General features: G+C 33.7%; 6 protein-coding genes across 16 annotated transcripts in view; 1 reads left to right on the top strand and 5 right to left on the bottom strand.

Moving 5' to 3' along the window:
* Window positions 1–1265: 1265 nt before the first annotated feature.
* On the bottom strand, window positions 1266–4080 carry LOC100784907 (SWI/SNF complex component SNF12 homolog). 2 transcript variants are annotated; one of them, XM_006578641.4, is made up of 3 exons: window positions 3942–4080; window positions 2065–3643; window positions 1266–1563 (listed from the first exon to the last, which is right to left on the bottom strand). In XM_006578641.4, the coding sequence occupies exons 2-3, from the start codon at window positions 3582–3584 to the stop codon at window positions 1494–1496; spliced, it is 1590 nt and encodes a 529-aa protein (XP_006578704.1). In that variant the 5' UTR covers window positions 3585–3643; window positions 3942–4080; the 3' UTR covers window positions 1266–1493. The 2 variants fall into 2 exon arrangements, with proteins under 2 accessions (XP_006578704.1, XP_003522432.1); XM_003522384.5 differs by having other exon boundaries at window positions 2065–3605; window positions 3942–4071.
* A 2968-nt stretch (window positions 4081–7048) lies between these two features.
* LOC100499878 (elongation factor 1-delta 2-like) lies at window positions 7049–9463 on the bottom strand. 2 transcript variants are annotated; one of them, NM_001250376.2, is made up of 8 exons: window positions 9376–9463; window positions 9018–9128; window positions 8682–8798; window positions 8399–8486; window positions 8166–8289; window positions 7948–8061; window positions 7423–7584; window positions 7049–7289 (listed from the first exon to the last, which is right to left on the bottom strand). In NM_001250376.2, coding segments are annotated over exons 2-8 (693 nt in total). In that variant the 5' UTR covers window positions 9104–9128; window positions 9376–9463; the 3' UTR covers window positions 7049–7287. The 2 variants fall into 2 exon arrangements, with proteins under 2 accessions (NP_001237305.2, XP_040870432.1); XM_041014498.1 differs by having other exon boundaries at window positions 7096–7289; window positions 8682–9128; window positions 9376–9428.
* A 15750-nt stretch (window positions 9464–25213) lies between these two features.
* LOC100780098 (uncharacterized) lies at window positions 25214–47852 on the top strand. Of its 6 annotated transcripts, none has more exons than XM_014774819.3 (28): window positions 25214–25435; window positions 25523–25697; window positions 25783–25910; window positions 26019–26135; window positions 26395–26541; window positions 26709–27077; window positions 27177–27331; window positions 29000–29121; window positions 29239–29330; window positions 29466–29712; window positions 29791–29854; window positions 30664–30827; window positions 30934–31004; window positions 31102–31272; window positions 31664–31735; window positions 31877–31978; window positions 32324–32413; window positions 44671–44746; window positions 44819–44912; window positions 45034–45103; window positions 45266–45445; window positions 45941–46063; window positions 46153–46236; window positions 46325–46509; window positions 46650–46788; window positions 46873–46932; window positions 47087–47191; window positions 47266–47852. In XM_014774819.3, the coding sequence occupies exons 1-28, from the start codon at window positions 25331–25333 to the stop codon at window positions 47377–47379; spliced, it is 3621 nt and encodes a 1206-aa protein (XP_014630305.1). In that variant the 5' UTR covers window positions 25214–25330; the 3' UTR covers window positions 47380–47852. The 6 variants fall into 6 exon arrangements, with proteins under 6 accessions (XP_014630305.1, XP_014630304.1, XP_014630303.1 ...); XM_041014940.1 differs by having other exon boundaries at window positions 25215–25435; window positions 30679–30827; XM_014774818.3 differs by having other exon boundaries at window positions 26709–27331; window positions 47093–47191.
* Window positions 47853–50445: 2593 nt separating this feature from the next.
* LOC100779557 (calcium-binding protein CML38) lies at window positions 50446–51658 on the bottom strand. Its single transcript, XM_041015004.1, has 2 exons — window positions 51192–51658; window positions 50446–50996 (listed from the first exon to the last, which is right to left on the bottom strand). Exon 2 carries the CDS (start codon window positions 50983–50985, stop codon window positions 50563–50565), a length of 423 nt encoding a protein of 140 aa, XP_040870938.1. The 5' UTR covers window positions 50986–50996; window positions 51192–51658; the 3' UTR covers window positions 50446–50562.
* A 4088-nt stretch (window positions 51659–55746) lies between these two features.
* On the bottom strand, window positions 55747–59024 carry LOC100778498 (proteasome subunit beta type-5). Of its 3 annotated transcripts, none has more exons than XM_003523091.5 (8): window positions 58908–59024; window positions 58647–58815; window positions 58324–58453; window positions 58056–58162; window positions 56795–56929; window positions 56615–56718; window positions 56432–56532; window positions 55747–56016 (listed from the first exon to the last, which is right to left on the bottom strand). In XM_003523091.5, the coding sequence occupies exons 2-8, from the start codon at window positions 58758–58760 to the stop codon at window positions 55889–55891; spliced, it is 819 nt and encodes a 272-aa protein (XP_003523139.1). In that variant the 5' UTR covers window positions 58761–58815; window positions 58908–59024; the 3' UTR covers window positions 55747–55888. The 3 variants fall into 3 exon arrangements, with proteins under 3 accessions (XP_003523139.1, XP_006578700.1, XP_006578699.1); XM_006578637.4 differs by having other exon boundaries at window positions 58647–58777; window positions 58908–58996; XM_006578636.4 differs by having other exon boundaries at window positions 58647–58809; window positions 58908–58995.
* Window positions 59025–64053: 5029 nt separating this feature from the next.
* LOC100783850 (ribonuclease J) overlaps window positions 64054–71117 on the bottom strand; it is a 20486-nt gene continuing 13422 nt past the window's right edge. For both annotated transcript variants that reach the window (XM_003522382.4, XM_006578635.3), the window contains 11 exons: window positions 70885–71067; window positions 70711–70791; window positions 69839–69904; window positions 69649–69741; window positions 69011–69136; window positions 67631–67744; window positions 67397–67492; window positions 67221–67318; window positions 66735–67135; window positions 65441–65958; window positions 64054–64532 (listed from right to left, as the gene is read on the bottom strand). In XM_003522382.4, coding sequence (XP_003522430.1) covers window positions 64437–64532; window positions 65441–65958; window positions 66735–67135; window positions 67221–67318; window positions 67397–67492; window positions 67631–67744; window positions 69011–69136; window positions 69649–69741; window positions 69839–69904; window positions 70711–70791; window positions 70885–71067 — 1872 coding nt within the window. In that variant the 3' untranslated portion in view covers window positions 64054–64436. The remainder of the gene's footprint in view (window positions 64533–65440; window positions 65959–66734; window positions 67136–67220; window positions 67319–67396; window positions 67493–67630; window positions 67745–69010; window positions 69137–69648; window positions 69742–69838; window positions 69905–70710; window positions 70792–70884; window positions 71068–71117) is intronic.

The following is a 71117-nucleotide window of genomic DNA, read 5'->3' as shown; positions in this document are numbered from 1 at the left end:
ACTAGCAGAAAACAAATTAAGACAACTGTTGATGCACACGTTCAATAGTGGTTTTCATAAACATGTCAATATGATGTAATCATATTTGAATAAACTACTATTCATTATTATTGTTGTTCTTTACGAGGGGAAACATGATCCTAAAAACTTAATATTGGTAGAACGACACAATACAATGGAAAGCTCCAAAGTTCATAGGCTTTCTAGGATGAAGAACGACACAAGATAGAGTCACACAAAAGAGGAAGAGGAGAGAGAAGAAACAGAAAAAAAAAAAAAAAAAAAAAAGGTTGTAGAGGGAATCAAGGAAGGAATTTGGTGTAGAGGAGGCATGGTACTATTGTGTACCTACTAAAGATAAAATTGACAATTTGATCCACACTACCTAGTCCAACGCCAGGATATCACTTCAATCACTTGGATTTGTCATGTTTTCACGTATCACGTTGCCAAAAATGTTAACGGAAATGAATATCACTTAACGGTACATTTACATAATTTTAGACTAAATTGATCATCTCCATAATATAAAAATTAAATTGACAACAGATATAATTTACATAATTTTAGACTAAATTGATCATCTCCATAATATAAAAATTAAATTGACAACAGATATAAAATACAAGATGAAATTGATCATTTATCCTTCTTTGACAGTAGCACAGAGATTAACTTTTGTCACATGATAGTGACTCATCTCCACCTCTATCCTATATAAGAGGACACTTAGCATGGCTCCTATTATGCATAATTAGCATCTGTTAATTTGCTAAAATTAATACTTGTTTTAAATCTACTCATTCCTTCACATATCAGCCACAAGCTCCACTATACAGAGATAGCTTCCTCAGCATCAGAAGAGTTTGACTATAGTGGAATACGCTTTTTAAAATAAAAATAAATAAATAAAAATTACAATGACAATAGCAACCAAGCTTTATTTCACCTAATTGGATTAATTATATTGATCAAATTCACTACTGAACTCGATCAAAATTAAAAACAATTAATAAATCCAATAAATTAAATTAATTTAATAATATTTAAATATTTCCTTCAGTCTTCCTCTATCATCATTTTAATTAAATTATCTTTCATTTGATAAACATTTCTTATTAGTCTTTCCTTCCACGACCAAAACATCTTAGGTTAGTTTTTTGTATCTTCTTTTATAAATGTTAATTCCAACCTTCTCAAATATAGTCGGCATAGAAGTTAGAACATGACTTGAGGGACTCGAAATGAGCCAGGGGCAACCAAAATAAATGGATCAGTATATATTTTTCTGAAATTCTGTACAGAATTTCTGATCACACTAGCCTTGATTTTCACTATCTAAAACACATTTTCTTTGTCCTACATTCTTTCCTTTCTTCTACTCCTCATCTTGGGTACTCAAACTCTCTTCCCTAAAAAGGATTACAAAAACAAAAGTATATCGAGTTGTTAGAAAAAGCAAGAAATAGAAACTCCACCTCTACAACGTTTTCTTAATTGCGTCCATGAGCATCACTTCCTGCAGTTTTGCGGTTCAGGTAACGAATGACAGCATCCTCAACCCTGAAGATATTACAAAAAAGAACACAAACAAATTAGAAAATATTTTGACAAAAAATATTATATAATATTGTTTGCCCTACATGACACATATATCAATTAAGGATTGGGATGAAGGGGGGGCATACAGCCTACAGGGTATCCATGTCATAACTTATAATTTCTCTGTATGATAAATAATCTATCCAACAATTTCATAGTGAAGCCCTATGGTATTGTATTACAATTCCTACCAGTTGCCACTTAAGAATGGACACGCCTGACACATCAAAATCTGAAATGAAATGTCTTGGTTTTTTTCTGAGTCACGTTGTGTCTAACACAAGTGTCTGGTATAGATGCAGCTTCTTTTTTATGTGTATGATTGTCAACATATTAAACTCCCAACTTTAGCAAGTAAATACTCACATTCAGGTCACAACCGTACTAAACAAACAAGTGTATTATGGATATATATACCTAACAACAAAAAGAGAAAAGGTCAAGTGTCATCATAATGCTTACCATGGTTGATTGAAGAATTCAGAACGAAGCTCCTTTTCAACATTATGGCTGGCATCTCCAGCAACAAGTTTTAAATCCTTGCTCTCAGAAGAAATCAAAGTATCAATAAACTCTGCTGGATACTGACTAAAGCTAAGAAAGAAAGCTCGTCTTCTACGATGCTCCTGGATTTTCTTTAAGGAGCCGCAAATTGCCTCATCATAAGCTTCAATCTCTTTCTGACTCTCAAAACCTGCCAAGAATGTAGACATATCCTTTTCCAGTGGAAAAGGCACATCAACCTGTATATCATAACATGCAGATACAGCTGGAGAATGTCCAGAAAGCTTGATGTTATGCTCTAGATGTATAGGTCGTGGTTGTGACAAATGCTGTGATAACTTCTGAGAAACCATGGTGAAATCCATCTTCTCTTCCCCGAACACCATTTGTAGAGAAGGATCACATATGAAGAATGAAGGGTCATTTGGGCTCTGTAGCTTCCTGGACTTGACGTAGTTAAAAAGAGTAGCTATTATTCTTGAGCGAGTCTCTACCTCAATCCCTAAAAGTTTAGACAGTGGTGATGAAACCATAAACTTGTCAGGTGTATAATTCATTTCTATTGCAATCAGTGCAGTAAATTCTTTGTTTCCTTTCCTCTTCACCTCAAAACCATCCTGTTCGGTAGGGGAACGAGCACTATCCCATACAATGACATGATTATTGGGATAAAGGCTTTGATCTAAGAGTATGGTAATTTTCTTGAAAAATGCAGAGAACTTCGGGTATGAAGGACTCGATCCCTGTGAAGTTCCAGACACAGAATCCATACCATCTTCCAATATCCTTCCAGTTATCTTGAGAGACCACCAAGATTCATCAGCCTTTCTATTCTCAGCATCCATTTTTGCATGATTTGAGAAGGTATTAAACACATAAACACGAAGAGTTTTCTGAACATGGGGAGGCAGCTTAGCCTCCTGTACATCAATCTTTCTCCTGGCCAAAGCAGCATCCACCTGAGCCTCAAAATCAAGCAACTGAGTGTAAAGAGCGGACTCGGGCAAAAGCGCAGCCACCTTTTCTGGTGTTTGCTTCTTTTGCCGAGCAGCTGGGGTCAATTCCGTGGCCTTAAACGGCATGGATTGGTTCGTATTCAACGAATTGTGGGACCTCAACGGGGGCTTTGGGGTTGCTCGCTTGGCACTTCCGGTGGCCGGAGATGATGTACCATTAGCAGTATTAGTATTTACACTATGCAAGTGGGCAAAAGGATGAGTCTGAGGTTGCGGATGAGCAAGGGCAGCCGGAGAATGCAAATGTGCTTGTGAATACTGAGCTTTTGCAAAGACCTGGTTTTGGGGATCTGAAAACTGAAACGGACCAGGGAATTGGGTTTGAGGGTGTGACTGTGACTGAGAGAGTAAAGGGTTTGGATGGTTCCACTGCTGAATGGGGTTAGGGTGGTGTTTTTGTGGGGCCATTCCAGAATGACCAAACAAAGATGATGCAGCAATATTCTTGGCTTGATTATTCATTCCTATTGCTGCTTCTAAGATCTAGACCAGAATCATAATCACCCGCAAAATCAGTGAAACTGAAATTAAATATTATAAAAATAATCAGAACAACATTTGTCGCAAGATATAAATGAGACTCTCTGGGGACCCTGGGTTCTGAAAAAGGAACGATTGTTTATGTGAAAAACATCAAGAAAATTTAAAGAACGAAAACCCTAACAACGAAAACACAATGCATGTAAAGAAGATGCAAGAATTGGAACCGTAACCGAGCAAAATTGAATTTGGGCTCATCAAACTTAATGTTTTATAGTTTTTTTTTTTGCAGAAGAAAAAGAAAAATAAAAACAGAGAAGAGGAAGAAGAGATTCTTACTGATGGTGTCGGTTCGGAGTATGGGAAATTGAACGAATGAAGGAATCACTGGTCGGATCGATTGCATGCTCAGTTTTCGTTCTCGTTTTTCATCTTTTTATACCCAAAAAACTCTCTCTGGTTTTAAAATACAACGCTGTGTGGTTTGAATTAAATTTATTGTATTTTACTGTTATAACGCACATGTTACGCGCGACAAGGTTTCTTGTAAGGAAAATTGATATTGAGATATCGTATTATTCCGTTGGGAGAAAAGAAAAGAAAATGCCACTAACCAAAAAGAATAAAAGAGAGATGAAGTTGAGGTTGTAGATGAGATAAAAGATTTGAATTAAAGTGACATAATAATTAAATTAATAAAATAAAAAATTAAAATTAAGCTTTTATATGATTCCAATTTTATTATGTGTTTGTATTTTTTTTAATACTTTTTAACTTGTCCTTGTACATGCATTATAGAATGTAAGTTGTAAAATGAATTACATCAAAGGTATATTCAATTTTGTTTAATCATAACTGAATATGTCTAGCATATTCGAATATTTGTTTTCCATAATGCATGCGAATATAAAATGCAACATAATTGAATATAAAAAAAATCATTCTTTGTTACATGCATGTATAAAAATTGTCCAAGTTCGCATTTTTATTATATTTTTTCTTTGTCTTTCATCTCAATTTTGTAAAGAAAATTGCACACATGGATCCCACCTTTTTTTTTACACATTTTACAGTGACTTTTACTTAAATTAAACTAAATGAAAGTGTGTATTCTTTCCTTTTCATCATTATTGTAATTTTTTCTACGTCTCTTTCCTACCAAACGAACACAACCTAAATTTCATCATCATTATTAAAATACATAAATTATGTAATTTTTTAATTAAAAAAATGGCATAAATCTTTATAGTAGTTATTCTTTCTGTCTCAAAATAAGTTTTATATTTAAAAAAATGTCTTAAGTATCATGTTAGTTTTTTAGTGTAATAGTAATTAAATTTTTTTACTAATATTCCTTATATGTGTCACTTTAGTTTTTTTAATGTAACATTAATATTAATGTTAGTTTGATAAAATTACTATTTTATTTTATTTATTTTATTATTTTTTCTTGATATATAAAATAACTTAAGATGATATTTATTTTTAGATAAGAAAGTAAAAAAAATTATATACATAATATTTTTTATAATCATAATAATATTTGAATTGAGTTTCACTCGTACTCACAACTTGTTGATTAATATTTAATAATATTAAATATTAACTATAAATATATAATTATATAATTTAAATTTATTTCTATTAGACCATATGAAAATAGTCCTATCCTAAATACTATTTGGTCAAAGTATCCTATAAGTCAGTCAAAAATTTATAAGCTCCCAAAAGGTTTACTAAACACATTCTAAGCCTCTAATCCCATTCCACAGATTTAGTTAACGCTTTATAATTAATTTGTTTTAAAGAAATATTTGTATCAATTTCATTTCTTAAGAAAAATTGAAATATTTCATTATTTAAAAAATATATAAAACCTTATTCTTAATTTTTAAGAATTACATGTCTTCATTATTTTAATCTTTAAATATTAAATACATTAGTTTCTTAAAAGTTCATATACCAATATTTGTGTTAATTTTTCATAATTTTTTTTTAAAAATGTATGCTTCAACTTCAACATATATTAACATAAATAGAGGGGGAAATATTAACTAAATACCCTTTTCAAAATTAGATATAATATTGATTTGTCGCACGAGTTTAATTGAATATTAATATATATATATATATATATATATATATATATATATATATATATATATATATATATATATAAAATTTAAATATTAAAATATATATTGAAAAAATATGTTTTTGTTTATTTATAATTTATTTTAATATTTCATTTTAAATATATTTTTTGGGATAATATGATATATTTTGTTAAGATTAACAATATCAATTGTTAATATATTTTTTTAATGAGATTATGATTAAAAAATAAAATATATCAAATATTATAGTTCCTTCCAGTAATTTATTAAATACTTTATTATAGACTATAATTTTAATATATTTTACATATTTCTCATTTTGCATAACAATAAAAATGACAACTTTTTTCAGTAACAAGTCTTTACAGGTTAACATATAGCTAATTATGCGTAACAACAAAAATAATACTATTATTAAGTTATTGTTGTCAATAAATATCGTCATTTATAAAGGAGTGATTCTTAAATGTTTTTTCTCTTATATTTTTCATTTTCTATGTGTCGTTTAAAATTTGAATATGTATGTTGAGTAGATCACTCATTGACTTTAATGAATATTAGTTTGATATTTTTCTATATTAAAATATGTTTTCCTTAATGTTATACTTTTTAATCTCCAACTTGTATGAGTCATTTTTAAAATTTATTAGTCAAATAATTTACTTTATTTAGTGTAGTGTCAACAATTCTTAATATGTTAATATTTACTTATTAATCTTGAAAACTTCTAAAGCTAATAATGTTTTCGAATGATCTTTCAAGGACTTCAAGTCAGACTTTAATAATTGAGTAAGTTGGACTAAGTTTCAACTTCAATTCATAAAATAATATTTTTTTAACAAAATTTCCTTTTAAAAAAAGGTGATACAAAAGTTGCTATTTGTCCAAACAAATTAAGTTCAAATACATGCATGTGTTATCTTTAAAATTATTTAATATTGCGTAGAATCTATTACTACCATTTTACCAATTGGAATTAACAATAATGCAAATTCATAGTGTAAATAAAGAAAAGACAATAGACAGTAAAAACACACACGTTATCTTAATAAAATAGCAAAAATTATTCTATAAGAATACTTTTTAAAGAGTAATTTAGTGTTTTTTTATCAAATAGAAAAATAATTTTAACATTACATTTAAATTATATATTTATATATATATATAAAGTATCCATCAGAAAACCTAGTTTTTTTCTCTCCACCTCCCTCCCTACTTGACCAAATCACTGTTAGGACACCCACGTCCGAAACCACCTATGGAGAAATTGTTAACTCTCCATATACACAGATAATAAACTTCAACCTCAAATGGGGATTCCATTCAAATGGTTGAAAGTCTTTTTAGCAGATGAGTGATTCCATCCAAATAATCCGTTGACACATTAAAGGTGAAATTATTACTATCCAAATAATCCGATGACAACACAAAGATATATAGAAACAAATAATATAAGCGGGTTTCTAAAGACAAAAATTCTCAATTCAGGGTAGTTCCCCCTAGAACATAGTTTCTAAAACTTGCAATTCTCCCAGTTGCCATGATCTCCAAATCCCACCGATTGTAGTTTCTGTAATAAGATATGAAATAGCGTGTTATAACAAGATGCAAAACCATATAACAAGGATATGAATCTTGTCAACAAATACAACACCAACCTTAGGAATTACTAGGGATAAGAAAAGGTCATCTAAAAAACTTACATATTTTATTGAAGGCCACAATGTCACAACTCTGGACATATTCATTGATGGGCTCAACTGTGAGATGTTCCTCAATAAGAGTATCAACAGAAACTAGGTCATCCACAATAGTAAGCATAATTTGCAGTTTCTTAATACCGTATCCAACAGGAACAAGTTTGGCTGGGGCACAGATAAAGTAATATCAGAATCGGAAATATGGAACAGCCATGATAAGCAGAAAATAAAAGTATGCAATACAAGCATAATGGTAAAGGATAGTAGTACAACTTCTATCTAAATCAAAGACCAATGAATAACATTCTTAACATTTACAAATACAATAAATTGATAGTTGAATTATAATCAAAGGCTACTATCCTTAACTATATATTATAATTTAATTTAATATACTTAACTGTTTTCATTCAATATATTATAATCAAAGGCTTTGGTTATTAAAACAGTTAACAAAGTCAAGAAATGTACAAATATCAATAACCATAGCAAAAAAAAAAAAAGAACTTCTACATAAAAATAACATACATGCACCCCAAAGCAACCCTTCCATCTGAACAGATCTCACTGATTCTTCAAGCTTCTTCATGTCAGTTTCATCATCCCATGGTTTTACATCCAACAGAACAGATGATTTCCCAGCTGAAAAGGGAATCAGCAGAAAATCAATGCCATCACAAAGTGGTATAATGGAGGAGGGGGTAGGATAAAGTTCAAAGATAACTAGTGACAAGAAAGAAACTCACACTCTTTCTTTTTTGCAGATGCCTTCACTGCAGCTGCCCGTTCCTCAGCTGCCTTCTTCTCTTCCTCAGTCTCTTCACCAAACAAATCAACATCATCATCATCGTCATCCTCAGCAACAGCAGCCTGAAAAACAGATTGCATTCAGTCAAAGGTCAAGCAATAATTAGAGTTAAGACACAATGTGAAAAGAAAACATGAAACCAATCACAGTTATCATTAGAAAAACACTTGCCTTAGTGTCAGCAGCTGGGGGAGTTGCAACAGGCTCCGCAACCAGGGATCCCTCAACAATAACACCAGATCCCTCGCCAGAAACACCACTGTAGAGTGTAGACAAAAAATTAGTATTAAAAATAGGATTTAGAAAAAAAGTATGAAGGATAACAATATAACCAAGTCACTCAAATTACCAAATCATCATCCTATCTCTCAGCACAACAGAAAATAACACCATAACCAAGCAAATAAAATCATTGCAGTATAATTGGCATGTAAGTCATGGGAAGTGAACTTACGAGATTCTCAACAAAGCATCAATGTGCTTGTACCACCTGGAAACATTTCCATATTCATCTGATGGAGCAGTTGGCAAAGCTGCATAAACAGTAAGATCATCCTTTGTAGCTTGGTACCTAAAAGCACATTCAAAAGGGACGATACGTAAGAAATAAAGGATTTGAAAAGAAAGAAAAAAAAATAGTAGTTGACAGAACCTACTAGCATAAACCACCATAAATATCAACTGCTGCACGATTTCTCTTTTCAAACAATATGTAAAAAGCAAGCAATGATTTTACACGCCTGTCTAATATTTTAAAATATTCACATAAGCAATAAAAGCAGTGACATACCCGGTGATGTAGCTGCGTGGGAGAAGGTACTCATCAAGCTTCTTCAACCCAGAGGCAGAGCTAAGGTCGTAGAGTGTGACTGCCATGCTTGCTATATACGTGTTAATTCTTCTGCAAAATATGCATAACAATACCATGGATTACAATAGCAGCAATAATAAAAAACGGATCTTCAATCAAGACCCATTAATAGAATGCTTCAAACTGCGAAGTAAACTAAAAATATCATGAAAACCCCAAAATTTACAAATTTGTGAATAGAATTCACCAATTCAGAGAGAGAAGTGCTACAATTGGCATAGGTTTTGGGAATTCAAAATTCAGAGGAAGAGATCGTGGATCGAAGGAGCTTGCTTACCTGTGCAAAAAACGCAAACAAAGGCGTTACAAACGACTAACGAGAGACGGAAAGAGTGAGAGTGAGAGAGTGATTATCACTTTTTATTGGCTTGGAACTGAAACCCTAATCCGAATTTGAATTTGGGATACGGGCCATCAAATTGGATCATCAACTAAAGGGAATTGCTAGGGGCACCCAGCAAGATTGCTGGTGCACCCAACAATTTTTTATAATTCCCAAAATACCCCTCAATGTTTCTACAGCAGAACCTTCTTCTGCAGTTAATGTTACAGAAAAAAGTTCTTCCACTGTTGTAAGAATTCTTGCGGAAGAACTTCTTCCGCGAGATTGCACGGAAGAAGGTTCTTCCACATTTGTAACATTAACTACGGAAGAACCTTCTTCTGTGCCATCTCGTAGAATAATTTCTTCCACAGGAAGCCACGAAAGAACCTTCTTACGTGGATTCCTATGGAAGAAGTTCTTCCGCGAGATATCACATGAAAGAAGGTTCATTCGCTGTTGTTATTTTCAACTGCGGAAGAACCTTTTCCCGTGAGTTAATTTATTTTTTTGGTTTTTAAATTTTTGGATTATTTTGTATTTGCCTATGTTATTTTGTATTTTGTATTTTACTATTACAAAATTTAATTCATATTTAATTCAGGTTATTATTACAAAATAAAAAATATTTATTTAATATATATTAAATTTTGTAATAGTAAAAAAGTTTGTGATAGTAAATATTTTTTATTTTTAAAAAAATATACAGATTAAATATTTTTTATTTAATCTGGGTTACTATTACAAAATTTAATGTATACTTAATTTGGATTACTATTACAAAATTTAATGCATTAAATATTTTTGTAATAGTAATCCAAATTAATGCATTAAATATTTTTTATTTAATTCGGGTTACTATTACAAAATTTAGTGCATATTTAATTCAGGTTATTATTATAAAATAAAAAATATTTATTAAATTTTGTAATAGTAAAAAAATTTGTGATAGTAAATATTTTTTATTTTAAAAAAATATACAGATTAAAAAATATATAGGTTATTAGCACAACGCTCTAACCAACTAGGATAATGAGTCAATTAGGTTATAAAATAAATAATGTTACTATACCTATCACTACAATATTTAATGCGCATGTAAATTTAAATAATAAATTTTATGATAATTAATTTTGATATAAATCATACGAATTATTTAATCCGTATATTTTTTTAAAAATAAAAAATATTTACTATCACAATTTTTTTACTATTACAAAATTTAATATATATTAAATAAATATTTTTTATTTTATAATAGTAACCCGAATTAAATAAAAAATATTTAATGCATATTTAATTCGGGTCACTATTACAAAAAAATTTAATGCATTAAATTTTGTAATAGTAATCCAAATTAAATAAAAAAATATTTAATTCGTATATTTTTTTTAAAATAAAAAATATTTACTATCACAATTTTTTTTACTATTACAAAATTTAATATATATTAAATAAATATTTTTTATTTTGTAATAATAATCTGAATTAAATATATATTAAATTTTGTAATAGTAAAATACAAAATACAAAATAGTCCAAAAATTTTAAAACCAAAAAAATAAATTAACTCACGGAAGAGGGTTCTTCCGCAGTTGAAAATAACAACAGCGGAAAAACCTTCTTCCGTGCCATCTCGCGGAGAACTTCTTTCGCAGGAAGCCACGGAAGAAGGTTCTTCCGCAGTTGAAAATAACAACAACGGAAGAACCTTCTTCCATATAAAGGTATTCGTGTTTTTTAGATAAGGACAATTTTGCCCATTCACATAATTGCTGGATGCACCAGCAATGTTGCTGGGTGCACCTAACAACTCCCTCAACTAAACCTGCCAACCAAAGCCCATTAAACAAGCACATAGCATAGATCAGTTGCCCATGTCTTTTTTTGGCAATTGCTGGATAAACACCCTTTTTACTTATTTTTTTCCAAAGATACCATTTCCCCAAAACAAAATGCACCCCTCCATGCCAGAGAAGAAGAAACACAGCAATGGGGCTACATTTGAGAACCGACATGTTAAAGATACCAAACCCCTTTGGCTCAACGAGCAAAAAAAAGCTATCAATCACACAAATTTATTATATAAGAAGAAATAAAATTCCTCTTTATAGAGGGAAATATTCAATACAAAGTTTGGTTCCATACATAAAAGACTCCTGTAGAGGCGTTCCCCTTCAAGCATATATTAACACAAAGAAAAAGAACGCAAACTAGCAATGGAATAAAGAAATCTCAGAAAAATCAAATTGTTCATATCGTACATAAAATGACAAACCCTTCGATGTTGCACATCAGCCCGAGCATGATGCAAATTAGGTACTGCTACTGCTTAGTTTTTTTTTTCAAATAGCTAATTATCGTTAATTAAAGAGAGTAGTACAAAAAGAGGATATAAGGTACCAGAAGTACCTATCCCAGGTAAGTAACACATAAATCTGCTATCTATAACAAAAAAAAAAAGATGATATATCCTTTTGCAATACTACCCTGAGTATACCTTTCCTATATGCATCCCAACAAATTAAGCTTACAATGAAAATACTAGAAACCAACATTATAATACCAATTTTGTCTTTAAGATATGCCACTGTAGTTTTATGAAATTTTGTATGTCCTTTCCACGATTAAAAGCAAGATGTTAGGCACAACTTTGGATTAAGTGACCACTGCACAAATGAGTAGGAGAAACCATTGCTTGAGCAACCATGACCATGTCTAAAACATAATATCATTCAACAACTTTGCAAAATCAACTATCTCCCCTTTAAAAATGAAATTGTTCCTACAGCTCTAGATATTTCAAACAATAGAGCTCCAAACTGTTTTCCATGCTTCATTGAACCTTTTAGAACCACTTGGCATCACATGTTGAAGAGAAGCTTGTGGCTCATGAGAAAGAATTGTTGTGATATTTAACCAGCTGTAACAAGTGTTCCAAATCTCTCTAATTGCCGAGCATGAGAAAAATAAAAAATCCTCCACATTTTCTCCATCAAATGACAAAAACAACACAAAGCATTTTGATCATGCATGTGTATATTCCTTTTACGTAAGTTACTCTTAATGGGAATTCCATCTAAGCATTGCCTCCAAATGAAATGTTGCACCTTTGGTGGTACCTTGAGTTTCCAAATCTCCACAAAAATGTCACTTTGTTGGCTATCAATGATGATGTTGTGAAGATGTGTGTATGTTGAATGGAGAGAATAAATCCCAAAGGAGTCCACCATCCACTGCTTAGTGCATGTTTGATTTGTAGTTGGAAATGTTGCAACACACATTCTAATATAAATTCAACCGCTAAAAGCAAAATGAATGCAAAAGTAAGGGTTATGATCCGTTAGCAAAGTTACTTTTACCTCAAACGTAATTTTGCAATGGATTCCTAAACATATTTTCACTTTGTTCACTAACTCCTTTCTCTATCTTCATACTTTCTTTCATTTTCCTTTTTAAATAATAAAAGGATCCGCTTCTAAATATTGCTCAAAATAAACCTGATTGGGACATATAGAAGAAAGGCATTTTTTGTGTATTTTTTTAGCCAGACAATGGTGTGTGAAGAGCATGAGGGAAGGTTTATGTGTTTTGTGGTACCACCATGTGTATGTGTAGGAAGGAATCTAAGGGTGAGTTTGGTTGTATAGAGTGGAATGGAAGAAAAGATAATTGAGAATAAATATTTGAATTAAAGTAACATATGTAGGACCCACTTAATTTTTGAAATTTTCCTCTATTTTCTTACCTATTTGATCTCAACTAAACTGAGGATAAGAAGGAAAATGTGAGAGGGTTAGGTGATAGGTGAAGTGTTGCCTTGGGTGCTTTTTGGTTCAAAGGTTTATTGATTTAGGTCTCAATGGAATGAAGGTGCAAAGAAAATGGTGGTGATTTGGCTACTACGAAGGCTGAAAGGTTTTCTGAAAGTATCTTCCAAAATTTACTTTCCAAGTATTTTTGAGAAAAAGATAACAAAAATAAAAGTATAAAAAGGTACAATTAGTAAAATAAAAATATATAAAATTAACTAATTTAATGGAATATAATTTTGGTAATTTGAGATAGTATATATGAACACATTTATTATGTGATTGTAAAGTTGAATGACTACTCAAACCCTATGCATCTGATGATCTGCTTAGACCAACCATATGACTAGGTCCTGGGCTAACTAAGTTGATATTGTGCTCGATGGATCGTTCGTTCATTCTCAATTTCATGTCACAATCCCTAATTTCATCTCGTTCGTTTGCTCCCAATTTCATGTCTTAATCGCTTGAAATTGAATCCTTTTCTTCTTAGTTCCTACCCTAGAGTGAATATAGGCTAAACGGTCGTTAGTGAGCTTTATTCAAATCCCATGAACCATAACCCATGTTTTCTCACTTTTGTTGTATCGACACTACACATTTTCTATCAAACATGAAAATTAGCACAACAATTTAGGAAAAAAAACAACCACCTAATTTTTCACCCACACCCAACAAAGTGTTAGCTTTAAGTCGTCACTTGGCCTTGTGCTTGTGACCATGGCCATGGTTGTGTGAGTGTGACTTTGGTGTTGGGGTGGTTGTATTAAGTTTAGCTTCACTTAGTTGTTATGGTTTGGCTACATTTGGGTTTGACATATACCATAGGTTCTTGAATCCAACTAAGAGGATTATGGGCATTGATGATGTTTCTCAAAAGAGAACTCCTTAGAACTATGTTGCTACGGTCCACATAGATCACATATTTTCGGACCAACGACTAGTTGTCGATCACCACACTCCTACGACTTTTGTTGTTGAATGAAACTCTCTATATTTTTGTAAGTGGATTTTTGTATTATGCCAATATTTCGGTTGGGGACACCATCTTTATGATTTTTGGTAAAGTTGGATACATGAAGTGACTATTTTGGTTGCCTTATAATTTTACTAGCTATGTGTAGAGACAAATTCATATTCTTATAACTTTTTTTCATCCTTTAAATTTTTAGTCCCCTAAAAAGATTAAAAGTAAGAACAGAAAAAAAAAGTTAAAAACTAAAAGTAAGGACGAAAAAAAGAGTTAATGGACTAAAAATAGATATACCAAGTTTAGAGACTAAAAACATAAATTAAAAAAAAAGGACTAAAAAGATACATGATAAATTATTAATTTTGTAATAATTACATTAAAAGTCAAATTTGTGATACTTTCTAATTGGTTTACAATGTAAAGAAAAAATACATTAATAGTATATGGAAATCATTTTCATATAAGAAAATCATTAAGAAGGATAATTACCAAATAGTTAAGGAGGATTAGTAGTAATAAATTGAATTTTATTTTATTTTTAAGTAAACCCTTAGCCCATGAGCTAATCTAACTCATCAAAAGTCTACACCAAGTGAAGCAGGTCATTTTAAAATTATAACTGAAGTGGGTTTATTTTTACTAACCCAACTTAGCTTGAACCCGTGATTGGGCAAGCCCCACCCGCAAAATTAAATGGACTAATTTTTTTGTCTATATTCTTTTTGCAAAGTCTGCTATTAAATGGGTTGCCCCATGAACTAAAAAAACTTTAAAATTTCATTTAAAAAATATAAATTTATCAAATTATTGAGATTTTTTTCTTTTCATTTCCTTCCATGTTTTTAAGCTAAGGCAACGAATAAGAATATATAAAAATATATAAATATAATTACAAGCATTCAACTAAACATTAAACATTCAACTCTAAAATATCAAACACTTGCAAGACTAATACCTAATAAAGAAATTTAAATATAAACATTCAATTAAATATTAAACATTTAACTCTAAATAAAACATCAAACATTATGAAGACTAGTATATACCTAATAACAAAACATCAAAGTGTTAACACAACAATGTCAAGTGTAAAGTGACTAATGTCAAAAATGTTTTTTGTTATGCGGGTAATCCACAAACTTCGTGATTTAAGCTGTAAAGTCCATGGGTTACGCGGTTCGAGCCTAAAATCCTTTATAATTAGACATATTCAATTTTATAGGCCCTTAATACATGCGGATCGCAAGCTTAATGAATCGGACCGTGGGCTCGAGTCCATATAACCACCTTTATCTAGGATTCTCATAAACTTCATCCTCTGTTACTAGGTTGAGGAGGCTTATAAGAACCTTGATCTAATATGGTGAAGCTTCAATGTAATTGCTTGATGATAAAAATAAACAATAAGCACTATGAAACCTACATCTTTGAATTTTAGTGCCAAAATACCAATTGAATACTCCTAAGCTTGAATGATCTCTATTAGTTAGAGTCTTACTATTTTCAAAAAAGTAGTATAAGTCTCCAAAATGAAGAGGAGAGCTAGCCAAAATCGATTGCATGCCTATCTAATGTGTCTCTTACACACTTTATTGCCTACACCTTTAACATTCCAAGATAAACTGAAGTATTTTCTAAATCTATCATTGAAAAAAAGGTTATAATATAAAAAGAGAATTTGAAGCAATTTTTTAAAATACCAAATTAATAAGTTGTTTGGTAACCCACTACATCTCTAGTTAGTATCGGTACATTATTTGGTTGGAGCATATCATGGCCTTCCACATGATTCACATATTCTTAATTCCTATATCAGATGAAGTAGGCTAGCTTTTCATTTCTAATGTGTGGAGGTTGAAGTTTATTTCATATCATCAACATTGTATTCATGCTAACCGAAGTATAATCCTTGGTTTTCCTAATGCACACAACAACCTTTGAATTTGTATCTAATTTTGAATCCTTTATACTTGTTAGTTTCTCACTTGGCTTATTTGGGTGGTCAAACAATATGGATATTAAGGTGATTTGAACCTACTAATGAAAACCATTTGTAATTTTTTTACCCAACTTTTAGGAGCATGAGTTGTGTTTTCCTTTTTGTTACAATGATAGCCATTTTATTGAGTAACCATAATTTTCGAACCACCAGAAACTTAAATATTATATTTTTTATGCATAGTTACTAAAGTTGTTGACTCATTCTTTTGGATCCATTCCATTATTAGGCCTCATTTTATGTGACACAACCATCCAATCAACGTCTAATAGTTTTGAAAAATTAGGTGTATTATCTTGTGTCAAATATGGATTGGTTGCATAAGGATTTTGTTCACTTTCTTCAATTATGGTTATTGTTGCCTTGTTCATATGGGGAGGGTGCCACCAATGGTTTGTTTGGATTAAGGGGAGGAAACTGGGGGCATTTCAAGTGACATATTCATAAAATTCACAATCGAAGCAAATAATGTGAAGCTCTTTATACAAAATCTTATGATGATGAACATTTTCCTTAATTTTATCCATAACAAATATATTAAGATATATTTTAATGCACACTCCAACAAAACTTTCTTTTGTTGTATTCAAAGTATTGGCATCCACTTTAATAAACTCTTCATTCAGATAACTTAACCAAATTCCAAAAATACCATATTTCTAATATAATTTGTATATTCATGTTCTCGTGTAAAAATGTAAAGTTAGCCGTAATATGTTTTGGTCAACCTTACTTCAACACAATCCCAAATAATGATCAATCGATTTATGCTAACAAGGGAAATTTACTCCTTGGTTATGGGTTCCTAAACTTTTTCAAAGAGGGTTTAATGTAGGTGAACAAAAAAGAATAAATAAGATGAAGAAAAAGAATATTTGCGTGAAAATAAAGGTTAAAAGCTATAAGTGAAGAGTTGTAAATGAAAGCTTATAAATGAAAACAATAAAGGAAAACTATAATGTAAAGAGATAAAAGGCAGAAAGATAAAATGTTGAGTAAAATAGGCTTCTATTGAATTGATTGTGTCTTCCTAAAATTTGAAGTATAAGGTTTATCTATAGGCTACAAATTCAAATCCCCTCTTGGACCATGTTTTTCTACTTGGTAACTTCCTACGTGATTTGGGAGTTATACAACCAGGTTTGGGGGTCATTCGACTAGTTTTACATTGATTTAACTAAGTTTGGTAGTTGAATTCAACAAGCAACAATTGATTTTGGCTAACTAATTCTGAGACAAACTTATTTTCTGGTGACTACTAATTGCTCCTATAATCTAGACATATTCTCCTCTTTCCACAAGTCAACTAATAAGTTATTCCAAATGTTAAAGAAGATGACAACCACTTCCTTTAGGGAACACTATCATTGATTAGTTTTAACCATTACAACACATTTAAATATCAGAAAATCCTAGAACATATCATGTTTTCTTTATTGAATTAAATTTGACTTAATTCAACTAATTTTTTTATGCTTAAAGTTAGCCGAAATGTGTCATTCGACTAACATTGTAAGTAGCCAAAATAACCTTATCAATGTTCAACTAACACTAAAGTTAGTTAAATCTTACACTGAGCTAATATTGAACATGACCGAATTGATCTTCTACTCATTCAGCTAACCTTAAAATTAGTCAAATTTTGTCATTTCGGCTAACATTGTAGGTAATCGTATTAACCATGTCCATGCTTTGCTAACCTTCTTGTTTGATTAATATTGACTAGTTATCAATTCCATATTCAACTAGATTAGCTTTCATCTCATTCAACTAACATAAAAGTTAGCTGGATTCCACCTTAACTGGTAGACATTCTATTGAATCCTCAACATCTAAATTTTGGAGCAAAATTTGGGTGTTAACAATTTAAAAATAAACTAAACAAACAATATGTGACTCTGATGAGATTTTATGTGAAATTTATTAAATAAATAGAACAATATCATATTTTTCTATAATCCTTTTATAACTTTTCTTAATATTTAATGAAAATTATTAAATGAAAAATTAATACATTTAATGTTTTTGAAACTAAGAAAAACATGTAACACTTTTTTATCTAAAAAATATAAAAAAAATAGTAATGGGAAGATTTTGAATAATTTTTTAGAAATTAAAACTTTATTTATCTAATAAGTAAGGTAATCAATATGAATATTTAGTAAAAAAGATTTAGAATTATTGAAATAAAAATTAAGCTTAAATGTCTTTTTTCGTTCTTGTAATTATGTATTTTTTTGCTTTTCGTCCCTATAAATATTTTTTTTCACTTCAGTCCTTGCAATTACGCATTTTTTTGTTTTACACCCTTCCCATCGGTCTTCGCTAAAAAATTTGATGTGACTAACGGAGACCTACATGGACTATATCATTACTTAAATATCTTTTTCGTTCTTGCAATTAAGCATTTGTTTGCTTTTCATCCTTGTAATTTTTTTTCACTTTTGTCCCTGTGTTTGCCTTTTATCCTTGTAATTTTTTTCTTCACTTTAGTCTTTATGTTCTTGGGTGGAGGTCAGCCATGAATATTTTTGTCTAATTACACAACAAATTGGTTTGAGAGTGTAGTGCATATTCCATTATTATTGGCTTAAAAATTGGTGAGTTTCCATTTTAATTCATGTAGTCATTGATGCCATAGAGTAAAAACTGGTGAATATCCATTTTAATTCAATCAAAAGTAGCATTGCCCATGGATTAAACCATGTTGTATATTAGACCAAAATAAGGCCTTAAACAAACTATCATGACCATTACACATAAACAAAATAAGGGCTTAAACCAAATTGTCATTGGTCATGACACATACTAGACCAAACTCTAGACATAAACAAAAGCAAGAAATTATTTGAAGTGTCATTGGCCACTACACCTACTAAACCATTCTGAAATTGCAAACTTTATTAAACATAAACCAAAGTCATTGCCTAAAACATTATGAATAACAATAAATACTAATTAAGTAGCATGTCACTTCTACATGCTTTCCCCTTGTCACCTTTGTTAATGTCATTTTTGTCGTTGTTTCCATTCTTGTTGTGATTGTGCTTGTTTCTCAATGCTCCAATTTTGTTGTCATCCTTTGATGTCAACTTCTTTGCATTATCCTTTTTGTTAATAGCCGACTTGATTATTGCCAATCTTGGTGGTGACATTGATTATTGAGTTAAATCTACAAGGGTGAAGTCAAATTGATTGTTATAAGCAACAATTTCAGTTGCTGCATCAATTTCTGTAGTGATGTTCACTTTTGAACCTCTATTCCCACCTCTAGCAACTTCATCATTTGCATGGCCAACATCTTCATTGCCATTTTGAGGAACTTGGTTGTCATTTTCATTTTCTATTTCAACAGGAACATCTTGAGTTTGTGTGTTCACTATTCCCCTTTTAGGCTTTCTTTGAAAACCAACATAATTGACACAATTCAATAATATATAATCTAGAAAAAACCATAACAAAAGATACGCAACAATAGTTATAAGGTGATACATTTCTTAATTGTGCTTTTGGATTGATAGTAAGACTAATGCAACTCCTACTATTGTGACTATATGCATCACATTTATAGTGTGTATTTTTCCTTCTCAGTTTGGTTCTCCATGGACCTCTTTTGTAATCTAGTGGTAGCATCTCCTTATCAAAATGAGGCTACATATCTTGTCCATTAAGAATAGACACATTATGTCTGTAGCATATATCAAACATATCCTTTGAATAACGATAGCCCACATAATCCATTGGTGTTTGGTTTATCAAAGAAATGGCAGCCACCACATGCCTATGTGGTATTCCAACTAATTCCCATAAGTTACATATACATCTTTTTCTTCCTTAAATCTACCACAAATTTGTACTTTAATTATATGTATGTTACTTCAAAAATGTACTATGATGCATGATTGGTTCGTTACAATAACAACCTCTAATAAAATATACCAAAAAGAATATGAAATCCCAAAATTATAATAGTCAGAAAATACCTCATGTATAATAAAATAAGTCAAATAAATGAGTCCTTACAAAAAAGAAAATATTATTCCCAAAACATGAGCATCTAAACTAAATTGACATTAAAAATATAATGAAAGTAGTCGTATCCAGCGTCTTATTCTGAAGTACTAATCTAGTTAAAATAAATTTAACTAAGAAAATTATGTCTTCAAGTCTCCTCAAACTCAACAACTTCTTCCTCATATTCTAAAAATAACACTTATAATGAAATGATAATCTCAGTAAATAAAACAATTAAAATGAGTTTGTAAATAATATTGTTTTCAGATAGTGCATTAATCTCGAAAGTCAATCATGGTATGCCCAATGAATCTAAAATAAGATTATATATGTGTTTGTATATATATATATACACACACACCAATAAAAATATATTAAAACACTCACAATTCATGATATTCTGAATAAATAAAATATTTAAATAAATGGCAATACCTCATCGCATCCAAATAAATATAACAAGACACAACTTAGTGATTCCTTGAATCACAAGACTCAATTTTTTGGTTCCCGAAACCAGTGTATATCTCATATTCTTCAAAGAGTCTATGAGCTCATATTTTATGCAATTGTATCCCATTGCCTTCCCCATCATAGATGAAGGTATCCATAATCTCTTCTCCATCCCAGATGATATCTATAAATAAATAAATATCATTCTTTTCTCAAATAGAGGTATCTAACATTATAATCTCATAATAAAATACACGTCATCATCCCTTCCAAGGAGGTGATGATTAACTCATAAAATTACAAGAATATCATTATAAAAAAATTACCAACAAATTCCCTAATTATGTGCATCCAATAATATTTCTCAAAATCACACCACAACAATAATAGAATCAATTAATAATATGAAACCACATGTATAACAACAACTATATACGTAATATAATAACTAAGGCATATACTATTTATAATGACTAGAACATAACATACATACATATAAATCGGTCCTGATTCTAAAGGTTAAATTATATATTCATTAATTCAATGATAAAATCCTTTAGATAATGCCTATCTCTCTCTCTCTCTCTCTCTCTCTCTCTATATATATATATATATATATATATATATATATATATATATATATATATATATATAAAGAATACACATCCTCAAGAATTCATACCATGGAGGTTTAGAAAAAAAAAATTTACTCACCTCTTGAAGCAATAAATTTGTGTATTTTTCTTTTCCTCTACCAATTGTGTCGAAATAATTTCCCTGCTTTATTTTTTTCTTAGCCCTTAAGCAATCCATTAATACCAAGAGAGGTCATCTATGTGTGTAATTCTAATAGAATGAATTGTCTACCCTTATATAAGAATTGTATGTAATTTGAAATTTGTTTAACTGATATTTCTTTATCTATTATTTCTATTATCTTTAATTATAGTTATCTTAACCAATTTAATATATTATTATACTAACATCTTTTTAAAATAAAATTAACAATCTAATATATTAAAATAATTTAATCTATCTTTTCCTTTACTAAAAGATATATTTAAATATCTTTATCTAAATAATTATTGAATTATTTTTGGGATGTTACAACTAGCATGCCAATATCCACTCGCATGAAGTTCATCATCCTGTATTTTTTTAGGCATTATTTTATAGTCATAATATGTCATTTTTCCCCTCTGTGTAACAATCCTAGACATTGACACTATAAATTTGTCCCGAGCAACTAAGACAATGTTGTTAAAGGCTTATGAAAGATTATTCATTAACACATCACACATAGGATAATAAGAAAAAACATGTTTACACAAGTTTTTTTTTGTATTTTACTTCTAGCCACGCCTATGCCTTGACTTTCATCTTCTTTAATTCCAAGTAATTTTCTTCAAATGCTTGATAATATGTTGCTTTTGCTACATTCATCATAAGATCCCTAATCAAGGCTCCTTTTCCAAATTGTTTTTTGAAATTTGCATATAAGTGTCTAACACATACCTTGTGTTTGACACTTTGAAACATCTCCTAAAACACATTAACCAACCCCTAAAAAAAATTCAATCAAAATATTAAAAAAAAAAACAATAAAAAGTTAACCTTAAATATACTAAATCAGAACCTCACCTTTTATTGGTCACTGATAAAGATCCATTTTTTTATCCATACCAATGTCTTATAGCAACAATGTGAGAAACCATCTTTAAGACTCATTGGTCTCTGACTCAATCACAACAAAGGCTATTGGATAATATTGGTCATTATGGTCTCTCCCGACAACAATAAAAAATATACCTCCATACTTAGTCTTCAAATGACAACCATAAACACCAATAAATGGCTGACATCCCGCTACAAAGCCCATCTTGCAATCATCTAAATATGTATATATATATATATATATATAACTTCTAAATCTTGGAAGCAATGTAGGGGATATGTGCTTAACCTTTAACTTGCATGTGTTTTGCTTGAAATTTAATGCCAACTACTCCTTATACCTATACAACAAGCAACATGGCTTTGCTGCATCTCCATCAACGTCCTCTTAAGCCATTTTCTTTGCTCTCCAAGCTTGAGCTACAATTACTCTGATAGAGTAGGTCTTCTTCATATCATTAATAATGCCATTCAACCATACTTTTTTAGTTGTCAATAACTTGCCATCAACTTTTTTAGTCAATCATTTTGAATTTGTAGTCTTGTTATTGAAGACCCTCCCACACGTGTGCTTCCGTTCAAATGTCTTCATTTTGAATGTTGTGTTGTTTTCCACTTGGCTTACCAAAACTTTAAATGAACAACCTTTTGACTTACACATAACTCTAACTCTAATTTTGTCATTTTTTGGGAACCTAACCTCCATTCTAATAAGAATCAAATACTCTCTCATTGCATCCTTAAAGTCAACTAAAGAGTTAAACTTCATTTCCAACTGAAATTTGAAGTTCTTTCCTAATTCTTCTTTCTTAAACTTAGGAAATTAATCCTTCTTACCTCTTTCCTCTTTAACATTTGAACCATCAAAACTACTCAATTATTCACTTTTATAGTCTCCCTCCATGTCTTTAGTGAATGTAGGATTGACTCCATGTTGCAAATCATTATTCAACTTCTCAATTACTTCTTTTGGAGTCAAGTTCATAGTTGCATAATCACCAAAACCATCATCTAAACCTAAAATCATATCTTCCTCACTATCATCGAGGTATACATCCGACTTACTCTCACTGTCACTCTTATCATCCATCTCAACTGGACCCTCAATTTCACTCACCCTAACTTCAACATTACTCATGTCACTTTTACCGCCTTGGGTATTTTAAAAACCAATTCCCTCTCAACAATTCGAGGAAGCCCGTCTTCAAACCAACTAACATCACAAACAACCTTTTTAACATAAATATCCAACAATACATTTGTGTCTAACAACATGTTCCTCAAGCTCAACTACATCTATAACCCACTTGATGGCTCTGTATCCACCAAAAGACTTCAGACCATTGTTTCTCCACCATAATGTGACACCATTCTCACAACATAAGTCCTGCTTCACAATACCAAATTTGCAAGTAGGAAGCTAATTTATCAAAATTTGGCATTTTAGTTTCTAGTATTCAACAATTTCTTTTGTTTCATCCACATTTTACTATTAATTATGTTAGTAGGAAAGTCAATAATGCTGTGCATACATTATTTAGATCATCAATTAGTTTTCCTTTATAATCAACTTTCCAAAGTATTTCTCAATTATTGATTCTATCATTGCAATGAATTTGAGTTGATGTTTGGCGGTAAAAAAAAAACAAACATTAGTTAACATTTGTTTATTTATATTTACCGAAGAAACTGAATTTCATTGATTCATATATACATATATATATATATATATATATATATATATATATATGTATATGTATTTATTTAAAATATTTTTTAAACCAATTGCAAGTGTGAAAAATGGTTATTGTTAATTTATTATTATGGATTAATTAAGATTTTAGTCTTTAACTTTTTTAGATTTTATTTTTTAATCCTTTAAAATTTTATTAATTTTTAGTTCTCTATTAATTTTCCGTTAACATTTTTAGTTCTCTATTAATTTTCCGTTAACATTTTTAGTCTCTTATTTGTTTCTATTGATCAAGATTTGTAAAAATAAATGAGAGATTATAGATCAACAAAAAAGTTAAGGGACTATAAATCCTGACAAAAATATTAATAAAGGACTAAAAATTGTCAAAAAAACACTTTTAAAGAACTAAAAATTAAAATATTAAAAAATTAAGGGATTAAAAAATTATTTTAAGCTATTATTATTATTAGTACTCAATTTTGATTCCTTATAATTTAATTCATGAATTTAATCATCTAATTTTTTGTAATTCCATTATTTTAGTACTCAATTTCCAGACTAAATGTTCACTATTACTCATCAACATTGATTGTCACATGTAATGTTTTTATTAGATGTTAATTTCGTGTGCAACCTCCAATAAAATTGTCACAAGTGACAATCAAGGTTCACTAAAAATACTACACGTGATGGTCAATTTAAATAATTAATCATCAAGATTCAATTTAAAGGTTGGGGAAAGATTACAAAAATTTAAGAGACTAAATTCATAAATTAAATTATAGAAAAATAAAATCAAATTTCAAGATACTAGAAAGAGACTAAATTTATAATTTAACTTTATTATTATTATTATGTAAAGTTGTGCTGTTATCTTTCTTTTTTTCCTCGTAAAAGAAGTCTCGAACAACAAAGCATATCCCCCTTCCCCGGCGCAGTGTAAGACGTCACACTAAAATGCGCGACCATCTTGTCCGAATCAATGGCCACATCACTAACCTGCGCCCATCGTGCGGTGCTATGCAGTGTGCACCAAACTCAACTCAGAAGCAGGCACGGCACAACAGTAGGAAGAAAAAGACGAAACAAACAAAAAACACACACACCAACTAATCAATCAATTAATAATTAATTAATAACATGACGCTCCTATATATAACCATAACTAATAAAAAAACAAACAAAAAAAATCATTCATTTCATATCTCCCTTTGTTTCTCTCTTCTCTCTTCTTCTTCTGTGTGTCTGTCGTTGAAGCCAAAACGAAACAACGAAGAAGAAGAAGAAGCATGGTTTCAACGAGACGCAACAGTGGGTCTTTCTCCAACAGTAACAAGAGGTCCTCTTCTTCTTCCGAAGACAAGACTCCTTCCCCTCCCCCTAAGCGCCAAAAGGTTTTGTTTTCTTTTTCCATTTCTTCGCAGAAACCCTATTTCTCGCTCGATTCGCGTTGCTGATTCGCTCCGATTTTTTTTTCTCAGGTCGACAATGGTGCCGCCGCGTCGGAGAAACCGATGCCGGCGGCGGAAAATTCCAAGGAATTGGGCACGCCGGAGCCTCCCGCTGATTCCGTAGAATGCGCCGCTCAGGACGCCCAGATCTCCGGCGCCGCCAGTCCCGACGGCAAGGCCGAGGCCACTCCGCCGATCGCCGATGGTTAGTCTTTGCCGGTCACACTTTTCTCACGTTTATTATTTGTTTATCTTTTATTTTAATTATTTTATTATTATGTGATATGAAGGTTCTACACCGACTGTGGTGGCTGATAAACCTAGGGGTTCGTTCTCTTCTTGGAGTGTACATCCGAAGCAAAACCCAAATTTCGAAGCTTCAGTTCCATGGTGCAGACTCTTGTCTCAGTCTGCGCAGGTAATTTATTTATTTATTGTTATTTGTTTTTGTTTCTGAGTGAAATTGGAGTTCACTCCAAAATCCAGATTTTTGTTTACTTGGAATTTGATTTTGTTGTTGCTGCAGAATCCGAATGTTTTAATTTGCACACCCAACTTTACTATTGGCTCAAGTAGGAGTTGCAATTTTGTGTTGAAGGATCAGACTATAAGTGCAAATTTGTGCAAGATCAAGCACACGCAGGTACATACATCTCAGGGAGTTTGTGATTGTGCTTGGAATGGAAGGGTTAGGTTTTTTTTTCTTTGTTCCGAGCACACACCTTGGCACTATGATTTTTTTACTGGGTTGCTGTTTGAGATGTGAATGAATGCTTGAGTGAAGGTGTGTGCTTGGTTGGCTTCTTTTCTTTTTCTTTTTTCTTTTCTTTATAGTTGTTTGAGGTAAATATCGTAGGATATGTATGTGCAGTATGATTACTGTTGTTTCTGGAAATGATCAGCGCGAGGGAAGTGTCGTGGCTGTGCTAGAAAGTATGGGTAGCAAAGGATCGGTGGTAGTGAATGGGACTCTCGTCAAGAAGAGTACCAGCTGCATGCTTAACTCTGGGGATGAGGTGGTTTTTGGTTTGCTGGGGAATCATTCTTATGTATCCTTTTTATTTTTTTTGCATTTGAATATGGTGTTGGTCTTTCTTCATTACTGTTCTTTTCTAAAGGAGAATAATCAAAATTTTCTATTTGCTTACATGTATTAAGTCATTTTGACCTTTTCTATCTGTGTGTGCATGGGGTTCCTTGATTTATTTTGACCTAGATTTTTCAGCAAATAAATCCTGAAGTTACAGTTAAGGCTGCAGAAATTCAGGGTGGCGTTGGCAAGTTTTTTCAGTTTGAGAGGAGGGCTGGAGACCTGGCTGGAGCTTCTATTTTGGCCTCTCTTTCTAGCCTCAGACCAGAGCTTACAAGATGGAAATCTCCATCTCAGACTGCCAGTAAACCTCAGCAGGGTACAGATGTGTCTAGTCATTCTGTTCTCCCTGATGGTACAGAAACTGAGCTCGATGGCCTGGAAGGCAACTCAGCTCCAAATGTAGCGACTGATAAAGCTTCTGATGTTGGAACAAGTGACAAGAATTCACCTATGGATTGCGATCCAGATGATGCAGGCACAGAGGCAGGCAATGTAAAAATCTCTGGGGTGAATGCTTTCCTAGGGCCTTTCTTCAGGGTTCTAGCTGGATCTACTTGTAAACTGAAATTGAGCAAAAGTATCTGTAAACAGGTATTTGAAGAAAGAAATGGGACGAGGGATGCGCAAGCTGCATCAACTTCGGGTACTTCTGTACGCTGTGCGGTTTTTAAAGAAGATGTCCATGCTGCAATACTGGATGGGAAAGAAATAGAAGTGTCCTTAGACAACTTCCCGTACTACTTGAGGTATAACTAGTAGATGTCTCAGTCAATCCCACGAAACTTTTGGCTTTTTTTTTGAAATTTTACGTATTTGGTGAATTTCAAACTGTCATTCTTTGTTATTCCTTTCATGCATTTTCTTATTATTCTCTTATTTTCAAAAATAATTTCCATTGCATATTTCATGTACGTTTGTTTACTACAAAATTAGTTTTAACACACAATTGCATTATTTAAAATATCATTAAAGTGTAGAAAATTAAACTAATCATTTTTATGTAACAATTACAATTTTGAATTAACTGTAAATTTTGATATCCTATACAAGATAGATATATGGACGTTTCTATGTTAGAGCTGCATTGCTAACAAAGGTTCCATTTGATTAATCTGAATCAACGAGTCTGAAAATTTCTTAAAACAATTGCGAATGATATCAGACATTAAATAGTAATTATGCTTATATCATTTACAATTTTATATTAAGTGGTTTTCTTCCATGATAGTGTGCTGATTTTAATTTATCATTTTATCTATACTTGGTGTATAGATTGATTTAAAAATTTAGATACAACAACAATGTCAATGAACAACTACAACAACAATTAGAATCTGTTCCCTCTATGTGAAGTCAGCTACATGAATCAAATGAGACCATTGTATTCTGTTAAAAATTAGATGATAGAAATTTTTTAAATTCAATTCTAACCCACCCCTACATTTCCCCCTCCAACAACAATGTCAATGACAACAACTACAACAACAATTAGAATCCGTTCCCTCTATGTGAAGTCAGCTACATGAATCAAATGAGACCATTGTATTCTGTTAAAAATTGGATGATAGAAAATTTTTAAATTCAATTCTAACTCACCCCTACATCCCCCCCCCCCCCCCCCTTCTAAACTTGTATTTCTCATAATAAAATGCTCTCAAACAGGTCCTTCCAGAAAACTCAGGTTTTTGTTTTGAAAGCAAAACCTACTTTACCCCTCATCAACCAAAAAACCTTGCAGTTTTTCTGATTCACCCAATACATTTACTAAATATAGATGGTAAGTTGTCAGTTACTCTACGTTATGAGCTGAAATCTGAAGCAGGGACAAATTGATTGTTGAAGAAACTGTACCATATATGTGAAAAAAAAAGATTTAGCTGGAATAATATTTAGGTGAATTGAAATGAGAAAATGCCACGTGGCTTTTAGCAGCAGTTGCTTCATTTATATTATTTTGTATTTGAATTTTGTAGTAAGCATTTGGGTTTTATATCTTGGGTGCTGCTTTTATCAATTATGGTCCAAAATCAATATTTTAGCTTTATCTTTTCATGTTGATTTCTTTTTTTCCGATGTGTATTGATAGGACTTGGCAGTGGCATGGCACGTGGTTGTAAATTTTGAACAAGATTTTAAATTTTGGTCTTTTTTTCATTGCAGTTAATGTGGTCTTACAATATTTCAGTTTGATGTGGTTACTACCATGAGATGTTGCAGCCACATCACTCGATATTGTCCACAATTGAAAGCCTTGATTGTGAAACATTTATTAAAGTTTCTTAGTTTTTTTTTTTTTTTATCATAGACAATTTTTATTTGTGACTTGATTGTCCCTCATGCATTTTGCTCGATTCTCATGCTTATGGCTTCTTGGTTTGGTCATTAATTGTATTTCTGATCATATAATTTTGCAGTGAGAATACAAAAAATGTCCTAATTGCTGCTTGCGTTATACACCTGAAGCATAAAGAACTTGTGAAGTACACCACAGATCTTACAACCATAAACCCCCGTATTCTACTCTCAGGACCTGCAGGTGTGTGCATAATGCATTACGGCTCTCCTATCTCTTTTCTTTTTTAAGGATTTTGTTTTGGTTCTGACTTCCTTCTTTTCAACTCATTGTTTCTCCCAATTACCATTTTTTTTACAGGGTCAGAAATATATCAGGAGATGTTGGCAAAAGCACTTGCAAAATACTTTGGTGCTAAATTGCTCATATTTGATAGCCATTCGCTTTTGGGTGTAAGATAAAGTTTCCTTGTTGCTCTGATATTTAGATTAATCCATGCACACCTTTTTCATTGATGTGCAATTGAAGCATTTTTTCACTGGCAACACTGGTGATGAATCTACATTTATTGTGTCTATTCTTTATAGGGTTTATCCTCCAAGGAAGCTGAGCTGCTCAAAGATGGATTTAGTGCTGACAAATCCTGTGGCTATGCTAAACAAAGTCCTACAGCCACAGACATGGCCAGGTGCATGGATCCATCAGCTAGTGAACCAGAAACGCCTAACTCCTCAAATGCACCTACTCCATATGGCTTTGAGTCTCAACCTAAGTTGGAAGCTGATAATGTACCATCTACCTCCGGGACAGCTAAAAATTGTGTGTTTAAACTAGGTATGTGTGCTTCTTATCTCTATTTAAGGAGCCTTAATTTATCACAAAGGTTGACGTTTTCCATATATAATTCTGCAGGTGACAGGGTAAAATATAGTTCATCTTCTGGGGGCTTGTATCAGCTTCAGACTATTTCTTCAAGGTACAAGTTTGTATTAAATTGTTCTGAACTGGCTTATATTTCTCATAATCTTAATGATACAACTTGTTGTGCGCATTCTTTTGCTTTTAGAAAATGAACTACAGAGATTAAGTTGTCTATCAAGATTACCTATGCAGATCTAATATTTTATACACGATATAGTAGTATACCAGTGTAGCAGGTTGAATTTTTTTAACCAAATTTAACTGTCCTAGCAGACTGCCCTAACTCATGATTGCACCCTGGCAATCCAAATCACTGTAAATAACTAGTTATACAGCACATTTTTTTTTGGTGAATACAATGTATGTTTGGCAATGAACAGACTGTACCACTCATGGGAGATATGGAACTGTAATGTAAGGGGAAGGGTTTTTTTAAGGTGATTACACTGTGAGAATAGATTAAATCTAATGTTAATTTTTTGGTGGGTAACAAATGACACTTCAACCTTAGTCATTGCTTATGCCAAAGCTGCTATTTGTGTAACTGCATAAATGTTATTCTTTCTATCCACTCTAGGTTGCAACTTAAACTTTGCTTAGGGAGAAATGTGGTAGGAAAAAAATGAGAGAAATGAAAATAAGAGTTAGAAACTATTTTTCTTTCTTTTTTGGTAGTCATATAAATGAAGGTAAAAAAATGGAGCAACAAACTTTCATATGCACCTACTGCTTACTTTCAGTTTCACTAAAATGTTATTTCTGGATTGTGTTGTTAAGAACACTATAGTAGTTTTACTGTTTTCTTATATATATTATTTAGCAAACAAAGCAATTGTTTTTATTTTTGGTTATAACTTTGCTCAGCAATCGCATATTCAGGGGTCCAGCTAATGGAAGTCGGGGGAAGGTTGTCTTACTTTTTGATGATAATCCCTTGTCAAAAATTGGCGTAAGATTTGATAAACCCATACCTGATGGAGTTGATCTTGGAGGTTTGTGTGAGCCTGGTCAAGGATTTTTCTGCAATGGTAATGCCCTATCTATCTAATAAATTACCCTTTTAGATGTTTTATATTCTTATCTACAAACTTTATCTTGGTCTTTGATCTTGAACTTGTCCTTTTCTCTTTCCAGTGACTGATCTTCGATTAGAAAACAGTGGCATTGAAGAACTTGACAAATTACTTATTAATACATTGTTTGAGGTCAACTTGTACTCCACCCTCTGATCTAATAAAAATTTCCTCGAATAATAATATATCGTTCGTTAATCTTATAAGAATTTATACATCTTTTTTCCAGGTTGTGGTTAGTGAGAGCAGAGATGCACCTTTCATTTTGTTCATGAAAGATGCAGAGAAGTCTATAGTTGGAAATGGAGATCCATTTTCATTTAAAAGTAGGCTTGAAAATCTTCCGGACAATGTGGTCGTAATAGGTTCACACACTCACACTGACAGTCGAAAGGAGAAGGTAATAACTGTGTTTTTAATGATATCTGTTTTGTAATGCTAGAATGGCATTAAGTGTAGAGGCATTTTAAGCCATCATGTGGATACAATTACAGAAAAAGATTTTAGCAGCCATTTGCATGATAATTTGAGCAAAGTGTTATATGCATACCATTTGGTTTAGGTACCTGAATTGATCAGTTTCCTATGATCTGTAATTTTTAGTAGGTGTGGGTTTAATATATCTGGTTTTATTTTATTAATTGTGAAACTGCGAAAGATGTGCATTGTCAAAATAAGATACAAATTGGATATCTTAAGTATATGATCCTTTGAAATTTTTCTTTCATTCTTGGTCTGTATTAGCGTGTACAAGTGATTATGTTATTGTATTTAACTGCTTTTCCTTGCAGTCACATCCTGGGGGTTTGCTTTTTACAAAGTTCGGAAGTAATCAGACTGCTCTTCTTGATTTGGCTTTCCCGGTAAGAACCATTATCTCCCTTTGTGTATAGTCTTATATTTGAAAGAGCAGAGCACGATTTACCGGTATAGTCTTTCGCATGTATTCCTTCAGGCTTTCTCTGCTACAGTAACATCTCTCCCTTGTTTTCTTTATCTATCAGGATAGTTTTGGAAGATTGCATGACAGGGGAAAGGAGGCCCCAAAGCCAAACAAAACCTTAACTAAGCTTTTCCCAAATAAAGTGACAATTCACATGCCACAGGTTTGTATGTCTTCAATTTTTATCCCTCTCCTTATATAATATAATTGTCAAATTAATTACCAAAATGTTTTAAGTTGTTGGTTGAAGGTATATGAATTGTTCTATTGTTTACATGCCCCCTCATTCAAGATCCTTTAGGCTCGAAGCATGGATAATGCAGACATATAATTATAAATTTCAGTTTCAATTAAAAGAATGGGAGTGCGAAAGATTGAACTCATGACCATTTGGTCATATAGAACCTTTTATACTGTGTCATGATTAAAAAATTCAAAATGTTGGGAAAGGTACATAAATTGTTTTATATCTAACAGTGTTTATTGCATGTTTCTTGATACATTACAGGATGAGACACTTCTAGCATCTTGGAAGCAACAACTCGATCGAGATGTTGAGACTCTTAAAATTAAAGGAAATTTGCACAACTTACGCACAGTAAGTATCTTGTGTGAGCTTGTAATTTTAATCCAAATTGTTTTATAGCAACTTATTATATTATTATTAATATTTTGTTTTAAACCTAACCTTATATTTGGTTTTCAAGAAAACATTATTCTTGTGGATTTTGCGTCTTTCTCATTTTGGATTCATTCTATTTTGCCTGTTGAGCCATCCCTTTCCAAAAAACTATTTTTGTGCCAGTATGTTGGGTTTTATATTTAAATGGGTGACATGGAACAGTGCTACCAGACAACAAATTGGTTGTTCTGGACCTAAGTAAATTTTGTACAAGACAGTTAGGATATAATTTTTGAGCCCGGACTTTCTTTAATGAATATGGATCTAGCTCCTTTAAAGTGAGAAAACAAGGATACATCTGTTGGTTTTAATTATAGTACCTCATAAATGCATTTAACTTTAAATCAATGGTGGATGCAACTTTACTTTCTCACATTGCAGTTTGTGTACTTGCTCGTTTTAGAGGGGGACTAAATTGACTGGATATAATGTTTAACTTCTTGTTCTAAAGTGTCTGAGGCAAGTTTTATTTCATGCTGTCCATCAAATAGTATTCATGGTTACATCATATTTTGGTTGCTGAAATGGGAGCTTCAATGTAATTTCTCATCATAATTTTGATATTATTTCCTTCAAATTAGTGTTAAATGTGGTTGTCTTGACTGATATATGTGTGTGTGTGTGTGTGTCATTTTGCCTTGTTTTTTTTTTTTTTTGCTCAGCAAAAAATATTTAATATATTTATAGGCTAGTACCAGTGGTACTGAAAGTACATAGGAATAAATGTGAATCCTGCTTTTCCAGAATATTGGGAAAGAGCTGGAGACACAATGAAGTGTTACAAGAATTCACCCACACCTGTCCCCCTAATTACAGAACCCTTCCTTCAAATTAGAGGACCATTGGTTAAAGTGAAGAGTGAAATCCTTGTCCATTGCTCTGATCCATGACCATAGTAGGAGTAGAGCATCGTCCAGTAGCTTAGAACCGTAAAATGTTGCATTTTGGAACACCACCTTATTTCTATGCTGCCATATTGTCCAGGTTAAGGCAGTCCACCAGCATTTCCATCTTTTAGACTTAACTCCCTCTGCTAGCTCAGTTCCATGTTGTAAGAAATGGTCCCTAGGATTTTGTGGTAATGCACTGGTGAGATTGACCCATGACATCGATTCCCACCATAAGGGGAGGGTTTTGATACAATTGAAAAACAAGTGATCAGCCCCCTCTTCCTTAATTCTGCAAAAAGGGCACAGCATGTCATCTACTTCTATTTGTCTCCTTCGAAGGTTTGTCTTGGTTGGTAATCTATCCCGAATTAGCCTCCAAGTGAAAACTGCTGTCTTTAAGGGTATTTTGAGTTTCCATATTTCCCCAAAATCATGTTCCTGTCTTTCTTCCATCAATTCCCCCCATAGCAATTCATATCCACTTTTTGTTGAGTAGTGGCCTGCAGGTTCCAATTTCCAGACCCAAGTATCCTCCCGTTCTGGATGGAGTTGCTGCTGTGATATGTCCCCGAGAAAGGTGTCTGCCATTGCCATTTCAGAATCAAAAAGGTTTCTCCTCCAGTTGAGCTGCCATTCCCACCCATTGTTTGTGTATGTCCGCAACTGCTGTATAGTTTGCTTTTGATGGCAGGAAATCTGGTACAGCCTCGGAAATTTGTCTCTTAGAGATAATCCGTTGTTGATCCAGCAATCCTCCCAAAATCTGAATTTGTCGCCCCTACCCACTCTCCATTCAGTTTGTCTTTTGAGAGGAGCATGCTGCTGTAAATGCTGAACTGTCACGAGGTCCTTCCACCAAGTCGAATCATTGCAGCCTTTGATCCCTTCCTCCAGCGCCCTCCAGCCACCATACTTAGAATTCAATATTCTGGCCCAAGGTTCCATTTGTCTGTGGAACATGTCCCATCTCCACTTACCCATCAGTGCTGAATTAAAGGTTCTAAGGTCTTTAACGCCAAGTCCACCTTTGAGTTTAGGCATGCAAGCTGTTTTCCAGTTTACCCAAGCGATCTTCCTATTCTCCGTTCCCCCTCCCCATAGAAATCTTCCTATGCTCCGTTTAGTCATTTTGCCTTGTTGTTATTGCTATTTGCTAAATCTGTTGTTCTGGCAACATTTTAAGACTTATCACTAGGATTACAACAACAAATTTTTATGCCACTAGGTGAGGTTGGCTATATGGATTCTACAACATCATTAGGCTCGATTAAAGACCAAATTCTCTGGGATATTATTCACCATGAGTTCCCTCTAAACAATTCCTTCCAATATTCTTCTTGGTTTCTTTTCTTCCGTTTCATGGGGTTAAAAATCATGCAATCTACTCTTCCTGGTGCTTTCAATGGCCTTCTTTGCACGTGCCCAAACCACATTAGCTGATTTTCTGTCATCTTTTTCTCAATTGGTGCCACACTAATATTTTCTCATATTCAATCATTTCATGTCTTGTCCTTTCTTTTGTGGCTACACATCCATTACTAGGATTTTTTTTTTGCACAGCAAAAATCAGATAGTATTATATATAATTCAGTACTAGGTGTACTGAAGAGAGGATAAAAAGATACAAGGCAGAAAATTGCCTAGCCCATCTATAAGATACATAAGCACATTAGCTGAAACCAAAAAGGAAACAACCCCCTAAGACAGCTCCTCCTTCAAGTTAGTAGACCATTGGTTGAAATGAATATGGAAATCTTTGTCCATACATTTTAACCATGACCAATTGTGGAATAAAGCTTCATCCATGATTTTTTCGGGGTTGAAAATCTGGTTATTAAAAACCACTGAATTTCTATGCTTCCAAATATTCATGGATAGAGCTATCCAAAGCACTTCCCATCTCTTGTCTATATAGCTCTTGCTGTTCCAATGAGAGAATTGTATGAAATGATTTTTAGGGCCAATGGGGAAAGGGCCCACTCTATTAACCCAGCTCAAAACCTCCCACCAAAGACTCCTAGTTCTTGTGCAAGAGAACATGACGTGGCCAACACTTTCCTCCTCAACATCACATAAAGGGCATCTATAAGAAGGTAGATCCACCTGCCTCCTTCTCAGATTTGTCTTAGTAGGCAATCTATTTTTGAAAATTCTCCAAGAGAAGGCACTTGCTCTTGGAGGAATTTTCAGATTCCAAATAATCCTGGAAGCACTGTCTTCATTATCAGAACTGCCATCATCCTTCAAGAGGTTGTAGGCTGACTTTGTGGAATAAGACCCACTAGGATCAGCCCTCCAAGTAAGAGAGTCCATACTAGAAAGGTGGATCTGAACACCATCAATCTCATCCATGAAAGCTGCTACCATATCGATTTCATGATCAAAGAAATTTCTCCTCCAATGCATCTTCCAATCCCATCTATTGTCAACAAATTGACCCATTAGGCTGATAGTAGAGTCCTGCTGATAACTCACTTGATACAGAGCAGGATATTTGTCTTGGAGGGTTAAGTCATCCCCCCTCCACTTATCCTTCCAAAACTTGATTTTGGCCCCATTACCCACCTTTCACCTCAAGTTACTGATCAAACTATTGTGGTGCTGCTACTGGAAGACAGATTTTAAATCCTTCCACCAAGGAGAAAAGTCTGCACTGTTTCTGCCATAGAGTAAAGCGTTCCATCCTCCATATTTGGACAGTAAGGTTCTTGCCCAAAGCTGGTTCTGATTATTCGCCAGCTCCCAACCCCATTTGCCAAGCAAGGCCTCATTAAACTTGTTCAAGTCTTTAATTCCTAACCCCCCTTTGATCTTAGGAAGACAAACTGTATCCCATTTGACCCAAGGGATCTTGGTTGTCTCATTGCCACCTCCCCAAAGAAAGTTTCTCTGAATAGATACTATCTTATGAACTACTTTTTTGGGGATTCTGTAAAAAGACAGCAAGTAAATGGGCAAAGCTGTTAAAACAGAATTGATGAGGGTTATTCTGCCACCCATAGAGAGACATCTATGCTTCCAAGTTGCAAGCTTGGCCTCAAACTTGTTGATGATAGGCTGCCAAACACTCCAGCTTTTAGGGCTTGACCCCACTGGAATTCCAAGATAAGAAAAAGGAATAACCAGCTGGCTGCAGTTAAGAAAATGAGCTGCATCTCTACACCAACCCTCTGATTTGCCCAAACAGCCAAACTGACTTTTAGCATAATTGATCTTGAGGCCTGAAACCATCTCAAAACATCTCAGAATAGACTTTAAGACTCTAACATTGGCCGAATTTGCAGTTCCGAAAAACAAAGTATCATCTGCATATAGCAGAATATTGACATCCATTACTAGGATTGTTGTTGTTTAAAAAAGAATTTAGGTTTGTATTGTAGTCTTTGGATATTGGAAATGCAATTATGGCCATGCTAGGTTTAGTCTTCTGTATGATTCTAAATGTTGTGTCTTTATGGTACTATTTTATATCTTATGTGACAAAGTGGGGACTGGGGCTGCAATTTATTACTTTGTTGTTCTGCAGGTCTTGTGCTTACACATGTTTTCCTGCTTTAGGATTACTGCTATTGTTCTAGTGAAATCTTTTGTTCTGTGCATATTACCCTTGATCGCTGGCTGCGTAAGTTATGGACTTAAAATAGAGGGGTGAGGGCACACCCCCCACACCCACCCATCCACCCACCCAAAAGATAATAATAATAATAATAATAAAGTGGTATGATTATGAAGGGTTAAGAATTATGTAAGTTTCTTAATGGAACTTAGGCCTGTATCTCGAGGAGTCGGGGTGTAGTACTAATGATGACAGTATAGTCCTTTGTAGTTAATTCCTTGTTACTTTTAGAAAGTATTCGAGTTTCATTGTATCATTGATTTTTTTTTTTGCTCAGCAAACTTAATATATTATAAATGAGTACTAGAGGTACTAAATAATACAGTTTTAGAGACATATCATATGTAGTTTGGGTACAGACATTGATAACACAAGCTGAAAGATCCCACACTACTTTAATTGAACATGGAAATAAATTATATTCCTGTGCTGCTGTCCTAAGAAATCCAGTTTTGAGATTTGAGGACCACTGATTGAAATGAAGAGAGAAATTTTTTTCCAAGCATCTGAGCCACGTCCATAAAAGAAACACTGCATCTTCCATTAGTTTATGAGCGTTGAAAATAGCATTGGAGAAGATGATGTTGTTCCTGTGCTTCCAAATAGAATAAGTCAGAGCTAACCACCACCACTGCCATCTGTTTTCCTGCAATCCTTCAAACACTCCATTTTTTTTTTTGAACTGCAAAGATATATTATATTAATAGATAAAGAGTACCAGGGGTACTACATAACAACACAGGATAGTAACTCTCCTGTAAAATAACATAAGAACAGCAGCCCAACAAAATCACCACAAACCCAACCCTACAAAGCAAACTCTATAAAAAAGCTATAGACATTGCTGAGGACCATTGGTGAAAAGGAACATTGAAATCCCTTTCCCACCCCTTCAGCCAAGACCACGTGAGGACATGAATATGCTGTATAAAGTGCTGACCCGGATTATATGGGAAAGCCCCCACCAGACTCACCCAAGACTGACTCCCACCATAGAGGGCTAACTTTACTGCAATGAAAGAATAAATGACTCGCGGTCTCGTCCATTGATCTGCAAAGAGGACACAAGTACTCTTGTAACTCAACTCGCTTCCTTTTCAAATTGGCTTTAGTTGGCAATTTGTCTTTGATTAACCTCCACGCGAACATAGCCACTTTCGATGGAACCCTAAGCTTCCATAATTCCTTGAACTGTCCATCCTGCCCTTCTCCCGTTATGTCATGACGAATTACCTTATAAGCATTCCTAGCCGAATAACAGCCACTATGCTCTGCCGCCCACTTCCACTGGTCACATAAGTCCGGTCTAATTCTGAACCCTTCAACCTGTTGGAGGAAAGCTACCGCCATGTCTATCTCACTATCAAACAAAGGTCTCCTCCACTGAAAATGCCACTCCCACCCACCTTCTTTGAAAGCTCCTAATTGTTGAATGAAATGTTGTTGTTGAGCCGATATGGTGTACAATCTAGGATATTTCTCTGCCAAGTTGTTGTCTCCGCCTATCCACCTATCCTCCCAAAACTTAAACTTGTCCCCACACCCGACCTTCCACAATATCGACCTATTCAGCTGCTGGCCCTGATGCAGGTTTTGATTTACTATCTTTAGATCCCTCCACCATAATGATTCGGTACTAGCCCTCGAAGCTCCATCAAGACTCCTCTAACCTTCATACTTTGATTCAAGAACTCTTGACCAAGTCTCCCCCTGATTCTGAAACAGTTCTCATTTCCACTTTCCTAGTAATGATGTGTTGAACGAGGTGATATCCTTGACTCCCAGTCCTCCTTGTTCCTTTGGCAAACACACCGTTTCCCACTTGATCCAAGGAATCTTGTGTTGATCAGACGCACCACCCCATAAAATATTCCTCTGTAATCTGATTATCTTGTCGACCACCTGTCTAGGGATCCTGAAAAAAGATAGAAAATAAATTGGAATAGATGTTAGCACTGAATTTATGAGAATCACTCTCCCCCCAAAAGACAAATGTCTTTGTTTCCATCTCGCTAGTTTTCTCTCGCATTTAGTGATTGTAGGTTCCCAAGTCTGACATCTTCTAGGATTAGCACCAATAGGGATGCCAAGGTATGTGAAATGAAAAGACATCAATCTACAGTTGAAATAATTGGATGCACCATAAGTCCATTGATCTGGCACCCCAAAGGCCCCGCAACTACTTTTGGCGAAATTTATCTTTAACCCCGATGCTAGCTCAAAAGCACGTAGTATTGCTTTGATTGCTCTTACATTCTCCATAGTTGCCTCTCCCAAAAATATGGTGTCATCTGCATACTGGAGCAGGCTAACCTCAACCTTCTTTGTGCCCACTAAGAATCCCCTGTATAATCCTCCGTCAATTGCTTTTGACATTAGACCACTCAAACCTTCTGCAGCAATATTGAATAAAAGGGGTGATAACGGATCTCCCTGTCTGAGTCCTTTCTGTGGATAGAACTCCTTCGAAGGGCTTCCATTTACCAAGACCGAGATGGAAGCTGATTTTAGACATCCCTGTATCCACTGAATCCACTTTAGACCAAATCCCAATCTCCTCATCATGTAAATCAAGAATTTTCAAGACACGGAATCATACGCCTTCTCATAGTCCACCTTGAAAACCATGCACGGTTTTTGGCATCTTTTAGTCTCTTCAACTACTTCATTTGCAATCAGCACACTATGGAGCATATGTCTGTCTTGTATGAATGCTGACTGACGTTCGCTAATGATGTAGGGCATAACTCTCTTCAGTCTATTAGCCAACACTTTAGCAAGTATCTTACATGTACATCCTATGAGGGAGATAGGCCTGTATTCATTTAGCCCTTGAGGGTCCGCCACCTTTAGGATTAAAGCTATGAAAGATACATTCAAGCCCCTCGGGAAGACTCCATTGACATAGAACTCGTCAAAGAATCTAAGGAAGTTTGGTTTGATGACTTCCCAAAATTGCTTAATGAATTTGAAATTAAGCCTGTTCGGGACCGGGCTTTTATCATTTCCATAGCTCCAAACAGCCCTTTTTATCTCCTCCTCCTGAAAGTGCTCCACTAACATGGCATTCTGCTGAAAATCAATGGTATTGAAACTGATCCCATCCAATGTTGGTCTATCAAAATCTGTTTCTTGGAACCTTTGTGAGAAAAACCTCCTAACTTCTTCCTCTTTGAGCGGGCTCATCCTTCCACACTCCATCAACCATCACTCCATTTTAACAATTGGACCGCCTCCTGGAATTTATCAGCAAATGAAAATATCTCGAATTGCAATCTCCTTCCTTAATCCACTTGGATCTTGCCTTCTGTCGCAACAACGACTCATGTGTTTGGGCTGCCTCCCATACCTCCTGCTGAAGCTTCTTTCTGAGCACTCGCTCGTTGTCATCTAACTGCCTGTCTGCTGTTTCCTCTTCTAGTTTATTTAATTCTTCCTCTATCTTCTTGAAATGGCTGAAAGTGTCTCCAAATTGATCATTATTCCACGTCTTTATCTTCTGTTTGAGAGCTTTGATTTTGTTTTTTAAAACATGACCCCCCCCCCCCCCCCCCCCAATCCACTCTGAGGGTTGGACGACCAACTTTCGGACACCAGTTTCTTGAAAGATTTATCAGATAACCAGCAATCCAATAGTCTGAAGGGTTTTGGGGCCCAATCGATGCTTTTGGATCTAAGCAATACGGGACAATGATCCGAGAAGTTCCTGACCAGTGCAGTTTGGACTGACCAAGGCCATTTGGAGAGCCACTTTGGGGAAACGAAGGCTCTATCCAACTTGCTTTTAGCTGTACCGTTCGGTCTAAACCAAGTAAATCTCTTTCCCACCCATGGCACTTCTTCTACCTCCAACTCCTCCATCCAATTATTAAATTCCCCGATGCTTCCATCCACCAGCCCCCTCTGCGAAGACCCCATTCTTTCTCCACGTGTCCTGATGTTATTAAAGTCCCCTAGAATACACCAATGTCCACTCGGATTCTGGTTTTTCAGCTGACAGACTTTATCCCACAACACCCTTTTGTCTTGCAGATTACATGGGGAATAGATATTTATGACATGCACTGATTGCGATTCTTGACCCCACTTCCCTGACAACAATATGAATCCTGCTCCAACTGATCTACTCTCCACCTTAAAAGAATTTTGATTTCATATACAGAGAATGCCCCTCTGGGCAATGGGGTACGAAGTTTTTATACAGAGAATGCCACCAGCTGAATTTACTGATGGAGCAGCCTCTCAACTGAAATCAGAATTCCCCCATAATGCCTGACACATATTCTTTTCCTTTTTTGTTTCTTGTTAACATAAAAGGTCAATATGATGCTCTTTAACCATCCTTTTGATTGCTGACCATTTAACCCCCCTCCCTAACCCTCTTACATTATAAGAGATGATATTCATGAGACCCTTCCCCTGCCTCCCAAGCTAGCTGCCTCTTCTCCATCTCTTTCCTCCATGTCTGTCAGTTGTTGAACATAATCTCTTTGAGATGTACCTGTTTTTAGCCCCAATTCATTGATCATTTTCCACACACTTTCTACATGAGGATCAAATTTTTCCTCCTGGAGCTGATTTTCATGCCTTTTGTGTGATGATGAGATTTCTGTTTGTATTTGGTGGTTGGCTGATCCATGTCCATCGTTATTCTGCTGAAATGGTCCGTTTTGAACACGCTCTGGGCTTGAGTCAGCTTGATTCGAAATGGCAGCACCGTTGTGGGCTTTTGCTTTTTTGTTGTTCCCTTTACGGGAATACGCTAACATAGGAGTTGAAAGCGGTGCTGTTTTTAAAACTGGGCCTTTTTTATGAGTAGAACATGTTTTAGGGGGGGTGTCAATAGCACGGCCCAAATCCACCAACCCCATCACCTCCTTGTCACGTGACTTGGGTGAGGGTGATTCAAAACTGCCTTTATCTTCCTCGTAAGCATCTCCTCCAACGTTTCTTGTCGCCCCCTATTTTCGTTTTCGTGCAAACTGTCCTTGCCGACAGAGCTGACACTCCTCCCTAGGTCATCTTCATCCCTAAATCGCTCCTCCTTTCTCCCTGCGTCACTAGTGCCTCTTTATCCCTGCTCTGCATGCGCCGAGCACCTGTCAGCGCTTTGTTCGATTGTTTGACGACCTGTCGGACAATAGCTTTGTCCTTTGGGTCGTGTCCGCTGCTTTGCCCAATCGCCTCTCTGTTTTGGCCCGCACCGCCTGATTCCGCCGTCGGTTTTTCTGTCTGAGCAACCTGCATGATTCGCCATCCGTCTTCCCTGCACAGCGACCTCTCCTCGTCGCCACCCCTGTCCTCTGTACCGTCAACGATGACCGTCTGGGCTCGAGCTCCCCCTTGGGTCTTTGATGACCCATTGTTGCCTCTCCCATTGCGGGTCTTGTCATCACACCCCGACACTCCCTCCATTGCCATGTCCTCCATAGCTTCTGCCTCCAAGCTCACTCCCCCACTGTTGCTCCTATGTTCTCCACCACGTTCGCTGCTCGAAGTTTGTGCCTCCACCCCTGTATCTCGCCTTCAGACCACACTTCATCATCGCCTTTGTTGGAGTTGATCTCCTCAGATGAGTTGAAGTCACGCTCCCGCCTTAGCTGCCACCTAGCTCCTGGAGGCCCACTCTCCTTCGTTATGTGCACCGAAAAAGTCTCTCCCTGTATCTGGACATTTACCGTGTGTTGGATCAGCGGTTTCCATGACGTTTTGATTAGCGTCAAACCTCCTTTGTTCCTCTATACTCTCATCAGCATCCACCAGCTCACCTATACCCGCGACTATCTGCTTAATGTGATACCTATCCTATGCTACCAAAGGTATTCCCCAACATTGGAGCCAAGTCAGTCTAAAGCCAGGGTGTAGATTTGGATTCCACTTCTCTATTGAGTAGAACAAATCGCCCCATCCTTCATCTTCTTCGTTGAACATTCTCTCCGCTTTCTCTTTTGTGAGGGCCAGTAACAAGATCATATCATCACCGATGTACTTTGGTGATATGTTTTGTCCGCCATCCCACCATATGCCATCTTCTATCCTATCAAAACCTGCTAGGTTTTTCAGTCTACCCACCCAGGCCTCCTTGAGCCACTATTTGCCTGTCAGCGGTATGTCAAGGTTCACTTCAGATGTGGAATTGGAACTTGTATATTCGAGTTTGGTTGGTATTCTCCTTTGTGCTGGTGTTGGGGTATTCCGATTGACCACCTCCGCATACGACTGTCGCTGGACTCCCATCTTCGTTCCTGATATCCTGCTCAGGTACATTTCTCTTCTCCCCTTTTGTGGTTGTCTGGTCTCTGCTCTTCCCCTCTCTACTGTTTGTGGCTCTCCCTTCTTTGCTCTCCCATATTTGGAAACATTAACATTCATCTTCAATCCTCCGAACACCATGTTGTCCAATTGCTGTTGAAGCTGATGCATATCTCTCACCCCCTTATACCTCACGAAACCATATCTCCTTCCTTGGTTGTTTCTTTTCTGGGGTATGAAAACCTCTCGCACATCTCCTTTCTGTTTAAAATGGAACCATAACTCTTCTACTGTTGCATCTTCAGGGATCCTCGTAAAATAGAAAGAAATGACGTCCTTATGGTCTCTCCAATTCGCTCGCATGTAGGATTGACGCTGTCCTGTTGTTATCCCTTCGATGGTCAGACGGGAACCCTCCATCGTTTGTAACCGGCACTCTCTCTCCTCTCTTTCCTAGTCCTAACTCTCTCCCACCCACTGTTTCTCTCTCTACTCTCTCTCTCTATACTCTCTCTCTCTCTCCATATCGGCAACATCTCATTGTATCATTGATGCATCTAGTTTTTACAGACAATTTTTATTTAAGACATAGCACCCAAATTATAGTACCATCTTTGTTGGTAATGTCAATGGATGCCCTGTTTAATATAAGAAAGCATCTTTCATTTAGTAACTCCATCTTAAATCTTCCTCTCTAAATTCTGATGTAAGGGAAGGGAGAATTAGATAGGGACAGATAGTTGGAAGGGATTAGTTTGTTAGTTGGAGGATGATAGTTAAATAAATAGGCGAGGATAAGGATGGAAGGGGCATTCAGAGAATTAGAAAATTTCTAAAGAAAGCCTTGGAGGAGAATTGTTTCTGCTACTCTCTATTGTTCAATAAAATTGTACATTTTTGGGTGTTATTGTTACTTGTTAGGGCAAAGGGGAATGGAAAAGTACCCTTACAGTAGTTAGTTAGAGGGGGTTAGTTAAATAAATAGGAGGATGTAAGGAAAGAGGGAGCATTCTGAATTATCCGCATTTGGGAATTGAACAAATCGTAGAAAGGGGAAGCCCTTGAGATTAATCCTCTCCTTTTCTTTGTTTTCATTCAATATTAATAATAAAATCATTCTATTCTCATATTCTGTTATTGGGTTCCTAACAACTCTTTCATACTGTGATATAGACTAAGCTAATATGAGAAACAGGATGCACCTTAAATAACTAGAAGCTAGACAAAATGGCTGTTTGATATGGCTATTTTGTCAGAGTTGCTAATTGCCGTCTGTCAGCTATCATTCTGTTTCTTCTTTTTGTCTCCTTAATTCATCATGTATTATACATTTAGTATTTGACCATGTTGAGCTGTGTAGACTATAATTGCTGTTATGATGTTCTTAACTGTTTTTCATTTAATTTTATTTATAGGTTTTGAGCCGATGTGGGGTGGAATGTGAAGGACTAGAGACCTTGTGCATTAAGGATCAGACACTTAGTATTGAAAGTATGTTCTACCAGTATGTGCTTAAGGTTTTGCTGCTTAAATATCTCCTATAACATTTTTGCTATATTGCAGATGCAGAGAAGATAGTTGGTTGGGCTTTAAGCCGCCATCTCATGCAGAATGCTGAAACTGATCCTGATGCAAAGCTTGTGTTGTCTTGTGAGAGGTAATTATTAGCTTGCACAGCTTGTTATTTAATATACATACATACTTACACACACACACACATAACACTTTTAGGTTGTCTTATGTTATTAATCATTAGTTATTAATTTTTATTCTACCAGCATCCAGTATGGGATTGGGATCTTACATGCTATCCAGAATGAGTCGAAAAGCCTGAAGAAGTCTCTTAAGGTGATTGTTATGGACTTTTGCTGCTTTGATTGTGAGAGATAGTGACATCCAGTAGTTTGTTCCCAACTTACTGCTTGGAAGTTATTCTGTTGATAGAGTTTAATCAATTTATTTCATGAATGTTGTGTTCTGAATTATCCCTCTTATGTTTTTTGAAATCAGGATGTTGTAACAGAAAACGAGTTTGAAAAGAGGCTTTTGGCTGATGTTATTCCACCTAATGACATTGGTGTTACTTTTGATGATATTGGAGCTCTTGAAAATGTCAAGGATACTTTGAAGGAATTGGTTATGCTTCCTTTACAGAGGCCCGAGCTATTTTGCAAAGGGCAATTAACCAAGGTTTACTTTACAGATTGAAACACATTCTATCATTTAACATGCATTCTCTGTGTCTATTGACAGTAGGAGTTAGATTCCATTGTTGTTGCTGATAAAAAAAAAAGATTCCATTGTTGTTTGTTTCCTTCCCTGCTTTTCACTAGTTTTATTTTTTTGTTAAAAAAGTTGATTGACTGATGAAAGAAAAATAAATAATCTGACCCAACTCATGATATCTCATTTTTGGTAGTCTTTACATGTGGTAAAGGCCTTTCTGCAAGCATGTAAATCATGTAATTTAAAATTTCCATGAAACCATTAAAGCTAAGAGCATCGATGAATGCAATTGGTTTAAGAAACTGGTTTTAGGAGAGCTTTGGAGCTGTTTCCTCAACATTGAAATAAATTTTTATTCCAGTAAAAATCACAAACATTAAAGTAATGTGAAGTTGTAGGCCTTCTCTTGTCAAATTATTATCATTTTTATATTGTGATTGTGAATTGCCTTCCATGCAGCCGTGCAAGGGTATCCTATTATTTGGTCCCCCTGGAACAGGTAAGACAATGCTTGCAAAGGCAGTTGCTACCGAAGCTGGTGCAAATTTCATCAACATTTCCATGTCAAGTATCACATCTAAGGTTAAATTTGCTTCACTGGGTTTATTTTAATGTCTCTGCTATCAGTTAGTTGTTCATTTTATCTGTGTTCTTTTCCCATTTTGCTTCAGTGGTTTGGTGAGGGTGAAAAGTATGTCAAAGCTGTTTTTTCCCTGGCTAGTAAAATTGCTCCTAGCGTGATATTTGTTGACGAAGTAAGCCTTTTGCACAAATGTTTTTAATTTGTATCAATTCATCTGCTGCAAAATAAATCAGTTAAAACTTGTATGGCTTCTTGTATAGGTTGATAGCATGTTGGGCAGGAGGGAAAATCCTGGGGAGCATGAGGCCATGCGAAAGATGAAAAATGAATTCATGGTGAACTGGGATGGCTTACGCACAAAGGATACTGAGCGAGTTCTTGTGCTTGCAGCCACTAATAGGCCTTTTGACCTAGATGAGGCTGTCATTCGGAGGCTGCCTCGGAGGTGAACTCCATGTTCAACTGCTCTTCAATTCCTTCTTTTTTGCTCTTTTTTGGGAAGGGAGGGGGGTGGTGGGGGTGGGTAGGGTGTTAATGGAACTAATAAATGTTCGAAGTTTTCTTAATCTTATTGGTCTTCTGCAGATTAATGGTAAATTTGCCCGATGCTCCAAATAGAGCAAAAATATTAAAAGTTATACTGGCAAAAGAGGACTTGTCTTCTGATATTAATATGGATGCAATTGCAAGTATGACTGATGGATATTCCGGAAGCGATCTAAAGGTTATGGGTGTTCCTTTTTATTTAACCCAATACTTTTTTTAAATTAAGGTTATGGGTGCCTTCATGCTTGCTCTTTTATTGCAGAATTTGTGTGTAACTGCTGCACACCGTCCAATTAAAGAGATATTAGAAAAGGAGAAAAAGGTATGGCTTTCTGCAATGACGACTTAGCAGTATGCTAGTTTTTTTTTTTTTTTTTTTTAAGTTTTTCATTTTTCTCGATTGTAAACATAGTTAGAATGGTCTGAGCTTGCATGAATCATTCTTACTTAATGTATAATTTGTTGATGCATGACAGGAACAGGCTGCTGCTGTATCAGAAGGTAGACCTGCTCCAGCATTAAGTGGAAGTGCAGATATCCGATCTTTAAACATGGAAGATTTCAAATATGCTCATCAACAGGTATATAAAAAGGAAATTTCTTTCATGCAAGATCCTTCCTAAAAAATAAAAAAATAACTGTGATATTGAAGCAGGTCTGTGCAAGTGTTTCTTCTGAATCCATAAATATGACCGAGCTTCAACAATGGAACGAACTATATGGTGAAGGTGGTTCAAGAGTTAAAAAAGCATTAAGCTATTTCATGTGATAAACCCTTTGTACAAACGTTTCTCCCATTGCTGCCTGTCTAGAAGCCTGCGTATATGAAGCTTTTTGCCAGCCTCATAATGCTTGCGGGGCTTGATGCTGAGCTATTTCGTCTATAAAAATGAAATATAGGTTTTTGAAGTACCTTTTTTTTTTCTCTCTTTTTTAAACCCTAACCTGTGGGATGTTGGGTTTTGAAAGGAGTGGAGCCTTACAGAATTTTGGCCAGGCTCTGCTGCATGTATTTTGTTCCTCATCCCCTGGCTGCCACCTCTAAAAGATGTGTGTGTTGAAAGTGTCGCACTAGAAAAAAGAAGAGTCATATGACCATGTGAAAGTATTTATTGGCCCTCCGCTAAAACAATAAGCATTTAGATCATCCCTGCTTTCTGTTTACTGTACATATGCATGATAGAGCTCCCTTTAGTCGAATTTCCTTAAGAATGTAAATCAATGAAAAATTTGTTGGACTTATGCGATGGTTCAATTCTTTCAGTGTTTACAACTAATATTTATTAAATGCCTTTTTATATAACATTTTATATCAACATAATGTGAATTGGATTAACTATGGTTTTACAGCATCAAGCCTGCAAAGGATAGATGGGTGTTGTAATGATGCTAAATAAGCAGCTTAACAGTAATTTTGAGGTAGACTAGTTGCTAATGTTTTACTTTTTTTTTTATTTGTTGGTTCGTCTAAAATGAAAAGAAAAAAAATGTTGCTAAAGAACATGTTTTCAATAATATTTTTCAAAATACATTTTTACTATCAGGCAAATTGGATGTTGATTACATCAAATGAAGTGTGGGTATCAGATTTTACATATAGTTTATGTAATAATCGTGTCAAAGGTCAAATATAAAATCATCCAACAACAGTGGGTTGTTATAATAAGTTGTGAACATTCCTCTTTTCTAATGAAAAAATAATGTAAGAAATTTGTTAATCGCTCTATTCTAATGAAAAAATAATGTAAGAAATTTGTTGCCTCAGCGTGAAGGTCCATAGGTCTGTCATGCTTTGAACAAATGAACATGCCAGATGGAATAAAGAAATGTGGAAGAAAATTTGAAGCCGAACAAATCAAAGATTTAAATACCAAGGTGCCGTAAAAAGGTGTGCCTTGTAAAATTGGAGAAATGCTATTATAACTTTTAATAGATCTTTGTTGGTTTTTGTTTTGGAGTTAGTGTAAACCTTTTACACTGTTTTTGCTTTTCATGGAAAAGAAAACTAGGACGATTGGCTTTTTATAAAATAATAAGGACTAACGGAAGGTTTTTAAAATTTCAGGACTAAAAGTTTAAGTATCTTACGATTTTTGTTCACCTATGGTTGCTGAATTTATTGGGCAGTGAATGGCATTGCTTTATTGGTCAATTTATTGGGGCAGCGAAGACATTGTTTTGTAAATTATTGGAAGTCGCTATTTATACCTTGGGTTTTGCTCTTTATACCTCCATTTGTTTAATTTTTATATTTCCAAAATACCTCTCTTTCCTTTTCCCTATTCCCTTTCACCTTCACCCTCCTACCATCCTTTCAATCCCACCATCACACCCACCATCCATGATTCCCTTCTTTAACTTACCTTCACGGCTTCACCCCTCCCCTTACCTACAAACTTAGAGCCTTTGAAGAGGGAGAGATACAATGGCTTTTCCTTGTTTTTGTATAAGTGGATAACAACTTAATAATGGTTTATATAAATAAGCCGTCAACTAAATGGAAAATAAGAGAAAGTCATGGTGACTTTTCATCCTTAAGTGGCCGATTCCATTTCCTACCTATCTCCACCATCTACGCCCCTCCTCTCATTTTTCTCCTTTTTTTTTTCTCTCTCTTGAAAGTTGTCTTGGGCCACCATGGACTTCTATTTTTTTATTCTTTATAAATCATATGGAAAATAATTTCCGTAATATAGTTTTAGGGAACAAGTTTCGTTAATGTATTGCATTAATGAGACTATTTCTCTTAATATAATTAATATATTATGGAAATTAGTTACCTTTATAGAAAAATATGTTTCGAAAGCTCGAAAAAATATTTTTATAAGAAAAACAAAATAACAGGTTAGTGGTGCAAACTACAAAGGGATGTGAATACAACTTACAAATTGGATAGATGACAATTAACTTTTATTGATATTATTCAACCCATCTTATATCTCATAAATTTGATAGAGGTTAGTAATTATCAAACAAAGCAAGCAACAACCGACACAGCTAATTTGGGACTTCCAAAAAGTTACAACCTTTTGGAACCGACATTAACTGGCTATTTTATTTTAGTGTTAATAGTCACACACACTCTAAACAGACAACAAATAGAAAGCCAACTGAATTAATTGGGTTTTAAATGTACCCTAAGTGGGTTGCGGCCAAATAATTTTTAATATTGCTTGAAAAATCCTAAGTCAAGTTGCATATTGAGTTTTTTTTCCCCCATTTTTGGTAAAAAAATGAATTTTCCCGTACTTAGCAAGCTTGAATCAAGAAAGCACAGGATATTCATAAACCGAAACCATATTATGTATTAGGAGGATACGAATCTGATTGCACCTGACAGAAAAACACCGCTCCAATTCATTCATACAATATCTATTAAAACTTTTCACTATAAGATTTTATCCTCTATATTTGTTGTCAATAATTTAGTAATATTTACTACAGGTACAGAAAAATTGATGCACATAAAAGCTATATTTCGGAAAAGGTTGAAATGCAGTACTCATTCATAAATCAGAATTTAATCGACATATTTGGAAGTTAACCTTAACCTTAATATTGACAAGAATAGCATTGGTAATTGTTGGAAGCAAGTGTCTCCAAAAACTCGAACCATTTCCCAATCCAGTATTTGTAACATACACATTTTTTCTCGGCCAATAACATTTGACTCTCCTTATTTAGAACTGAGAACCTTATTAAGTGAGTGTTTTCTTAAAAAAAAATAAAAAACCATCTAAGAATAATAACACAACTCTCATTAAGAAAACTTGAATAATGATTGAAATAGCACAGTTGGGGCAAAATCTGATAGTTATTTTGATCACTATCGAGAAGCAGCTAAAATAGTACTATCATAGGAGTTATAGTGTTATTATACATATGATGTGCAAACAAATCAATCAAATTTCAAATACACACTATACATAATCAACATTTAGATACACATGCCTCACTGCATCATAATTCTGAATTCTTCAATGCTTAGCACACCATCCCCATTCAAATCAAACTGTTTGATCATGGCTTTGCACTCATCAATGGACTTGGACTCGCCCATCTTCTTAAGCATCCTCTTCAAGCTCTTGGGGGTTATAAACCCACACCCTTCAGTGTCATACATCTCAAAAGCCACCTTCAAGTCATTCAACTTCTGCTCCTCTCCCCCAGCTTCCATAAGAGCAATCAAATCCTCCAAACTCAGCAACCCATCTCCATCAGAATCCAATGCCGCAATTGCCATCTCAGCTTCCTTCATCAAAAGCTCCCCACCCATCATTCGCAGCCCGTGCTTCAGCTCTGAAGGTGAAACCTTTCCATCACCATCTTCGTCGAAATATCTAAGAACATCCTCAAAACCAACTTGCTTCCCCATGTTGCAATGCACTGAACCTCAAATTAACCAAAAAATGGTTAGTACAAGTGATTTGACACTTGAATTCCTAATCAAAGTTTGAGACTCGATTCTCGGTCTAGGAATGAAATCACAACTAAAGATATCACTTTATCTCAAAATAAGTCGATCAAAAGATTAATTGAGTATCAAATAGAAGGCTTAGATATCTCTTGATTGCAACAAACCTCACACAAAAGTTCTTGCTACAAACACTTAAAAGGTGTAGTATAAGTAACAAAAAATATGGTGGAACAACTAAAGTGTGGAGTATAGATTGTCGGCTTAAGAATGAGAAGATATCACTTTGTTCAAAAATGAACTGACTCGGTGGAATGAAGACTCGATGAGTATCAAATAGAAGCCTCAAATACTTGTTGATTATACAAAAAAACCAGAACCTCAAATCAAAGTTGTTGCCACAAACGCTAGTGGTGGAACAACTAGAGTGTAGTAGTATAGGTAACAAAATGTAACTTGTATGAAAATGGAAATTTGAGTTGTACTATATGTGTTGGTTTAGGGCTATTGTATGAAACATGGGAATTTGCGAGTGGTCTTATATAAATTGGGTGAAGGCGGTTTAAGGGGCGTGTGGAGGTCGTGCAGAAGATAAATACTACTAAGATACCTAGGAAGTTGCCCAGAGTGTTCTAATTTTCAAAAGACAATTATTGATTCAAGAGAGCATGGAGGCCACGGCATAGGTACGTGTCACGATGTCATAGGTGGACCAAACTATATAAATAGTTAATACGATAAACACTTGACAAATTGCAAATTTGCAATTGAAAATGGATACATACACGCGGAAGCCACCATTAACGGTAAACTGCTTCCGCATTGGTGAGAGCAACGTGGCAACAGTGTTGACACTGCAGACAATAAGAGTTCAACACGTGTCTATTTTCCGTACTAACATGTAAATTTTTACCATATTATATTATCATACAATCATTTCATAAACGTAGATTATAATAATACATAAATAATCATATTATATGTTGGAGATAGTATGTATAATTAAAACTTACTTCTTCTATGTGAATCCATTGATATAAAATTATTTTAATTTAATCCATAATTTAGAATGCGAATCTGATCTATTAAAAAATACATGTGAACTAAAAAGATTAACTTTTCCAAGCATTCTGACCGTTGAATGAATAAAACAAAAAGCAATTTGTGCGTTAGAAATTAAAGTAAAAAAACAAACGAACCATTACAATGGTACACCGTTGGATAGCGCGTCCTTATATTCTATTTTCCATCATTATCAAACAAATGCCTTGTCAAATAGTAGTCTTCACACTGTGTGTTTGGATAAAGAATTTTAATTAAGGAAAATAATTTATCAGAGAATTTAAATTTTTGTAATTTAGAATTCATTGTTTGGATGTTTTTTTTATAAAGAATTTAAAATTTTGAAATTTTAAAACATAATTTTAAACAACTAAGAAATTCTCTTCTTACCGTCTTCTTCAAGGAACACATATCTTAAGATATTGATTCAATTAAAATATTTAAAATTTTTAAAATTTAAAATTTCTCCATCCAAACATACTCAGTAATTTATTAAATTGATATTCTTCCTCATAATGTTTCTGTAATTTATTAAATTGATATTCTTCCTCATAATGTTTCTACGTCAATTCTAATCTTTACGCTAGTTAGTTCTTCTCCGTTAAATCGTTTAGTTGAAAAGATGGAACAACCTTGCTAGCACGTTACAGACGGAGTAGCCATATTTTTTTTGGTCCTCCATCACCATCTCTTGACACTTGTTCATCATGAAATTTCTCACAACCCACCTTGGAAAATGACCTACCCATTACTGGATATGTCTGAGTTTAGTTGTTCAAAGTCGAAAATTTAACCTTGGATGCTCATGCCAAGCATTGGTTTGATCACGGAGTCTCTTATCCAACTTCGCTTCACTTTCAAATATCTGGATATTGTAGTTATTCAAATGAAATGTACGTTTTTAGTTAGTTTTGAACACTAAATGTGATTTCTTCTACTGAAAAAGACAATTACTAATTGTTATTTCTTGTAAACTTCAATTTAAGACTTTTCAGTTCTATAGTTTCACCGTAAGATATTTGTTATCCAAAGTGCGAACATGATGTTGTTTCATTAATGGAGACACATTTGCTTCTCTTTTTCTCCCTTTTTAAGGGTTATATATAAAGATTCGAGGATAATGATGAATCTGAATTTACTGGGCATAAATGCAACTTTGAATTCCTAACGAGCCACACATCAAACACCGAGTAGTTATAACATAATAGGATAGTCATCTGTTGGAAAAATAATTACTTGACTAAATTAAAAAATCAATATGTTAATTTAATGGTTCTCTGTGGTACAACTATGTCGGTTATTCAATTTTTTTTATTAATTATTATTTAGAAGATATTTTAGCATATTTTTTAACTTTTTATCCGTGAGAATTGAATTAAACACAGTATTAAAAAATTTATAATAATTTATACACATTATTTATCAACGTTAAATACCTTTCACTCTTTTGTTTTATATTAATATAAATAAATTATGCAACCGACGCCTCCACCGATCTATCCTAATGATGTATAATTACAAAGGTGTTATCTATATAACCTAAATGTTAATTGACACATAATAAAGAGAGAAGAGAAAAAAGATATAAGTTTGATAAATTAGATCATTGTTTTCAGAAAAAATGCTAGCAGCATATTATTAAATATTTTTTTTGAACAAATATAAGTTTATTGGAAACAAAAAGATTTGTGAATCTCACACCTTATTAAATAATCTTCTCTCCTAATTTAATTTTTTTAATTGTTTCAACCAATAAAAAAAGAGAATATTAAAAAAATGTATTATTGACAATTCACTTATTTTAAAACTACATCAAATGAGTTGATTCAATAAAAATTACTTTGTCTGATGACTAATTTGTATATCATAACAAAGATTCTATGCCCTTTGATGGGTTCTGCTTAAGTTATAGGCAAAGATTAGGTGGTCTTAATTGTTAGTTTCACCGTCTGTCCATGATTGAGTCCTAAGAATTTAATTTTATAATGTTTAATATTCAATTTTGTAATATTTAGTTATAAATTACGATTTAAAAATTTTCTTTTTATGCTTGCAATTCTTTTTCATCCGATGTTTTTTTTTTCATTTGGGCGTGAAGACGACTACTGTTGTGAGAACATTATCTCACTATGAGAACAACTAATAATAATTATTGGATCAAGATTAAAAATAATAGATAATTTAGATTAAAATATTTCATATTTCAAATTAAAATTTAATATATCATCAAATCTCTACAAAATTAACTTTTCATCTTCCCATTATCACTTAACTTTTCAATTTCTAGTAGTTTCTCAATTAATTATGATATAAGTTATCTTTTTAATAGTAATTGAATTAATTATAATTCAAATTATCTTAATGATGCACATTACCTTTTAGAATAGAAATATATGTTATCTTTTTTTATTAAAATTTGAATTAATGAAAACACAAATTACCCCGTAATCAAGTTGATTACGATACTAATTATAATTTGATTATTATTAATAAAGACATTTTGTATAATAACTAATTTGATTACTTTTATAGATGATAACTTCTATCAAAATTAATTCAATTTCAATTAAAAAAATAATGTATGATACTGATTACCATAAAAAAAGTAAATTGTATCTTAGTTAATTTAATTTCAATTTTAAAAAATATAATTTATATTACCGTTAATTTTGATTAGTTTAACAATGGAAACATGAGGTGAGAATAGCAAAATGAGGGTGAGAAGAGGATATTATTTTGGGGGAGGGGACATGAACAAGAGATGGGGAGAGGTATGGTTTGCAATAGTAATCAAATGCAAGAACCGGACTTTTCAGGATAAATTCATGCAGATTGAACAAGATGAGACAGTAAAATTGAATTCTTGGAACTGTTTAGAACAAGGGAGTTTCTTTATTCCCTGATCAAAGCTGGTTTTACAATCCACTTGCTGTTTAGGTGGATGTGTTTCAGACAGTGGCACAAATACTGGCATATAGGACGTGTTTAACTGGCATACACTGATGAGGAGATAATGGCGAGAGGTTATCAAGCTGTAACTCATGTAAACAAAGATAACGCAATTTTTATGAAAAGTGCAGATTTTGGGCAGAAACTGCAAAATATTGGCATGAACAACAGTAGCTGGGCATGCGATTTTGGCGAAAATATGACGTGAAAGTGTAACTGTTGAGTCTTCCTTAGTTGCACAGGGTAGTCCTTATCCTAGCAATACATTTGGGTTGCATGGTTGCTATTGGGTGGAGATATGCAATTAACTTGGGAAGGCATTGCATATGTAGCATGTTCTGTATCAAAATTTTGGTTTTATATCATGTGCTATTTCACTTACATTAAGTATTAATAATATTCTATTTCGCATCTTGAAAAAAAAATCAACAATTAATTTAAGTCTCAATTTGACGAAGCTTTAAATTAAAACCATGACGTACCAAAAGTATGCTTACTAACTACTACAATCAGTCGAAGACATTGAACCACAATTCTCCCTAGGAAGTTTCTTGTACAACTTTCAGAAGTTGCCACGAAAACCATTAATCGCAAGATGGATTACATTAGCAATAGCTAGCAATACACGTCTGACCTGCTTTACCAATTTAAACCACTCCACATTATATATGGCTCTAATCTATCATTTTGGATGATAAATATGGCTTGATCTAAAACACAACAGGATAGGACAGCACTTGTATTTATCAAACTATTGTCAATTTCCAATTATAAAGTAATCAGTTTCATGCAATGGGTTCAAAATACGCTGGCAAGCAAAGGAAACTTAAAAAGACATCCACGAGTTACTTCATCAAGCACCAGTAGCCTCAACCATTTCTTGTTCCACGGTGCTTGGGGTAACTGGGTAGTAATGGTAATGAAGTTCCCCAACATCATCACCAGACAGTTTCTTCCATCCATTTGGTCCCACATAGTAAACTAAAATCATAAAAATATCCAAGTTAATGAAACATGGCGATTTTGTGCACTGCAAGTTTATCGCTATAAATTATGCATCTAAAATAGCTTCTGAAAGTACTCACCAAGTCAGGGATAAGTGATAACGACAATAATATTACTACATTAATAGTTCATCCTAACTAGTTAGAAACCATGAATTATTTTCAACTATCCATTTAACTGGACATAGTAAAATGCACATCATTGTTTTGGTGATCATGAACAAGTGTGTTCTCCAGCAGCAGTGCAAGTTTTACCTTATGAGACATATCAATTAAGTTATCATGAATTTGTGTAAATACTAATTTATTGCTGGTGAGGGAGAGGATAACAACTAAATGTCATAAACAGATAGAAGTTAGCATGTAGATGTAGTGGGGAGAAAGAAAGATACCGCTAGCAACTCCACCACTGGCCCCATCACGAAATGTTGCATGATAAATTGCTCGTCGAGCAAGTTCAGCAGCTTCCTCAACTGACAGGTCATACCGGTACCTAGTATGTATAACAAGGAAATTTGTCAACGAAATTTGGCAGAAGAGTTATAGGTGATAGTTAAATAGAAAGTTTAACTAACCCGCTATCCAATACACCATAAGCATATGGTGAACCAGATCCAACCGAGAATCTAGTGCCTTTAAGTCTTCCTCCTTCACTATCAACATAATATAGACCAGGGCCCTAAAAAAGAGATTAAATGTTGTAAGAATTGGACTAGCTGAGAAAAAGTTGTTCAGTACTTTGTTGTGTGAATTACCGTCTCATCCCATCCGGCAATCATGGTACCAACAGATAAACCCATTCCACGATAAGAGTATAAAATATTGGCAAGTAGCTTTGAGGCTCCTGTCACTGAAATTCTCCTTTTATTTGCCAACTCATGCAAACGACACTAAAATAATATGGACCAAATCAGAGAACACATGGGTAACTTCATAAAACATAAAAGGCAGAAAACATATCTCAGAAAACAAAAGCCAAAAGATATCAAATTCTTTTAAGTTTATTGAACCAGTCATTTAGATCTTCTATGTTACGCCTAGTCCTGTTAGTCAAGCGGTGGTTAATAATGAGTAATGGCCCAAACTAAGTGTCCATAATCTGGAGTGCTTATACGAGATAGAATAAAAATGACAGAATGAAACCTAGTATATTCAAAACCAACCTATCCAACAACAAATGGCAATTAAGTGGCATTCCTAGCACCAGTCTAGATGTTATCAAAGGAAAAATAATGGAAGCATCCACACTGATGTACATATCACTATAAGAATAAAAGAATAAAATACAGTTGCCTCCCTTGAGGTTTGTAAAACATATTTAAACATGATGGTCAAGGAGTCAAGCACATGCATTATAAATTAGAAACAAATTTTAATTGGATATAGGTAGAAGGAATACTAAGTAAATGAAAATTAGATGTGAAAGGCAATATTACACCACACTCAGACTACTTAGTAGAATATGAAAAAAATTAAAATTGAAAAATGTTTGGAACCTACACAATTGTGCCCTATAAGTAAATCTCTCCACACTTTATACATGGGAAAGAGATTATATCTGAAATTCTGAATTGCATAGCCATCCTTCTAAACAAATTCATCTTAAATAAAGAGATTATTTCATTTTTCACAGGCAAAACATAATTATTTTCCTTATCATTTTCATTCCCACCATTTACATGGCATTCCAAACAAGACACCAGACTACCCTCCCATAGTTCAATTTCCATTCCATACACTTTCTTTCACTCCTTACTTGCTTCCAAAACACAGGCTAAGATGCTGCCTATGGACAAATAATTTTCATGCAGTGAGTATAAATTTACTTCAAAGAGGTAAATCTTACCAACTCAACTAAAACATCAATATTCAATAACAATAATTGCAAGGAGATAACCAAGGAATGACAAAGGTGTGGGAGACTATTGCAGCAATTCGGCAGGAGACTGACCTAAAGATAACAGAACAGGCAAAAGCAACCATGCAAGATTGTAAGCTCAAGGTTGCAAAGATTACCTTAATCCCGAGATTCCTGTGCCAAAACTGGCAATCAGCAGCACCACCAGCCATTGTCCCAAGCATATACGGATTGATTTCGATAATTTTCTTCACAGACTGCGACGCTGGAGACAGCCAACAGTCAGAATTCAAGATCAAACACAATGCAAATAGATAAAACCCATCATTTTAATTTGCAGCAATTAGCACAAAAACAAAAAACTCTGCCTCAGCCAAAGGAACAAAGAACAGTGAAAAATGAAATTAAAATCTAACAAATACTCACATATATATCCTCCCATGCTAGCTCGAGAATCAGCAGCTACCATAACACCCTCTTTAAATATAAAAGCAAGAGTTGTAGTACCCTTCGCGGGCTTCACCATCTGAATAGCGTCTTTCAAGAACCCATCGAACTAGCACCACAAACAAACACACACACAACAGTTCAGTTAAAACCATCAAACTTCAACTCTTCTCCATAATAAACTAAACCCTAACTTTCTTATTTCATTCCCCCACAGTTTCAGAAACAAATATCAACCCTATTTTTTTTCCTTTGATTTTCGAACAATTTCAGAATCCTGAGATTCAATTGAGAGTCCTCACGTCATTGGAATTCGGAAGGTCAAAGAACGGAGCGGCGGAGAGTTCTCCGGCGACGTCGTTTTGAGGTGCAATCAGTGTGGGAAACGATTCGAGACTAGTCGTATCGAGCTTCATGATATCGGATTAGTGACCTAAATGAAAACAAAACCCTTAAACCTGTAACCTACACCTACATCCAAGAGGAGAATAAACAAAGTGATAAATATAAATGCAGAAAAATTAAAGATAGAAAGAATTGCAAATTTTAAGAACATGGCGCACCGATTCTGGGAGAAGAGAAGAGGCAATTGCAATCTGAGATCTCACGTTAGAAGCAATGGGAAAAAGCAAAGAGGTACACTGTTTTTCAGTATGTACTGGCTTGGAGAAAAAGGCAGGAATTATTTGGGCCGGCCCACATATTCGCGCTGGGGTTACTATTGGCCCCAGCACAGTTGTTATTGACCCCTATCATCTTTCCAAATTAAAAAAAAAACACCCTTTCCCACAATGCACAATGTAAATACATTTTCGCTGCACTGATGAGGTGAAAAAACATTCTGCAATGGAATTGGGATTCCATGATTCTGTTGTGCATTTTTCCGCACCCTAATTAGTGCAATGGAAGTGTATTTTTGTTGTATAACTAAGTTTGTGGAAAAAATGCACAATGAAATTACAATTTTGTTGTGCAAGTAGGAGTTAACAAAGAATGTGCAATGGAAGCATGATTTTTGTTGCACAATGTACAATGGAATCATACTTCCGTTATACTTTTTTTTTCATTGTTTGAAAAATAGAAATAATTTAAGTATTGATTACATAATTTGCAATCCAACAAAATCACGATTTCATTGTGTTGTAATTTTTGTGATTCCGTTGTGTCACAATTTCTACAGTACAACGGAATTGTGATTTTTGTGTTATAAACGTTGTAGGTGGAGAAGAGTGGGTGCTAGTATTGGAGGAAATGAGAGAAAAAATATTTTGGTATTTGCACATTGATAATAGGGGAAGCAATTTTAGAGGGGCAAATATTAATTACATATTCATGCTTTTTTTATAAGGCCCATTTATTTTCTGGAGGAAATTTTTTTCTACTTTTTTACCTCCACCTCCACTTTTTTCTTTCCCTTGTGAAACGTTTGGCTTTATTTCGATTTTCCTCCCTCTGAGTTATATGGTAGGTAGATGTTTATAGTGCAGAACAAAACAAACCAACGATAATTTACAACAGTTATTAAAAATTCTAACAGGGCTGTTATGCGTAGTCGACCAGAGTTTGGAAACAGGGTTTACCTGATCAAGAGAAAACCAGCCAGCAAAGCAGAACGCAAGAGGAGACACTCTGTGAATTGCGAAGGAAAGAATGAATTTTATGTTTAGAGTAAAAATGTAATTTATAATTAAATAAACAAAAAATAATAAATATCTTCCCATTTTATAATACTGTACAGGACAAGAAAAACAAAATAGGAGAAACACACACAACAATTTTATATCTTGTAAGAAAATATAAAATTTACTAAAATATCTAATATTAATTATCTTAATTTAATTGATATCAAATTTAATGAGTTTGTAAAAAAAAAAGATTAGAATAAAAAAATCTAATGTTTTCTTTTTAAAATGATCACGTTGATTAGTTGTTATTTTTCAATTATTAAAGAGATATAAATACAAATATATGTATCTTTTTAATATTTTGTATTTGGGACAAAAAGTTATCTCATTATTTTTTAAGTAACAAAAATTAGAGATTTTATCATGTTCTTATTTGTTTGATTTGTGTTGTCCTTAATCTGTTTTAAATTAGACGGAGAACAAAAATATTTATTCTATTCAAACAAGTGAAATAAAATAAAAAGTACATCTTCCCTTAATTTTTATCTTTATTTCTATCTTTATTATAATAAAAGTAAATAAGTTTAGGAAAGAAATCTTATGTAATTGAGTGAGAAAATTTTAGATTTTTTATTTTCTTTTTAATTCATAAAATCATATAAGTATAGTAACTAAGATAATTAGAAAAATATATCTTCTAATTTAAAATAATTAAATTAATTATTATCAAACATATGTATATGAATGTCTTCTAAAAACACATATGTATATGTTTTAATTAGGGTAATTAAGATTATTTTAAGAATTTTGTTTTTGTCTTTGATGAAGCATATATATTTTTTATTGCTTTGATGAAACATATTTGATGAGTGACTTATAAACTATATTCATTTTCTTATTCTTAATTTGTTACATGGTACGTCGACAAGGTTTTTTTTTTTACAGTATGTTATATTTTGTTGGATTATTTTTTTCCGTTAAATTAGATGCAATTGACCACATGATTGAAAATGATAATTAGAGAGAAACAAATAAAAAATGAGAAAACATATTGATGTGATTCTTAAAAATTGGAGTGAGTAATTAATTTAATTTTTTGTCAATTATAGTATTATAAGTTATAAACTAGAAAATTTTGATAAGATCAAAGTGATCTCTTATATTTTACTGGTTATTTAAAATTTGTTAATTAGTGGTAAATAATTGACATTTTATACAATACTTTTTAATATACTTGGTACTTTTTAATATAGTGGTCCAAGTTTCTAAATGAAGAAACTTTTGATTCAACACCTACTATGTTTATTGAAACATGCAATATGAAAATCTTTCCCGTATAAAATTTGTTTTATAAATTTATTAGATCTTACCTTACAAATTTATTTTTTCGTCATTCACGTGAGTTGATATTTTACACCATAAACTAATCCTTTTGCGAAAGCCAAATCAACCAACAATGACAAAAAAAAATGTTGCTAGGGAATCAAGGACAAAAGTTTCCATCAACAAGCCTATTAGAAAAGTGACACTGAAAAAATAGTCCAAAGATTGATCAACTTTAATATTATTCATTATCAAGTTTTAATGTATTCTCATTTTGTTTAGTAACCTCGTCATTTATTAATTGTGTTGGGTCTTATTGGTAAAATAGAAAATAGATATATGAACAAAAGAGCCTATAAATGTATTTTTAAAAAAATTTAATGCTCATGAACTAAGGAAATTGCTTTGTGTACCTATCATTTTTTTTTGCACCCAGCACAAGATTCACAATTCCAATATTATCCTTCCATAAAGTTAATACGAATTGTGAATCCATAATAACCTTACGGATTGATAATCCGTGTGCCATACAAATTATATAAAAATTTATATATGTAAAAAAATACGTTATTAACATAAATCTACTAATGTATTTTTTAGTCTTATTATAATTAATTTTGATCTAATAATATATTTTTTTACATATATAAATTTTAAATAAAATCATAGGTTTCATAAAAATTTATATATTTAAACAAATTAATTATTAAATCAAAATTAATTATCACAAAATTTATTATGTAAATTTACATGTGTATTAAATATACATTAGAAATTTTAGTGTTATATATAACAACATTAATTATTTTATAACATAATTAATCTATTAGTTTAATTGGTTAGGGCATCGTGTTAATAATGTGAAAATCAAATGTTTGATTTCTGCATGAGCCATTAATTTTTAATTAATTTGTAACATATTTTTGTTTTTTTTATTAATATCATATGAAAATAGGCTTACAGATTCACAATCTGTATCTTCTTTATAGAAGGATAATATTAGAATTGTCCATCTTGTATTGGGTGCATAAGAAAAGTGTTGGGTGCACAAAACAATTGCCATGGACTAATTAGGACTTTTTAAACATGTTTTGTTTGACTTTGGCCCATTAACTAAAGCGCTTGGACCAAAATTGACAACTATATCACTTAAAAAAAAAAAAAACAAAGGAAGTCACAAAACAAGAAACACTTCAGTTTAAACCATCATCCTTTAACTTTCAACCTTTCTCTAGAATAAATTAAACCCTAACTTTTTTATCTCCATTCCTCCACAAATTCAGAAATAATTTTTAACCCATTGTTTTTCCCGATTTTCGAACATGAGAATTGTGAAATTCAAAACCTAAGAGTATGTTTGGATAGAGAATTTAAACTGGGGAAAGTAATTTATCAGAGAATTTGAATTTCTATAATCTAGAATTCATTGTTTGGATTTTTTTTGTGAAGAATTTAAAATTTTGAAATTTTAAAACAGAATTTTAAACAACTAAAAATCTGGAATTTCAATTTCCTTCTAAAAGGTGAAAAATTGAAATTCTCTTTTTACCGTCTTCTTCAAGAAACACCGTATGAGATTGTGGAACATTGATCAGGTCTGAGTGTAAAGGAACACGTATAACTAACACACCAATCATATCTTTTCTTTTTTTTCATTCATTTTTTTCACCCTCATAATTTTAACTTTTTTTTTTATCCAAACACAATTTTGAAAATAAAAGAATTTCAATTGGAGTATTTGAAATTCTTAGAATTTAAAATTTATCAGAATTTAAAATTTCTCCATCCAAACACACTCTAAGAGTATTCACGTCATTGAAATTCAAAATATCGAAAAATGGAGCGATGGAGAGTTCTCCAATGACGTCGTTTTGAGGTGCAATCAGTGTGCAGAATGATTTGAGACCAACCGTATAGAACTTCATATTGCGGATTAGTGACCTAAATGAAAACAAAACCTTAATCCTTAAACCCAAAAGTAAATAAGTAGATAAACAAAAGTGCAGAGAAATTAAAGAGAAAAAGAATTACAAATTTGAAGAACAATGCACTGATTATGAGTTAGAAACAATGGGAAAATGTAAACAATGTGTTGGCTTGTAGAAAAAGATTGGACTCTATTTGAGTCGGCTCGACCCATATATAAAGTATTTCCTAGCAGCCCATTTATTTTCTGAAGTCTTTTTTCCTTTTACATTTCCTTGTTGAAGCAATTGATCTGATATGCTGAAGGTATTTTTTATTTACCTTTCCTTGGATTTGTAATTTGATTTTCCTTATTGAAGCATTTGGTTTGATTTTACTTTTTTTCCCTGCTGAGCATTTGGTTTGATGTTAAAGATTTTTTTTTTCCTTGGATTATATGGTAGACGACGATATGACTAACTCACTATATTTGGCCTGATGTTGGAAAGTTGGGATACAATACATGAAGTTATATGTTCGAACTTCTGCGCCATCATTATATGACAAAAACAAAGATGACACTACTTTCGTCTTGTGAAAGTTTTTATAGTACAAAACAAACCAAAACGGTATGACATAAATGATCCAATGCTTGCCACAATAAAAAGGATTTTGGTATAATCATTTCAGTCTAAACTTCTAAACAAAACAATACCTTTGTTTTTTTAAAAATATTTTTCGTATCATCCGACACAATTTCCTCCTTTCTCTACTTGTACATTTTTTATACAGTATACTGAACCAAAAAAGAACAAATAAATATGTAAGCCAGGGAATTTAAGTTGGCACTGGCGAGTAAAAGCATCAAAACTCTTTCCATAGTTCAATGTCTGGCCAAAATGTAGACATTTCCATGGTTTCCTAGGGCACCCAATATGTGCCACCAACAAAAACAATAAATTAATTATGACATATATTGGACAAATGTAATAAAAAACGGGGACAGGCATTTGAGGTGGAGAATAAAACGACCCCTAAACCCAGATATTCCCGTGTCAGTATGAAAGCCAACCCCTTTATGTTTGTGTATCCCTCAGCCTTCAAAAAACTATGGATCTTCAATGTCATGCAAGTCATGGATTATCTTCCTGGCCACCATGCTCAAACTTATCAACAATTTTAATGTAGATGGCTCTCCAAAATATTTATTATACTGACCAGTGTCCACCATATTTCCAATCATTTTGTTGCAGGGGCTTCTTTATCAGACATTATCCTTTCCATGTCTTCTATGTATGGCCAACTTTTCTTGCTATCATTTTTATTCTTAATCCCCTGCTTAAAATACAAAATAATATTAGAAGAAATAATAGCTATCTCATAATTGTATTTATTATCATTTTGTTCAGTGCACAAAGCTGAATATGACCCCTTCTATTATAAATAATACCAAGATATCAAGTGTAAAATGGTTTCATTCACAGTATGAGTTTACTATCTCCATGTTAATGAATGTAGTTAACATGGAGAGAGACAGGAGAAAGAAAGAACCATGTTCCTTTTTTTAACCTATTCTTTGAGATGGTATGAGGTATTCATTGAAACAAAAAATGGGTAAAAAAATTTGCCAGCAATGATAAAAGGGTACAGTCAGCCCATAACAGTTGATCTTTACTATCACCATTCACATGAGAAATGAATTTATAATGAAATCTTCATCCTAGATGTATTGAGCTCTTGTAGGGATGGTTAGCCTCACTTTGCTGGAAAACACTAGTCTGACAACCAAAAGGGTGCAAGAAAACCTCATAACATAAGAGATTTTTCCTATCTTACACAAGAAAAGAAGGTTCATCACTGTTGAAGCCCACACACAAATGCAAAGTAGATTGGTGCATATGATGTGAATTTTTTTGAGTAAGTTATCTTGGCATTCAGGGAAGTATTGTAAACAGGTTAAACAAAATGCCATGCAAATTATTAATAAAAAACCGGCTATAAGAATAAGAAATTAAGATCCTTTTTCACATGAACTGAGGCTTCCTTTAAGGTCATTTTGGTATGTGGGTGAAAATTTCATGAATCAGTATTAAACGCATGAATTTTCAACCCATTTATACTTCATACCAAACTGACCAGTGACCATTAATCATAAAAGCAGTCCACCAATTCGGGATAGTTTTTAAAGTGACTCAGTTTTCTTTATAATATTAACATCAAGTGGATAAAAATAAGAAACAAACCTCATATTTGACTACCAAAGATGTCCACAGAGATTTGCACTGTCCGGGACTTCTGCTGATCCCATCAGCCAACAATTTTTGAGAAATCTCTTCCCAGAGGGCCATCCTTCCCTTCACAACTTGAAATCTGTCACTTAGTTCCCCACGCATACCAATCAGCTTCTTAACTTCCTCAGTTTTCCATTTATTTCTCTTAACTGATTTTGAAAGCTTGGGTTCAGAATTAGACGTTTCTTCTGACTTGGCTTCATCAATGTCTTCAGAATCATCTTTCTTCAAATTGGACTTTTGCTCCTTTTGTGAAACATAACTATTGTCAGCACTGATTGACTTCTCAACTGGTAATGATGTAATGAATGGTTTCCAAAATTCATCTGAATCCTCTGACTCAGATAAATCACCCTCGGCCCCACTTGCAGTGTTGTCTTCCTCGGATAAATAACCCTCAGGCCCACTTGCAGTGTTGTTTTCATCGGATAAATCACCCCCTGCTCCACTTGCATTACCAATACTATCATCTGTACAAATTAACAGAACACGCGTAAGAATAAATGTGAGACACAGGCATAAAAATATGACAGCAGAAGAAATGTTTAAAAGTCAGATACATCTCCATGCCAGGTATGTGCCAATGCACAAGTGTGCATGTGTTAAGCCAGATATGCTGCATATAAACCATGCATGTCCATTGCATTCTGATGTCATTTTACTAAGAGTTATAAACAACAAAAACATCTCGTTAGTAAAGAAATTTACACTCTCCTATCCATTTAAGAACAAGTACAACCCAAAACATTCATATTGTCAATTGCTTATGGATTTGAAACAACATAATTATCTCAAGATTCACAACAAACAGGAGCCAACTTAAGAGCAATCAAAACTCATTTCAAGAATGAAATTGACCTTCAATATTGGATTAGTTAGAGAAGGAACCTGCTAGAGTGAAAATCAAGATTAGCTTGGCATATATATAAAGCTTCCTTAAGTTTCACAAACAATAAATAAGCTGAATGAAAGAACTTGAGTGTTACATGCTAGTTATAAAGAGGTTAGCCACAATAATACTTAGTCTTGACCAGAGATGTTGCCATGCTCCCCTAGCCACGCAGGCAACAGTCATCTAGAGGGAGATCAAGACAAACCCTTCAACTCAGTAAGAAAGTGGATTCAGAAGTCATGCAAACATACACTTGATGTTGCATATTTGATAAAATGCAAATACAAGCACAAAAGCAAACCAACCATATCTCCACAGTTCTATATGTATTCCACAAATGTTCATTGATATTACCTTTAACTTGCAGTGCAGTGGACTGATTTCCCTTCCTATGTCCATCCACTGCTTTACTTAAGGCTGACATTCCAAGACCCACATGGGATTTGCCAGACAATTTCGTGTTTATCTCATCAGCAAGAATGGCTGCAGGTTTTTCTATGGCAATGGCAATAACTTCAGGCCGTTTACCACTGTACTTCCTCACCGTCTTCCTCAATACCTCAGACACAATTCTTTCGATGTGAGCAAGTGGACTCTTTACAGGGCAGCTTGAAAGAGCTGCACGGGCAGCTTTGTAGAGTGCATCCATCAGTTTCCCCTTGTCAAGCCATAAGCATCTCGTGGTAATCCTTATCTTCCCTTTCAAGGTGTTTTCAGCCGAACCATCTAAAACTTTAGGGCGAAATATTTCCATGCTGAAAAAGATAAAATATTAAGATGTCACTAAACATGACAATGACATACTTCTTTTTTACTTACTTTACATCTTGAAAGATCTACCTAATGACAATGATGCCATCTAATGCGATTCTCAATCTTTCATCAATGAAGAGATCACTAGATGTACCAAATGCTCTATCGCCATCACTATATTTCAACTGCATGAAAAAGGAAAAAAAAAACAAATTATTAAATAATTTCTAAAAGAGGGCAACAGAATACAGGGGGTTGCCAACCTGTAAGTTCTCTTTTCCAAGGGAAATGAAACCATTGGAAAGAACTCTTCTATTTCTCAAATGTGAAACACCAAGCATCTCTCCATTCTTAATAACCTGGTGCATAAAGCTCATCAATTCCTTCAACATTTTACCTAATAAGTCGTATGATATATTAATATAAATTTCATTGTTATAGGCCACTAATCTCTTCTTTATTATATTACAACATCTGATACATAAGAAATGACTCACAGCAGTGTGCCGTATCCCAGTTGATTTTCCAAGTAATTCATGTTCCTTCAGGAACAAAAGTTCTCCATGGATTGGAAGAAAATGTTGTGGCTTCACTATTCTAAGTACTTCTTCCTGCAAAAATATATATTTCCTTTACTCTTGTCATATCAACAAAAAAACACATGGAAATCATATTAAAAGACTAATTACATGAATGAGTAAACTGAAAAGGCATCAAAACAAAACTAGTTTGACAAGGACAGCTAATTCGTGTGATTTGTGAAATCTAACAATCTGGATATCTTACCAGGAATAAAAGATATAACAAGAATATTAATAATGAAATTAAGATCTAACCAGGTCCAGTTTCTTTCAAAATAAGTTTTAAACTCTCCTTGATTAGTAGAATAGTAATAATGAATTGGCAATTTCTAGGGTTAATTAAGTTTTGAGCAATTACAGCAACATCCACTGAGGTTTCATCTAACTATACAAGTACCCACTGCTTTTTTAACCATTACATTCACCTCCCTTGTAGGGGTGTTAGTGTAAGATTTGAGGTGTTGAGGGGGTAGCAATGTAATGTTTTCAAACATATAAGGGGGTGCTAGTGTAATGTTTTCAAACTTAAAAGGGGGTTAGTGTATATTAGAGTAGAAGAGTAGAATTACTCTTCTTTTTACTCTATTAAGTAGAGTTAGTTATGTTAGTCAACTCAACTAACCTTAGGATAGTTGACAGTTGCTACTGTCAGTTATGACAGCTGTACTGACAACTGTAAACAGCTGCCCTAGCTCTAGAATAAATACTAGAGGTGTAACTACTTTTCAGTTGTAAAAAAGGGTGGGATTATGTGTAATATGATTTTTTTTTTTAAATGTGTAATATGATTAAAGCTCAGGGTGTTGCTGTAATTTGTTCTCAAATTTTTAGTCACTCAACCATTTCAGATTTCAATTTTAGTCCCTCAATTTTTTTTATAACTTTTAGTCCTCCATTAATTTTCTGTCAACATTTTTAGTCTTCCTAAATTTTTTTGCCCATTTTTAGTCCCTTGTTTATTTTTATTGCTCAAAATTAGCTTCAAATATAAAATAAGCAAGGGACTAAAAATGGGCAAAATAGGGATTAATTTTGAGCTATAAAAATAAACAAGGGACAAAAAATGATTTTTTTAAAAGGGACTAAAAATGTTGATGGAAAATTAATTGAGGACTAAAAGTTGTGGAAAAAGATTTGAAGGAGTAAACATTAGTATTTAAAAATTGAGACTAAAAATTTAATTAACTCTAATTTCTATATACCTTGCAAAAATATTGACTAGATAAAGATGAAAAAAAAACACTGATAAAATGAATAAAAAGAAAAAAGAAACATTGACATGCAATAAAAATTTACCAATTCTCCACGATATGCATGACCAGATGTGTGCAGACCTTCATTTTTCCCCATAACAATTGTTGATCCAATCTCTGATATGCGGTTTAGCATTTTCATCACACGAGACTCATTACCAGGGATAACCTAGCATTTTAATTTAGAATCAGAGCACAAATTACACAACATAAACTGGTTTGTGGATAAAAAAAAAATTAGAAATGGTATTCTTATAGTGAAATAAATAAATAAATAAAAAAAAATCAGATATTGATACAAGAGAAAGGTCATGCAGAAAAGTCCAACATTGTTACTAAAATGGATTGAGAGTAAAAATAGTATATTGTAAGTTTTAAACAACAACAATAAAGTCTTATCCCACTAGGTGATGACATAGATCACACAATGCCATTTAGCATAGTTAAAAACCAAAACTTTTGTATGGGTACACATCCATCTTAACATTCTCATTTCTGCTACTCCCAACTTTCTCTCATGTTGTCCCTTTAAAGTCTAGCATTCAATAGCATATAGTATAACTGAACTTATAGCCGTACGATATTGTAAATTTCAAAACAATTTCATTCGACTATACTACACATATTTCGGCCTTTAGATAAAGTGAAAAAACAATTAACTAAGACAGTATTTTGCCATACCTTAGCTGAATACAAAACAACATCTTCCTTGGTTAGTTTGAAAGCATGACTACTTCCGTAAGATGAAAGGTTCAAGGCAGCACGTGGTTCTGCCTGACACAATAGCACATATATGGTCACATCTTAAGCCTGTCCAATGTTAATAATTAATGAAATTAGACACCCTTTTAAGGATCTTGAAATAACTTACTTGAGAACCTGTTGTTACAATTAGCAGATCCTTTGGAGCATAAGCATCAATATCCTCTGCTTTCACCTTATGCATAATTAAAAATAACGAAATGCAGGGCAAGAGACATGAGACTCATGAAAGCTGTTATAAAGTTAAAGATGAATAGTTTTCATATAAATTTAGAAACACAAAGGGCATGAATAACAAATTAAGCAAGCAGTAATTATCCAAATAGCATGAAAATGAATTATATTCATACAGTCAAGCAAATAGTTATTGGCTCAGAAGTTAAAGTAGTGAATAAATATTTCTTGGAAATTCTAACAGAGACACAAAGATTGATGTATATCAAAAAATTACTTGGCCATAAAGTTCAAGCTGGTAAAGTAAAACAAGGCCTGAGAATAATACTCTTTAGAATTGTAACACCATCTAGCATGAAACTCTACTAGTCCTGAAAGCAAATGCTTAAATTTAAAAGTCCAAAGTGCATATACTGGAAGATGTGTTTTGAATTCACTGATAAAGGAAGGAGGGCAAGTAGTTCATCAGAGGCAAAAGATAAATACTGTATTTAAATGACCACGTGGAACCTCACAAAGTCAGTGTAATCAAAACCACTTGAGGCAAGGTGACAGAATGGCTCCTTAAGTTAAAACTAATAGGCAAACAACCACATTAATAAATGAAGCTGATCAGTATTAGATTTGTACAACCTCTTAAAATAAATAGGCAAAAATCATAACTGGAGATATGCCTACTTGCACTGACTTTCTGCTAACAACCTAGTTAATAAAACATGCTGATCAGCACAAGACTTTTCTATGGTCCAGAAATCAATCTCTTACAAATTTGGCAGAATTCTGCAGCAAAGTCCAAACAGTAATTACCAGAGTGGATGGATCAATTGGAGCCTTTCCATCCTTCCAAGCTGCATCTAAATACGTCCTTAAAGACATGCCAACAAATACCTGATATAACAGTTAAAGTCTCTTAACATTTTTGTCATTCTAAATAAGACCATTCCTAATTGAGTTAAGTAAACTAGACAAGGAGAATATTACCAACTTTCTGCCAGTTAAATCAGCAGCAGCTTTCACACTACCAAGCCGATGTAGATTTGATGCAAATTGGGTAGTAATAACCCTTCCTTTAGATGCTGAAATATGTCTCAACAAAGCATCTGCCACAACAGATTCACTAATTGTCCTTCCAGGTGAGAGTACATTTGTTGAATCACTCATCATCTGAAAATTAATGTTCGATGCAATGGTACATATTTGATCTAAAGAAGAAG

The sequence above is a fragment of the Glycine max genome, chromosome 4 (genome assembly GCF_000004515.6).
Source record: "Glycine max cultivar Williams 82 chromosome 4, Glycine_max_v4.0, whole genome shotgun sequence".
In the NCBI taxonomy this organism is placed as follows: Eukaryota; Viridiplantae; Streptophyta; class Magnoliopsida; order Fabales; family Fabaceae; genus Glycine; species Glycine max.
This window is presented reverse-complemented; position numbering and strand designations above follow the sequence as displayed.

Excerpts from the sequence above, each read along its gene's own strand:
- LOC100784907 (XM_006578641.4), bottom strand. The coding sequence starts at position 3,584 with ATGAATAATCAAGCCAAGAATATTGCTGCATCATCTTTGTTTGGTCAT. Across the intron at positions 1,564-2,064 it reads GAATTCTTCAATCAACCATG|GGTTGAGGATGCTGTCATTC; the intron begins GTAAGCATTATG and ends TAATATCTTCAG.
- LOC100499878 (XM_041014498.1), bottom strand. The coding sequence starts at position 8,899 with ATGGTGGTTTATGCTAGTAGGTTCTGTCAACTACTATTTTTTTTTCTT. Across the intron at positions 8,290-8,398 it reads CCCCAGCTGCTGACACTAAG|GCTGCTGTTGCTGAGGATGA; the intron begins GCAAGTGTTTTT and ends TCTGTTTTTCAG. Across the intron at positions 8,062-8,165 it reads ATCTGCAAAAAAGAAAGAGT|CTGGGAAATCATCTGTTCTG; the intron begins GTGAGTTTCTTT and ends TTCCCTTTTCAG.
- LOC100780098 (XM_014774817.3), top strand. The coding sequence starts at position 25,331 with ATGGTTTCAACGAGACGCAACAGTGGGTCTTTCTCCAACAGTAACAAG. Across the intron at positions 27,332-28,999 it reads AACTTCCCGTACTACTTGAG|TGAGAATACAAAAAATGTCC; the intron begins GTATAACTAGTA and ends ATAATTTTGCAG. Across the intron at positions 31,005-31,101 it reads TTATTAATACATTGTTTGAG|GTTGTGGTTAGTGAGAGCAG; the intron begins GTCAACTTGTAC and ends TCTTTTTTCCAG.
- LOC100779557 (XM_041015004.1), bottom strand. The coding sequence starts at position 50,985 with ATGGGGAAGCAAGTTGGTTTTGAGGATGTTCTTAGATATTTCGACGAA.
- LOC100778498 (XM_003523091.5), bottom strand. The coding sequence starts at position 58,760 with ATGAAGCTCGATACGACTAGTCTCGAATCGTTTCCCACACTGATTGCA. Across the intron at positions 56,930-58,055 it reads ACAGGAATCTCGGGATTAAG|TGTCGTTTGCATGAGTTGGC; the intron begins GTAATCTTTGCA and ends ATATTATTTTAG. Across the intron at positions 56,017-56,431 it reads CAGTGGTGGAGTTGCTAGCG|TTTACTATGTGGGACCAAAT; the intron begins GTATCTTTCTTT and ends TTATGATTTTAG.